Source organism: Nyctereutes procyonoides, unplaced genomic scaffold (genome assembly GCF_905146905.1).
Source record: "Nyctereutes procyonoides isolate TBG_1078 unplaced genomic scaffold, NYPRO_anot_genome, whole genome shotgun sequence".
In the NCBI taxonomy this organism is placed as follows: domain Eukaryota; kingdom Metazoa; phylum Chordata; class Mammalia; order Carnivora; family Canidae; genus Nyctereutes; species Nyctereutes procyonoides.
In genome coordinates, this window is record NW_026575117.1 from 15,068,068 (window position 1) to 15,140,156 (window position 72,089).

Genomic DNA, 72,089 nt, shown 5'->3' on the forward strand with positions numbered 1-72,089 from the left:
ATTAGAAGCCATTGCCTTATTAATATTTCTGAAAGATGTTTTGCTGCTTTTGCCCTTCTTATAAAAAATTAGACAAGTTTCTCATTTCTTAAGAAATTATATATGAATAAGCTCTCACCCCCCCTTCAGGAGCGGTAGTGAGATCAGATCCATCTAAGATGGGGACTGTGGAACCGGAAACCACCCCTACTCCTAATCCCCCGCCTACAGAAGAAGAGAAAACAGAGTCTAATCAGGAGGTTGCTAACCCAGAACACTATATTAAACATCCTTTACAGAACAGATGGGTACTCTGGTTTTTTAAAAATGATAAAAGCAAAACTTGGCAAGCAAACCTTCGGCTGATCTCTAAGTTTGATACTGTTGAAGACTTTTGGGCTCTGTACAACCACATCCAGTTGTCTAGTAATTTAATGCCTGGCTGTGACTACTCACTTTTTAAGGATGGTATTGAGCCTATGTGGGAAGATGAGAAAAACAAACAAGGAGGACGATGGCTAATTACATTGAACAAGCAGCAGAGACCTAGTGACCTGGATCGCTTTTGGCTAGAGACACTGCTGTGCCTTATTGGAGAATCTTTTGATGACTACAGTGATGATGTATGTGGAGCTGTTGTTAATATTAGAGCTAAAGGTGATAAGATAGCAATATGGACTACTGAATGTGAAAACAGAGAGGCTGTTACACATATAGGGAGGGTATACAAGGAAAGGTTAGGACTTCCTCCAAAGATAGTGATTGGTTATCAGTCCCATGCAGACACAGCTACAAAGAGCTGCTCCACTACTAAAAATAGGTTTGTTGTTTAAGAAGACACCTTCTGAGTATTCTCATAGGAAACTGCATCAAGCAATCGAGATTTGGGAGCTGAACCAAAGCCTCTTCAAAAGCAGAGTGGACTGCATTTAAATTTGATTTCCATCTAAATGTTGCTAAGATATAAGAGAAGTCTCATTCACCTTTATCTTGTACTTCTGTGTTCATATATATTTTTTTTGTATTTTGGCTAGAGTGTCCACTATCCCAATCAAAGAATTAACAGTACACATCATCCCCAGAATCCATAAATGTGTTCCTGGCCCACTCTGTAATAGCTTAGTAGAATTACCATATAAACACATTTTGCCCATCCACAATATTCAAAAAAGAACTTCCATTTCTATACCTTACAGGAAAAAAATTCTGTTTATGTTCCATTGTATGCAGGAGCATATTTTGCTGGTTTGAAAGAGTATGATGCATACATTTTTCTAGCAATTTTCTTTGTTTCTTTTTACAGCATTGTCTTTGCTGTACTCTTGCTGATGGCTGCTAGATTTTAATTTATTTGTTTCCCTACTTGATAACATTAGTGATTCTGATTTCAGTTTTTCATTTGTTTTGCTTTTGTTTTTTTCCTCATGTAACATTGGTGAAGGATCCAGGAATATGACACAAAGGTGGAATAAACATTAATTTTGTGCATTCTTTGGTAATTTTTTTTTTGTTTTTTTTTTTGTAACTGCAAAGCTTTGGTACAAATTTATGCATTTCATTCAAATCAGTGACCTATGTTTGTGTGATTTCCTAAACATAATTGTGGATTATAAAAAATGTAACATCATAATTACATTCCTAATTAGAATTAGTATGTCTGTTTTTGTATCTTTATGCTGTATTTTAACACTTTGTATTACTTAGGTTATTTTGCTTTGGTTAAAAAAAATGGCTCAAGTAGAAAAGCGGTCCCATTCATATTAAGACAGTGTACAAAACTGTAAATAAAATGTGTACAGTGAATTGTCTTTAAAAAAAAAAGAAATTATATATGAATAAAAAGGTAATATGTAGATTTACAGTGACTTTAAGACAAATACAAATTATGAAATTTGGTTGATATTTTAGAGGTAACGGGCACAAAAATCTTCTATCACAAAGACATACTTGTAATTTAATCTAGCATACTTCTATCATTTTAACTACAAGGAGAATATTTAAACGAGTAGAAGATAATTAGGGTTAATGATTAATATGTATACAGCAGTGTAGACTGACTACATATTATAGGAGACATCTATCTGATGGGTTAGTTATACATTCCAATTGGTTCTTGACCTCAAATAATTTGTTAAATATTCTGATTTTCAATCAGAAACAACTTGGTAAACTTATATGATCCCATCTCTACATTTAGTGTCATAAAAAGTTGAATGCCTAATATTCCTTTACAAGATATATCACTTTCTAGATAAAACACAGAATCTGGACTGTGTGAGTGGCTTAACTAATGTTACAGAGCTAGTTTGTCTATTCCCAAAACTGGTATTTGGCATATCCTTGAGTAACTCAGTTGCAATCCAAATATTTCAAAAGCCTGATTTAGAGTTTTATTAGGTACAATCATTTATCTTGGCTGTTTCTGATTTTTATGCTCAAGATTGGAATATGTATTTTAAACAGGGGAAGCTTAAACACAAGAATATAAATTTGATGTAACAGTGACTTTCTAAGAAACTCAATCTATGTCTCTTGACTATTCCAATCTGTTACAGTCTTCATAATAGCTTGGCTACATTACCACTAGTGCTCTTGCTCCCAAATCTTGCCCATTCAAAATCCAACCTAAGAAATACTATTTGAATATATTTCTAAAATGGGAGAAAAATGGAAATCTAGTATATAACTTCAATGCTGCAAAAGGTATTGAATTGATCATCTCTCTCATAAAGTGTAGAAATAACAAAAGGTAAATGCACATGTTTACATAGTATGCTTATACATGAGAATTATACATACACACGTGCATATGCAATGTATGTCTTTCCTATTCAAGAAATAATATTCAAAAACATAATATTCAGGGCACCTGGGTGACTTAGGCAGTTAAGTGTCTGACTTTTGGTTTCGGCTCAGGTCATGATCTCAAGGTCGTGAGATCAAGCCTTGTGTTGGGCTCCACACTGGACATGAAGCCTGCTTAAGATTTTTTCTTTCCTTCCCTTGAGGTCCCCATGCTCACATGCTCTCTCTATTTCTCTCAAAAGAAACATAATATTCAATGTCTTTTCTTATTGTTTTGTGCAATTTACCCATTGCTGGCTTACTCTCCTAGTAAGATATAATATTTTATAAGTTGATTTGTGAACTATAACCCCAGTGATAGAAGTGTAATACGTTTTCCCCCTCATATACTGTGTGTATGTGTGTGTGTATGTCTATATGTGGAGATTTAAGATGTGCGCCGGCTATTGATTTCTTGCCTCCTCACTTGAAATACATACATTTTCTACTCTGTGAAAATGGATCTGGGCCCTTAAAATATTTTTCTTTGTCAGTCAGCACTGAAGCTTTGTCAGTAAAAGGCACAAAGAAGACATTGCAAGAGGAAAGAACCTTTGCTTCCTAGTTCAGGTGTGCTTACTCAGCAGGTGCCTGAAGCACTCACTGGGCATGGCTTCTCTAGTTCCCGGTTCCTACAGCTTCTTTGGCAACAATTTCCTGCAACACACATGGTTTCCAATGAACCTAGACATACTTAGCAGTTTATGGAATCATACATCAGCACGCAGTCCCATAGGGGATATTACATTAGGAAGCATGAACTGGAAGCTCTTGGACTTCCATTCCTTTTCAAGATAATAAATCAAAAGCAATACCAAATTCCTGGGGTAATGCCAGAAATTGATCCCACCATAAAACACTTGAAAGAAAGCAGAGGTGATATTATCTATCATAGTTCTTCAGAGATTTCTGATGCTCCTGATATTCCCCAAAATATCACACTGGTCCACCATGTGATACTACATTATTCTGATTGAATCTGAAGTAACGGGTTCTTGAGAGGTCTTAGTAAGAAATATGTAAATGAGAGAGTTGGAGGTCAATTTCACAAAAATTCAAGGACAAATCACCCTAGTGACATATCTAGGATTCAATGGTCTGGAGTAGATTGAGATATCCCTTCAAGGTGAAAGACAAGTTGCTATACCTCACCACTAAAAACAGAGAGGTACAATGCTTAGTGGACATTTGTGTGGAAATTAGAGGCAACATATTACAGAATCACCTGTAAGGAGGTCAGTTTTTAATGAGACCAGAATAAGAGAAGTGTATAGAGGAAGTTAGTTGAGTCGATATACCTCACACTGATCATAGGGGGACATTACAGTAAGAAACGCTAACTGGAAGCCCCTAAAACTTCCATTCCCTTCCACGATAATAAATTGGAATCAATACAAATTCCTGGGAAAATTATAGAAATTAGTTTCCCTATATAGTGCAAGTTGCTCTATCACTGGGCATTGTGATCCAGCAAATCCAGAGACATTTGACCTGTGACAAATAAGAATGTTATATCAAGTATAGAATGGATAGCAAATGAGGGAAGACATGGATATTAACTCATAGTCTGATAATCACTTATAAAAACTAATCTTCGCACATTTCTATTTGCAGGCTATGTGTGCGTGGTTTCACTTTATATATTTTTCACGTCCCTTTATGTTTTCACTTTATATACTAGTTGTTAGGAGCTAACTTTATAATTTAGTCTTTAGATAGTCTGTGGGATGGTGGCTGAAGCTCAGGGGTACTTAATCTATCCACTGATGTATACGGTGACTCATGATTGTATGTCTCCTCATTTAGGGGAAAGCAGGAAGATTCTTTTCACTTAATAGAATGATAGCTGTGTCTTTTTAAGTAGAAATACAGAGTTACTTTGTTGTTTATTGAAAAGTTCAAATGTTTGTAGAAGGGTATATATGGAAGCTAAATAGCCAAAGGGGTGGATTGGGTCAGTTGGTGATTTATTTGTTCTTTGCCTCCAATTCATCTTTTTCCCTGCTTTGTGAAATGCATCTTGGCCCATAAAGCATCTTAGCTCTTTACCAGCTGGCACTGAAGCTTTGTCAAGTAGAGAGTGCTGGAGAATTGTGCAGGAAAAAAAAAATGCTTTCTGCTTCCTGGTTCTCATGTGCTCACCAGGCAAGCCCCTGGAGTCTGTATGGCTTTCTCCAGGACCAGGGCCCTAGGTTTCCAGCAACTGTAGTGAACAAAAGCAAGGAAGACAAGCAGCTAACAGTTGTGACTGGCATCCCACTCACCTTAGGTGGTTTTTGTAGCTGAGTGCTTCTGGTTTCTGCAGTGCTCACAGTTTCAACAGAACCGGTTCTCGCAGTATTATGGTGGTCAGCAGCAAACACCAGGTAGCATTTTTCCTTGACTCGTCTCCTTAGGCAGGTTTCTAGTGAAATGCCTCCGAAGAGATACCACCTCATGAACAGCTTTCCTAAATACCTTAGAATTAGTATTTCCCACAAGATCTAGGAGGCAAATATCCAAGTTCTTTAGGACAGGGCCACCGAGATTTCCCTGCACATAATGAGCCATAGCTGAGCCCCCTCCAGCACAATCTGGATCTTTTCTTCAGGCATTGTGCATCTCCCTTGGGAGAACTAGCTGCTTGTGATATCTGCTCTTCTTATATCTTTGAGATTTCTGTTTGCTTCTTCTTAACCTAACCAATCCCTTTATTCCAATACCCTTTTATGTGTATTTAACTACCTTCCCCTATTCAAATTTCTATGTAGTGTCCCTCTTCTCTTTAGATCCAGATGAATAGATGACTTCTATCTCCATATTGCTAGAAATATTTCACTTCAAGTATGTGTCTTCTGTTTCAGTAGCTTTATTTAGAATTTATACTACACAATCCCAGATCGTCTACCACTAAATATATTACCTACCGTATATATTAGCCACAACTCTTTCCACTCTTCTTCATCATGCCAAATATCAAGGTCTGTACCAATTAATTTATTAGTCAGATGAGGCATGTATATCAGAATTTCAGAAATTGTTTTAAAAGTGTTTGGGGCCTCGGGCAGCCCTGGTGGAGCAGTGGTTTAGCGCTGCTTGCAGCCCAGGGCGTCCTGGACTCTGGATCAAGTCCCATATCAGGCTCTCTGTATGATGCCTGCTTCTCCTAACCTCTGCCTGTGTCTCTGCCTCTCTCTCTCTCTCTGTCTCTATGAATAAATAAAATCTTTTTAAAAAAAAAGTGGGGCCTCTTCTAATTATGTTATTTGTGCTTTTTCTCCACTGTCTGTTCTACATGTATGTATTATGAGTTATCTTGCCTGCTACTGGGGCTCTACTGCTAGGTTATCTTAGGGTAACAGCTATCTCAAGATGCAGTGGTCTCTGTTCCTAGACATAGTTTATAAATCTGTAGATCATCAGTTCCAAGGACCAGGAACCAACTTCTTTACTCTCCAGTCTCCTGTGACCTCCCAGGCTACTTTCCTAAACTTTCTACAAAAGTATAAGAACCTCTACTGAGTAACTTTTCCCTGGAATTTCCCACATAGGGAAATCTGACTTAGGGCAGAGAAAGCCCTACAAAGGTGACCGCACTAATATCTTCCAGTGGCAGGCTTCCTGCTATGTCAGCACTATCTCTGCTTCAGAGAAGTGTAGGGTAGAGTCCTAGACCAGATTAAAGGGAAATCAGTATGAAATAACCCACTATCACCCCTCCTCGATATGATATATGTGATTATATATATATGTACATAGACATGAATTACCTATATGTATCTATAGAAATCAATCTAGGGAGAGATTTGCAGGAGAGTTCTTTACCACCTGATAATATGTCACTAATATCTCCTGCCAACAATTATCCAACTTATATAATTTAAAAACACCTATATGCATATCCAGATAACAAAAAGCTATGTTTTGTTATAATACACTTTGCATCAGCTTCTTTGACTTATTAAATATACATGTTCAATAAATTCTATCCAAAGTATTCTGCATTTACATTTCTAGATCATTTACTTAATATCCTGTATCTGTTAGAAACATCACATATGTTTTTGTGCTTCAGTATGGAAGGCTAATACATAAACAAATTTAGTGATGTATTGTTTATTCGGAGGAATCTATGAATTGTTCTAGTAGCCTCAAAGAGTACGTGCAAGAAAAATAAAGCCACTGCAGCCAGGAGGGTTAAAAGAAGTAGATTTAATAAACCTTGCAAAACAGTTAAGTGCTTGCAGTGATACTGTGTATGCTGTTGTGCTCTAACAGCATAGATAAGAAGTGGGGAAATGAGAAGCTGGGCGGGTGGCAAGAGGGAGGTGAGCAAAAGAAAGACTAGCTGTGTGGTTAATTTTAAGAAATGGTGTGACATTGTTCAGATCTGGTTTGTTTGAGTTTCTCTACTTCTTAATACTCTTAATTTGCCTCTGGTTTCAATTCTATTGATAATTGGGATATTTTGAGGCGTTGGAGGATAATAAATAGATGTGATGCAGGATAGGAAAATGAATCCTTTTTCTAAAATACACTGTGCTGTTTCTTCCTAGGATTAATGCATGTGAATTGGAACATCCAGATAATTTATCCAAGTGAAAAATTAGGGGCTAAATGAACCATGCAGTGTGTTTATGCTACTTAATGGTATAAGAAACTATAAATGCAGAACTGCATGTGCGATTTTGGTAATGAAGCCACACAGTTGTCATGGACCTCCTGCTCTACTATTAATTTTTGTTTCCTCCCACAGCTTCACTACCTCTGAGCTTGGCCAAAACTGTGCAGCCACATTTCTTTTGCAAAATTTTCAAAGAAAAATATCAGCATTAAATTATAGTTAAAGATTATAAATTAAAAACTCTCTTTGGAAGGTTAAAATCATCATAGCTAGTATACAGATTCCTTTGTCTTTTGAGGACCTGGTGTTTGTGAAAATACTTTTTAAATTATTTTTTTTCCTTGCTGACATTAATATTGCAAATGCAAATTTAAAACAGACAGAAAAATATGAAGGAAAAAGTTCACAAGCCATGCCATGAATGTAATGAATTCACTCACTAAATTGTACTAATTCTGGGCAAGATTGGTCTGTGTGCTCACAAGTGTGAAACCTGTGCTATTAAGAAAAGTACTTATTATGAGTTATCTAATACAGCATTTAAAATAAGAAAAGCAAAGTCTTGCTTTCCTTTGTTTAAATCTGAATAGTTTTAATCTTAAGCTAAATTACAAAAATCTATGTAAGGAGCTAAAACACACCTTGACAAATTATATCTGATCACTAAAAGTTACCATGTTTTGCTTTTTTATAATTACTTAGATCATTTTCTTTTCAACAATTTGGAACACAGTTTGAAGCACAGAAGTAAGAAAAGAATAACATTTCTGACAATCAAACCATGATTCTGGGCAAAGTTCATCTATGCCACCAAAAATTATTGAGTGCCCATTTCATGCCTGACTATGCGCTACAAAGAAGTGCCCAAAACATACGTGATTCTTATGTTCCTGAAGTTAATCTATTTACATCGCATATGAATGAATCTTTCTACTTTTCCTTTCGGCACAATTATATAAGCTGACTTATAATTATATAAGCTTACTTCTGTGCATTCATTTCAAGTTCCAGAACACCGTGGTTCTAATTATTTGAATACTTCTAATCAAATCAGAATTTGGTGATGGGAATTGAGGAAGAGTAGGGTCAAGTAGAGAAGGATAGATGGCTCCAATCCAGGGAAAGAAAATACTTTAACACTTCTCTGCCCTATCCCTCATCCCCTAAAATAAATAGACCAACCCCCGCCCCCAAACCCAAAACTTCATTCACTTTGCTTTTAGAGCAATACCTCAATCTAATCATTGTAATACTTTATTTTGGAAACAACAACTCATCTGGGCATTTATCTCCCACTTTATTTGTGTATTCTTGAAGCCAGCAGTTACATCATAAATATTTTGCCTCAATTTAAGAATCATAGTAGAAGCCTCAGATTTTTTTTAAAGTAACTTAACTGAATAATTAAGGAATATGTCTGGGTAATAATTTGGTATGGATTATATTGAAGAAGATCATAAATACACAGGAAGAAAATAGAAAAAAAACAATACAGGTAAGTGAGCTACCTATGCAAAATGACCCAGAGTCCTGAGTCTTCCGTATGAGCTTTGGCATGAAGACACATGAGAAGTAATACTGAATACTTAAAAAGATGATATTAGCCAACCCCCCCCCAAAAAAAATTGTAGGTGCCCCTCAAAAAATAAAACACCAGACATAAGAAATAATATGGCCTTAAATGGAGTTTAACATATCATTAGTTTAAAACCTGTATACTTTGTGAAGAGTGGCTACTGGGAAAAGAGTTGTCCACCATGTGAGAATATTATATGTAATTGTATATTTGATATACATTGAGACAGGTTCGATCTATTTAAACAGAGGACAGATGGGAAAGAGAACATGAGAATAGAAATGGAGATTGGAGAAAATGGTGCTACAAATCAATTTTTCTTTCTTTTTTTTTTTTCTATTGGGGTTTTCATTTTATTTTTTTTTATTTTTCATTTTTTTTTAATTAATAAAAAATGTTTACTTTAAGTAGGCTCCATGCCCAACATGGGGCTCAAACTCATTACCTCAATATCAAGTCACATGCTCTAATGACTGAGCCTTCAGGCCCTCCTCTATTGGGTTTTTTAACTTGTTTATGCAAAGTCCATAAGTTCTCAAAATGACCCTCAGTTGTCACCAACTACCTAAGACTACCCTCAGATTCACTAGTTTGCTAGAAATACAGAACTCAGCAAAGCTGTTATGTTCATGATTCTAGTTTATTACAACAAAAGATACAAGAGAAGAGTTTTATACAGCAGGGTCCAGGAGTCACTATGTGTGGAGCTCCCAGTTGTCCTTTCCCAGTGGCATTATGCAGACACAGCTTACTCCTGTGTGTGACAATGTACGAGGTGTATTGCCAGCCCAGGCAGTTTCCTAAGCCTTGGTTTCCAGAGTTTGTATGAGGGGTGGGTCATGCAGATAGGTCTGACTGCCCATGTGGCTGACGGTCTCTAGCCCTTCCAGAGGCTGAGTTGATACCACATGACCCAGAGCCCCTATCTCAAATCACATTGTTAGACTAAATAGCTCCATCCAAAGACCCCAGGTAAACAAAGTCACTTTATCAGGCTGGACATTTCAGGGGTTTAGAGAACATCTCCTGAGAGGCAAGTGCAAAGGCCAGACTTCTCTTTTGGCAAAGTTAATACTTTAATGCACAGTTAACATTTTATTTTGTTGTTGTTGTTTTCATGTGTTCATGTTGAAACTGCAACATGAACAAGTGGGGTGCTCAGTATATGATGGTTTATTTGAGTCTTTAAAATTAAAAAAAATTACTTGATATCTCACAAATGAAATTAGAAAAAAATATAATACAGTTTTAATTCAGCACATTTAATATGACTGACTTGGAGTGGTTTGTGTTCAGAAATAATAAGAGTAGCTTAAACAAACTGGATCAATTACAGGGCAGACAGGTAGGAGACAGCCCTAAAAGCCAAGTGGGTAAGCCATCTGGACTTGAGCTAATGAGTTTTAAGGAAATGTGGTTTTCTTAGCATGACTAGCCTGTTGTAGTAATTTTGAAATGAGACAATGATCTGGATTAACATTGTAGGTATCTGAATGAGAATTTATATATTAACAATATTTTTCGCCTTATTACGATATAATTGATAAAACTGTAAAATGTTGAAAGTGCTCAATGAGATTATTTGATATGGGCATACGTGGAGACATAGTAAAAGGATTCTCTCCAGAAAGTTATTTAGCACATCCATCATCTTCATCTCACATATTTATCCTAATTTTTCTTTCTGGTGAGAACATATAACTTTCACTGTCTTAACAAATTTCAATTATACAATTCATCCTTATCAACTATAGTCACCATGTTATAATTAGATCCTCAGAGCTTATTCATTTCATAAGTAAAAGTGTGTACGTTTTTACCAACTTCTCCCTACCCCCCAGTAAACAGTAAAATTGAAGCATTTTACACCTTAATTACTTTTTAAATATATATTTTTAAGATTTTATTTATTTATTCATGAGAGGCACAGAGGCAAGAGAGAGAGAGAGAGAGAGAGGCACAGACACAGGCAGGGGGAGAAGCAGGCTCCTTTCAGGGAGCCCAATGTGGGACTCGATTCAGGGTCTCCAGGATCAGGCCCTGGGCTGAAGGCAGCGCTAAACCACTGGGCCACCCGGCCTGCCCCAAATATTTTTTAATTAATCCTGTTTTGTAAAACTATCAAACCAGTATAAACATTCTGAAAACAAAAACAATCAGTTAAAAACTTTGAGTGGTATCATAATCATAAAAGCTGTATTTACTCATCTTGAAATAAACAGACTGGACATCATATACTTGGAATTATATAAAAGAAACTAAATCCACATAATGGTTTATCTACATGGCTCTTTACTACTTGCTTGTAAAGCTCAGTCTTTTCATTTATTATTTGGTTGTTATAGGAAAGCTTTTAACCTTTACACTGAAAATATTTTGCAAAGGCTGACGGAGAAAGAAAAAATCCATTAAAAAGGACCCTTCAAACTATGTAGCTTGTGTCAATCTTTGAATTATTATTGATTCCATACTTAGAAAATTTATTTTATGTCTACCTACCTTGACATTAATTTGGGGATTGAAAAAGCAAGCAAAAGCAAACTAATTCTTAGAAGATTTTAGAAAGTTACAAAAACCTTTCCCTTTAACATGTAATACTTTCAGCTATTACACATTAACACAGAGAAAAATTTATGTTAGAAACAATTTGGAGGATCCCTGGGTGGCTCAGCGGTTTGGCGCCTGCCTTTGGCCCAGGGCGCAATCCTGGAATCCTGAGATCGAGTCCCGCGTCAGGCTCCCAGCATGGAGCCTGCTTCTCCCTCTGCCTGTGTCTCTGCCTCTCTCTCTCTCTCTCTGTCTCTCTGTGTCTATCATAAATAAATAAATAAATAAATAAATAAATAAATAAATAAATAAATCTTTAAAAAAAACCCACAGGGAAAAAAAAAAAGAAAGAAACAATTTGAAGAGAGATTGTTACCATGGGTAGAAATAACTTAGTTTTTAATGAAAATCAAATTAACTCCCTTTTGCAATAATTTTATCAATAAATTAAATAATGATGAAAATAATAATAAACATTTACTAATCACTCATCAAATACCAGGACCCTTAAAGAACTTTATACCTATTACCTCAGTTATTCTTCATAATAAATCTATAGATTAGGCATTGTTATTTTGCATGTTTGAAAGATAAGGAAACTGAGATTTAACAACTTTTACCTTGACCAAAATTTCTCAAAAAGCAAACAACAGATCTAATATTTGAACACATCATTGCTATCTGATGACAGATCTCCCTAGATTTAATTTCTGTCTTCCCTGCCTTATCACATTGGGATTTAAGATTGGTGGAAAATATGAGTGAGCCACAGCTCAAATTTAAGTTTGAAATTAAGTAGGGAAGCCAGGGCCAAGGTTCAAAAGAGGTAACATATTTTGATAAAAATAGTATATGTTTATACCCTGAGCTTAAAACCTAATTCCCCTAGTTCTGTGTTTGAAATTTGACTATCTAATCTATAAAGTTGAAAAATAATGACTATCTTCCTTGGTAGAATATATGGGTAATATTTAAGGGGCACCTGGGTGGCTCAGTCAGTTAAGTGTCTGCTTTTGGCTCAGGTCATGATCCCAGGGTCTGGGGACCGAGCCCAGAGTCGGGCTCCCTGCTCATTGGGGAGTCTGCTTGTCCCTCTCGGTCTACCTCTCTCCCCTCTCCTCTCATGGTCTCTCTCTCAAGCATAGCTCTCTCTCAGATAAATAAATAAAATCATATATATATATATATATATATATATATATATATATACTCACAAGAACCAAATATTGTTAAGTGAAGTCTAATAGGAAGTGATTTGTAGGAACTATCCTCTTTACAAATGTTTAGCCCAAATGGATCTTACATTTGAGGCAGAGACCTGAACAGTAAGATAAGTAGCTTCTGACTGGCAAAAAAACGTAATATAATAAACCTTCCTCAACATGTTGAAGCTAGAGATTATTTAGCAGAGAAATATATGGTATTATCCCTGCATATTACAAAGAAATGAAATTAATTGGTCCACGGCTGAAGCCACCTTTCCCTTACATAACAAATATTGACTGAGCAATTATAAGCATCTGTTCTGGTATATTCTGACTAGGACACCAACATATCAAAATTATAATGTATTTTCAGAAGTCTTCTAGAATCTTGCCTAGGGAGAAATACCATATTCACAAAAAATCAAATAAATAGTACATGTGGCAGTGATAAAGAATGAGACAAAAGTTGTGAAAATGGGGCAGGCAGATGGGTTGACGATGAGAGATGAAGTCTCAGTGGAGCGCAGGCTTGGGGAGGATGGGCCCTGGAATGAGAAGTAGAATTTGATGAGGAAGAGAAGGAAAACACAATGAAAACTTCATCATCCCCAAAATAGGTGCTGTCTCCACCCCCATGAACTTAACTCATTTGCTCTTCTTTCTGGAAGCATGATCTATGACAAAAATGGTAGATAGAATTTGTAATTTAGGTTTTGGATATCTCCTGGAAATACTTGAAGGCCGGACTGATAACTTTAAAACTTTATCCTTTTAAATAAACTTCAAATGCACTGAGCTTCAAGTGATTTCTCCAAGAATAATCAGTCAGAATTTTACAATTACTTTTGGCTTTTTATTCAGTTTCTTTGATTACTCCTCATTTAAACTGGTTTCCTTGCTGTTTCCTCCCACTCTGCAAATGCAAGCACACAATGTGTGTTCACACATACACACACACACACACGCATGCATGCATTCACACACATAGTGCATACACATATACACACACACAGTGTAGTTTTCTTTTTAATCAAGAGCAGTACATAAAGCATGGCTGAAAGCAGAATTGGATTGATGTCTTCAGCTTGTTACTTTTATGTTTACATTTCAGACCCCGATTACTCTATTTTATATAGCTACAGTCTTGTTATTTATTATTTAATTCTTGAGATTAACTTGAATTTTATACATAGTATGAGGCAGAAGTCAATATATACTTGAAGAATATAATGGAAACAGCAAACAATGTTTTCACTTGATGATAGTAGTTACAGAAACAGTTTATTTTATGTTTTAATTTTCTGTGTATTAAATGTGTGTCGTTGAATCACTTTAGTCACCTGGCAAATGTGCTATTCTCAGTCTTTGAATTCATTTCTCTAAATATATTAAAATTTGAGAAGTTGAGTCCTTATTTCTGGATCATGAGCTGCCTCAGTACTGCAGAAATAGGTTACAGGGACCGTGAGCTTTCTTATCAATGCCCTAGCCACTTTAGTCATCTGGTAGTCCCTAAATCAACACAGTGTAACACAATTTCATCTAGATTCCTTGTTGAGTGATAGATACACATTCTATTTTTTTCTTTTCTATGAATGCTTACTAATACTCCACTAAAAGCTAATTTATGGCACAATTCTGTAAAACAATCCCAACTCATGTATAAAAGGGAGGTATTATAATGCTTATGAAAATTTTATTGCTTGTATAATGCAAGTAGTGAATAACTATACTGTATATTACTTTTAAGGAAATGCTAAATTTCTGAGGCTTGCAACTACCTAATCCTAGGAAGCAAAGACCACTAATCCACATATAAGAGTGAAAATAATCCAAGGGTTGGGAGAAGACTTGTCCCTGCCTGTCTTTTTTTGAATATTCTTCATTAGTGGATAGCAAAGCAAAGTTTATTGAGGGAAAGTACATAGCCTCCAAAGAGGGAGGGGGACACAAGAGGGCTGCCCCTGGAGTTTCAAAGTCTAGGAGTTTTGATAAGAATGTTGTTGGGCTGCTTTAATCTGATTAAGCCTCCATGCTCCTATCACTTAATCAGGTTTTCTTCAATAGGCTCATCTACCTATCTGGTGGTGGTTCAGTGGGAAAGGGTAGAGGGCTCCTTCCAGGGTGGTGTAAAATCCTTTTGGGGGTAGTTTCCACTTAAGGCAAGGCCCCTTGTCTCTGCCTGCCTTTTTTCTGACTATCCTTCATTACCATGAGTCCTGAGTCAGAAAATGAGATATTTTAAGCAACTCTTTCATTTTGTTCTCGTCATTTTATTGTCTATTGGCAAGCAGATAATTAAACATTCATTTAAAAATTAAATATTCATAAAAATATTCATAAAAATATATATACATGGGGGTACCTGGGTGGCTCAGTGGTTGAGCTTCTGCCTTTGGCTCCAGGCATGATCCCGGGGTCCCAGGATTGAGTCTTGCTTCAGCCTCCCCTCTGGAAGCCTGCTTCTCCCTCTGCCTATGTCTCTGCCTCTCTTTGTGTCTCTCATGAATATATATATATATATATATATTTATATATATAAAGATTTTATTTCTATATGTTTCTATATATTTCTATATTTTATATATTATATATATTCACATATATATAGAGAGAGAACATGTGTTTTGTATCAAAAGATGATCATGGTTCCTATCATCATTTAGTTAACTTCTTAATCTAAGAAACAGATATTAGACAGAAAATCTAATTATTAGCATACTGTGTGTATAATTAGATAGGATGTATGTGCCCTATTCATAATATACTAATAATATTATAATTTATATCTTGTTTATACAAAATTCAACAACCTTCACATGCTTCTCCTTCCGATTTTACCTCCAGCCAGCCCCTCATTTAAATGATTGTGCTTTCAAACTCAATTATTACAGTGCATGACTTTCAAATATAAGTTTTATTATCATAAGGATATGAGTATCATCTCTACTTCTATTCTGATGACATTTTGAAATTTACATATTATTAATTCTCCTATCTTTAAATAGGTGTAAGATTGATACTCTTCTGAATTACTTATTGGTTAAATAAGAAAATGTTCATGAGCACCAAATATATTATTGGCTTTGATAAACATCTTTCTCTATATTTCCTCACCCAACAATCCTTTTCCTCACAACTGAATATGGATGTCTTATTTTGGCTTTGTATATTTATTCGTTTTGGCTTTTTATTTATTCATTTTTCATACATTATAGAAGGACTTAAAGGATTTCTATGTTTTTGTTTGTGTTTTTATCTAAGGAAAAAAAGTTAAGTGGCTTAAGCTATTTACTTGGTGTTTGTTTTCAAGGATAACAATTCTCCAAGACAGCCATGACACAGAATACTTGATCTTCTTGAAAAAAAATTCTGCTAGGGTGCCTGAAATTCTCATTTATTTTTTTCTCTCTCTTTCAGATTACTGCATACCAATTTCTTGTTAAAATGCCTGACAAATGGGTGTGGGAACAAACTGAGAAGCAGCTAGTTTAAATTTACTCCAAATTATTTGATCCACTTTGTAAGCACATTAGTATCAGCAAATTCATAAGGAATTAAACTACACAGTTCTCAAAGTATTTGATTTACTTTCTTTCTTGAAGGGGAAGAAAGATGAAATTTAGGAGCGAGGTTTATTGCTATCCTCAATGGAAAATTATATGATTACTAGCATTACATGTGACCTTCGAAGATTTGTGATGAGTGGAGAAAAAAGAATAAAAAGATGCTGAAAAACTTTCCAGTTAAATATGATATCTTTGAAGAGACATGTTGAATATAATGTTATTTTGTTCTAGAAAAAAAGTCCTTCTCTCAAAAAATGAAGCAGTAATTATAGTCAATCATGACATATTTTTTAAGATATGCCAGTAGAGTAAAAAGTAGTTTTGCTTACCTAAAATGAAATAAAAGCAAAAAACTATATTACTATGACAATGTCTAGCAAATAGTAAATACTATTTCAGTTCCCATAATTTTTATTACTATTTTCTAATATGCTAATCTTACCAATTGTTTCATTTTTATAAAATATAGAAGATACTAAGGGGGATGGTGGCTCACCCAGTTAAGCACCTGACTCTTGATTTGGGCTCACATGTTGATCTCGGGGTGTCCTTGAGATTCTCTCCCTCTCCTTCTGCCTCTCCCTCCACTTGTGCTTGCGTGTCTACTCTCTCTCTCTGTAAAAATTAAATCTTAAAAAAAAAGTAAGTAACAGACTTTTTCAAAAGTAGGGAGAAAAATAATTACTGAAGCAGAAACTGTTTTATAAAGACTATAATCATTATTTAAAGAATTTCTAATTATATTTTTACTTCTAGAATATAAGAAACTTAAAAGGGAATTTTTCCCCCATTCGATAATCCTTTATCTTGTGTAAAAGCCCCTCTGTGATTTATATTTTAATGAAGTCAGTAACAAAACACCTGTGGCTATTCTAAGTGATTTGTTGTCATGACTTTTTTCTAGAAATAAAAAGACAGTGAATTTGAACACAATTATACAGGCATAGAAAGATGTGTGATCTATAGTTTCAATACTCCACCCAATCTTCCTCTATACGGGTATTTGAATTTGTGAAAAGTATGGTTTATTCCAATGCATAACAAAGCCCTGACTGTCTCTGAGTTAATAGTCACACGTATGAGGTTAACTGCCAAAGACAAAAAATACTCAGGCTATCGTATCATATGACTGCCTAATAATTTTGATTTTAAAAAATGTGAATGGAGATAAGAAATTACCTAAGTCTATATCAGTCACTGATTATTTGCAAAATATACTTTTCATAAAATACAAGGCAGATGTGTCTCCAAAAGTTAATTTCTAGGTGGAGAAGGAACACTCTTTTGACTGTAGTTTCTTGCATACCCAGGTCATCACTAGGTGTTTTAGCATATGAAATTGTATCCTGCTTCTGCTCAAACTGATTTTCTACTGAGTCTGAGTGATGGTGCTCTGGGAGGGCAGACTTTCATCATTTTTCTGTTTTGTGGTATCCTAAGTCATAGCCCCATCTGTGTTAGATTCAGTACGCATTAGAGCAGGTGACCACCTTTGCTATATAAATGTGAAAAACTTCTATTTCCCACTAAAAGTGTTAAATTCTTTTTTAATATTATTAATATCTTCATGATGGATTGCTTCTCGCTATTTGAACTTTGTGCCTTTATAAAGGAAATGTTTTTATACATTTTGAGCTCAAAACAGACGTTCAAATTTTAAGAAGTCATATTTGAAAGGACTAAAATAATAAGCCCAAAACTAGTCACCAATATTTTTGACGTATTCACTAGTATGACAAAATCATATTTTACGATGTCTATGAGATCTCTAATTACATTTAATTGTATTCGCCATAAAATTAAATAAACTACATTTACCCAGTTTTACTTTGTTACTGTCTTGTTAATTTAGTAAGACTGTGCAGTATTATAATGATACTCTTTTGTGAACAGGAGTAATATTTTTCTATATATCCATAAAAAGACTTTCTTTCATTGGATTTGCTTAATATTGAGCGTAGCTTCTTGCTTGGTATAAATTATCACATCTACATAACACAGCTCAAGACCAACTCAACTCTATGTTTCACCGTGTATCCATCATTGTAAGAGTATGAATAATCTGTTGTAATCAAAATAAAAACAGTTTGACCACATAATCTGTTTAAGGTTATACTTAGGATCTCCCACTGGTACTTTTTTTTTTTAATGAATTTTTAAGGAAAACAGTTTGAAATCCAGATAGAGAGATAGTGAAAAAGTCTGGAATGAGCACACTAATAAAAAAATAGGATCCATTTTTGCAAAGTATATATGTGGAGTAAAAATTTCAAATCACTGAAAATTTTATAACATGCTTTGTTTTTATATAAACTATGTGCCAAAGTATTATCGCAAGGCATTGAAATTGACCATTTTCATATCCTCAAAAATTCTATTTTTATTCTTCATGGTTTGAGGGAAAAATTGACAGAATTATGTCATTTTCCATTATCCTTTTGGTCTCTACATTTATCTAGACTAATAAACTTCAAGGCTCTTCAGAAAGTAAATACAACTACAATACTGTACTTGATTCCTGGAGTATCCATGGTATGAGGACAATCCTCCTGATTTTAGAATAGTAAAACAGAAATCTGCAATCTATTTGCTACAAGCAACAGCATGACATTCTGAACAACCTTGACGTGGGGGAAAAAAAAAGACAAAATAAAACTGTTTGAATTCCATTTGATAGTATTTTATCTTTAGTATAGAATAGAACACCATGCACTATGTGTTGATTTATTTTTTCAAAGGAGGAAAGCAAATTTATTGTGACATAAATTACTCTGCTAAACATATTTAAAAGTCTAACCCTGCAAGATCTGCTTCACCAAAGTGGCTGCCGTTCATTTTTCTATATCTTTTCTCAGGTCAAATATTCCAGGAAAGAAAACTGGAACAGGATCCACAGAGTACAGTATGTTATATGGAGAAGCAAACTAACTACATCAGTTTCCTGCCCATAAATGTGGTAAAGTGAAACTATCTGCATGGTATTATTGGCTATATAATGAGATAGAAAGAAAAAATGATGATCTTTAAAAATATAATTTAATATCCTTGGATATGATCAAGCATCACCTCATATTTGAGTTGATTGCCCAGCAATACATATGAGAATGTGTGTGTAACTACAAAATGTTTAATGCTTTTGAAATAATAGTTCAGCTAACATCTCCTACACTGCTTTTCATTTGTATAGCAGTTCTACATACGCAATACCACTTAGATCACTGTGAAAATAGACCCAGAAAGATTTAGTAGCTTGCCCCAAAACTCACAGTCAGTGAAATATCTACAATTTGAACCCATCTTCTGATTTATATCCCCAGATTTTTCCTAAATAAGTAAAAAGATTAAATCAAAAGAATAATACTGTGTGTTACACGAAATACTACCCGGTTCATAGTGAATTATAGTAAATATTTATTGAAAGAAATAAATGGGGTTAGCCTGGGTGGCTCAGTGGTTTAGCCCTGCCTTCAGCCCAGGGCCTGATCATGGAGGTCCGGGATCGAGTCCCAGGTCAGGCTCCCTGCATGGAACCTGCTTCTCCCTCTGCCTGTGTCTTTGTCTCCCTCTCTTGTCTCTCTCTCCCTCTCTCTCTGTGGCTCTCATAAATAAATAAATAAATAAATAAATAAATAAATAAATAAATAAACAAACAAACAAACAAATAAATAAAATGTATTTTACAACCGTTAAAATCATAGAAGTTAAAACAAGAACAATTCTCAATAAGGTGGCCTGGGAGACTGAGGAGACCTCTTCCCCCAGGCCCTCAGCCCTTCACCCAGCACCCCCAGGCTGCCTTTGGCATCTCTCTGTCTCATCCCAAGAAGGAATTCAAGGAGAGACCAGACACAAGGGTTGAGTGGTGCAAGTGGGAGAGTTTATTAAAGTGAGAGTACACTCAGGGCACCTGGGTGGCTCAGGGTCTTGGGATAAAGCTCCCATCAGGCACCCTGCTCAATGAGGAGCCTACTTCTCCCTTTCTCCTCTCCCCCCCCTCCCAGTTCATGCTCTCTCTTACTATCTCTCATAAATAAATAAATAAATAAATAAATAAATAAATAAATAAATCTTTAAATAAATAGAGAATACACTCTTGACCCGTGAGAGTGGGCCAGCTCAAGGGAGGCTTGCACACCCTGGGGGTTGGGTTTCTATCTTTTATTGATGGCTGTTAAATACAGGGTGGAATATTTCCTACTTAAGGGAGACATTTTTGGGGAGCAGTGTTTCACCTTTTCCTCCTTACTTGGTCAGTCTCTGGCCTTTTTTTGTCTTGTACTTGCCCGGTTTCACCAGGCATCTCATCGCTTTGTTTTGAGTTCCACCAGAGCAGGTTTCTCACCTGCCCCGTTGGGGGTCATGACTCCCTCTTTGCTGCTCTCCATGCTCCTATTTAAACCTAACTAACTGCCTACTCTAACAATAAAGGTAACAGAGTATATTGATTTGAGGTAATTTTCTTTTTTTCTGGTTAAATGCCAACATAGCCTATTGATTTGAGTCTAGATCTATGGAGGCTGCGTTGAATGTCAAATTGAGATACACATGGTCCATAACACCTGACACACTTTTGTATGCCACTGCCCAAAGAGTCCAGTAAGGTATTAGGCCTCATTTTTGGTTCTGGAGGAAAAAGAACAGCTTTTCCTTCATTGACATTCAGAGGGATTATTTGTTATGAAATCACTCATGTAGTTCAAAACAATTTTGCTTGGTGAGCAGTCTTGGCATTTTGTGGGGGCTTTTTAGCCATTTCTGCCGGAGGAAGTGTAATAATATCACAGTCAGGGCCATTGAGATGGAGGTTTTGAACTGCCAATAAATAGAACATTATATAATGAAAGCTTTGGACATCAGAGGGTAAAAGCATTCTTACTAAATCTAAAAAAAAAAAAAAAAAAAACCCTCTGGTGACAAATGGGAGGGAAGTTTGTCTCACTAACATGCTCTGCATTTGACTCTTCCATCTGGAATATATCTTCTTAAAATTATGACACAGGGTAGTACAAATAGAAAATTTAATTTTTTACTTTACTTTTACTTAAATCTAAGAAATTACAAAAACGGGACATTAATTTGGCCCCCTGGATACCACCAACAGTCATGTTAGCTTCTCTTTTCCCCTGAAAATGCCACCCAAACCTCATTAGTTAAGTTTAGTATGATGTAATTACATCATAGAACCAGGTTAGATTGTGATTTGGACTTCTGTGTCCAGCAAAATCATGCATATTTGAATCTCTCTCTTATGCAAATTTCCCCAATTCAGTCAAATGTGCATCACTTTAAACCCCCGTGGGGAGATTTCCATTTTTAATCCTATTTCTCCATAGAGCACTAAGGTTATGGTAGAAGGAGAGGAAAGAACTTGGGGACATTGAGAGAGAGAATGGCTCTGTCTCATTTTCTGTCTTTTTTGAGGAAATTAGTGGCTTCTTGTGATTCACCTGAACAAATTTGTGGAGCTTTCCATCCAGATCTCTATATATCATTGTCACTGACACTTAATTTTAGCTTTGGGAACTCATGACTCAGCTACAGCCACATTGTTTTTTGGCTGGAGTAATAAGATTTTCTGCCCTGTTGTCATGATGACATTTTTTTCCTCTGTCTTCTCAGAGAAGACAGAGGAAAAACCAAAGCATCATTGCATCATGTAAGCAATCTATTCCAATCCTATTTCCACTAAGGAGTCTCTAAATAGTCATTACTTTCTCCTCTTCCTCACCCATAGCTTGGCTGAGACATTTACTAGGAGATGCCAGGACATCTTCCCATATCTCCTTAAAGGGCGAGAAAAACCTCATCCGTTTTCTTTAAAAAATGCATGTCTTTGTTAACAACCCATTCTCTTTGTCAAAACTTCCATAACTATGAAGGCCTCAGTGATTTTATCCTACATTTATGTTAGCACGCTAGTCTGCTGTCTGTGATATTGTGATTTGTAATAAGAAATGCATAGCTGGTCATCCCCATTTCAGACACAGAGCTCCTAAAACCCTTGGAATTTTGGAAATGCTGAGAATGATTAAGGTGTCTCTTGTTATGTTAAAGAGGTAACTTTTGGAAGCCCCTAAGCCTGAGAGCTATTTGTTAAGAGAACCAAGGATATAATTAGAGGGTTGGAGATTTCATTTCACCCTCCATCCCCAGACCTCCAAGGAGAGGCTAGAGATGGAACCCAATGGCCAATGATATCATCAATCACATCTGTGTAATGAATCTTGCATAAAAATTCAAAAAGATCTTATTGTTTGGTGAACAAATGCAGGTGTTGGGAGAATGGTGCCCTCAGTGAGGGCATGGAAGCTATTTTATCTATACCTTGCTCTGTGTATCTCTTCCATCTAGTTGTTCCTAAATTATATCATTTTATAATAAACCAGTGGTATAGCAAGCAAAATGTTCCTCTGAGTTGTGTGAGGCACTCTAGCAAATTAATTGAGTGAAAAAATCATCTGGGGAAACTGATTTATAGCCAGTTGGTCAGAAGCCTAAGCTTATGACTAGCATCTGAGGTAATGTTAGTTCTGTAGGACTAAACCTTTAACCTGTGGGATCTAATACTATTTCTCAGTAGATAGTGTCATAAATGAATTAAATCACACCCAGTTAGTGCCCAGAGAATTGCTTGTTGGTGTGAGAAACACCCAACCAATTGGTAGAATTGGTCCAGGACCTAAAAGATTCCCATTTTATGGATGCTAACAGAAGGTACAAGACTCCTGGTTCGGATACAAAGGATGATATCTTACTCATAGCAACAGCAGTAAGTGTGGAGGCCGAGAAAATTAAGGCCATTCCACTTTAAGTTCAGGGTTAGCACAAGTGCAGCCATCCCAGGCCCCTGTGAATAAGAGCTGAACTTTACCTTACTTCAGTTACAGGAAGAAAACAGCTTACAGCTTAAGGTCCTAGAAAGCGCCTATTAGAATAAGAACAGAGCCCAAGCCAAGGGCAGGAAGTCCCAATTAGAATAAGAACAGAGCTCAATGCCCTTGAAAGCCCCATATCAGAATGTAAACAGAACTTGAGAAATTCCTCCACCCCTTCTGGAGGTCCCCTAGACCAGCCCTTAAAACTCAGCTGAAACCCCCCTTGGGGTCCAAGTCCCTGCTCCGCTGTGTCGGGTGCACTTGGACCCAAGCTTGAGCTTGTAAATAAACCCTCGTGTGTTTGCATCGGTGTCGGCTCCTTGGTGGTTTCTCGGATAAGTAATCTTGGGCACAACAGTAAGCAGAACATCATCTATTCTTGCCTTAGTTTTCCAAAACTCAATTCCCACAAAACAGTGCCTTAAGGGCCAGTAGATGTTTCATGTGCACAGGGTTGTGTTACAGGAAAGGAATCCTGAGCTAAAGAATTTTGAATCTTTCAGACTGGACTGCAAGCAGACCTGCCCAATCTTTTCTCCTACAGAGATATTATTTATTATACTGGGTGGTAAACAGACCTGCTCTTTACTCTAGCAAAGGAACGATCTCTGTCTTCCAAGGCTGTTTGCTATGCACATATCCTTCAAAATGCAGTTTGAAATGAAAGGGAATTATTCCATCTGTTTTCAAGACAAGCAGAAATGTGAGAGATATATGGAGAACAGCTTACAATATAGTGATCCTGGGGTTTCCTGAGAGGTATTATGTTAGCAACCATAGGGGACAATTATTCCTAATACCTAGCTTAGATGTTACACTAGTAGCCACCTGAGTCCAAACGCACATACGTGTAAGTGAGCATATGCCCATATACACACACACACACACACAAGTGTTTTTTTCTTTTTCTTTTTTACTGTTCCTAAATAAATAATTCAATTTCATGGTACATAGAGAATAAATACTCATTTTAAATATATATTATATGATGGTCTTAAATAACCTAGAAAATACCCACAGACACCAAAACTAATATAATACTCTATATTAATTATACTTGAATAAACAGAAGAAAATATTCACTAGAAATATCTTCCAGAATTAACAAAAGTAAATTTCCTGAAAATTACAGTTCTGGTTGTTATAGGCAAATTATTATACTCCTAGAGAGTACTGCGAATTTAGCACAATGCAAAAATTTTAATTTAAAAATTATGTCAATTATGTACTGTGGAAAATGATTTATCCTTTACCATCTGTATCTAGACTAACAGTATTTTATATATTATGCATTATATAATAAAGAATACAGGTTTAATCTATATGTGTATGTATTTTTAAAAAGTATTTATTTATTCATGAGAAACAGTGGCAAAAGCATAGGCCGAGGTAGAAGCAGGCGCCCTACAGGGAGCCAGATGTGGGACAAAGATCCCAGGACCCTGGGATCACACCCTGAGCTGAAGACAGATGCTCAACGACTGAACCACCAGGTGCCCCTACATGTGTATGTATTTTATGTATATGGGTATATTGTCTCTTCCAGAAGCTTGAATTTTTTTTTCATAAACTTGAATCTTACTCAGAAGATCATTTTCTTCTTTTTCTTTCTTTCTTTCTTTCTTTCTTTCTTTCTTTCCTTTCTTTCTTCTTTCTTTCTTTCTTTTTTCTTTCTTTCTTTTTCAGATTTATTTATTTATTTATTTATTTATTTATTTATTTATTTATTTATTTATTTTTCAAGATAGACATACAGAGAGAGAGAGGCAGAGACACAGGAGAAGGGAGAAGCAGGCTCCATGCAGGGAGCCCGATGTGGGACTCGATCCCGGGACTCCAGTATCGCGCCCTGGGCCAAAGGCAGCTGCTAAACTGCTGAGGCACCCAGGGATCCCCAGAGGATCATTTTCTTAAAAATACATGAGTTATATAGAAATCACAGTTTTGGACAACCATTTGGTTTAAATATTAGATATTTGTGCAAATTTTACTACATGATATTATGTATAGTTTCTTTAATACTTGATGTTTACACTAAGACCGCAACTAATTTAAAAGTTATTACATGCATGTCAATTTTTTTGCGATTATTAAACATGTCTATATGCATATTTTTTGGATAATTTAATTTAGATGAGTGTTTCACTTTTACTCAGCATTATACTTTTTAAAAAGATTTTATTTATTACTTTAAGAAAAAGAGTGAGAGAACAAGCAAAGAGAGGGGCAGACGGAGAGGCAGACTCCCCACCGAGCAGGGACCTCAATGTGGGGCTTGTTCTCAGGGCCCTGGGATCACCACCTGAGCCAAAGGTAGATGCTAACTGGTTGAGCCACTCAGGGACCCCAGTATTATATTTTCTTAAGACATATTTTGTGGTTATAAAGATATTATAGACTAAATTTTTGAAGCAAAGGATGATGAAAACTTGTATAATTTGTTGAATAACAGTTACTCAGAATAAATTCTCCTTCTTTTGAAACATCTCTCTTGCAGATTTACTTGAGCAGCTGTTTCCTGAATTATCAAAGCCTCTATTTTGGTAGATTTTACTGCACAGACACATACAATTAGTATTTCTTCTTTGTGTTCATTTCTGATCGATGCATTATAATATCATTTTTAAAGCTATAATAAGTTGTATTTATCATTTAGCAAGACTATTGTGATTTTTTTGACTTTGTATTCCTGCTAGAGAATAATAAAATTTTAATATTTGAATGTTAACTTGGTGATCATCTTTTTAACTCTTACAAGAAATTTTTCTTGAATTACTTGTTTTCTTTCCTTAGAAAGTTCCTTGTAGCTTATGCCTATTTATATTGCTTATTGTACCATGTATAAAGTGTCATGTAATATTAAAGCTCAGATAAACTTCTTGCTCATTCTCTGAGGATGAAAAATGATAAATAAATGTGTTTTTCTGTTTGGCAGGAAAATCAGGAAGCTCCAAACAATTTTCTAGTTTACTAGGAAATGACCATTTTATTTTAGGGAAAAAATGATTTAATTTATCAGATATTAATATTGAATTATATCAGCAACCATTACCTTATTTTTTTAGAAGAAAACTACTTGCATATTTTCAAAAATATAGTTTCTTGGTACTGATAAACAAATTATCACAAACTTAGCTACTTAACCACTAAAACTGATTATCTGACAGTTTCTGAGTGTCAGAAGTTCAACATGGTATGGCTGGGTTATCTGCTTAGAACATCACAAGGCTGAAACCAAGGTGTTTGTAGGGCTGAGTTTTTATCTGAAGAGCCTGGGGGGCATGAGGTGGGGGGTACCTATTCCAAGCCCTATCTTTTTTAGAGATTTCTCTTTCATGTGTTTGTATGAATGGAGTCCTCATTTCTTTGCTGGCTAAAAGCATTGGATTGCTCTAGACTCCTAAATGTCATCTGCATACTTCGCCACATGGCCCTTTCATCTTCAAGTAGACCATGGTGTGTCAAAGCCTCTAGTGCTTTAAATCTATAACCAACAGAAATAAAAAATCTCTTTAAAGAACACATGTACATATATCAAACCACAGGAGTAATCTTCTCTTAAGGTCAATTATGCCATGTAACATAATCAAATCATAAGAGTAATATTCATCAAATTCAGAATCCTAAGGATTATGCAGGGAGTATAAATAGAAGGCAGACTATGCTAGGGACCATCTTAGAATTTTGTTTAGTGTAATAATACATAGAAATATGTGGGAACATTTATTCATATTCTCCTCATCCAAAGATAAACACCTCTTGGCAATTGTGGGATATTTTAATCAAGTCTAACTTTTAACTTTTTTATATAACTATCATTTTGCAGTTAAAATATATCCTATTTTAAACTTATACACCAATTTTCAATATTACAAAATATTTTTAATATTCTTTTAAATTGAAGCACTGATTTTCGCCATAGGGTTATTATATCTTCATTATTATTTTTCTTATAAAAATGAATTCTGTCATCCATTGGATCTCTAATGGTTCTCTAATACATTAAAACACATAGATATAAATATATACAGATAAAGATATAGATAGATATTTGGAAAATTATTTGGTAATAAAGAGTTATTCACTATTTTATTTGATCTATATTACTATATAAACACATCAATGTGTTTCATAACTCTAGATGTAAAGACCCATTGTTTGATCAAATTTTTGTGTGAAGTTATTTGAGATCAATTGGTGCTAAATACAAAGAATGTGTATTTTTAAGAATATTTTAACAAAGTTCTAATTAAATAATGTCACTTTAATATTTTGTTTTCCGTAACATATAATTTAGAAAATGCCAAAATATCTTTGACTAATTAATATATAACAAATACCAAAAGCCTATCTAATCTGCATAAATAATTTCAAATGTATAGATACTTATGTTTCAGCATAGTTTACAAAAGCTATAGTCATGTGAAAGAAAAAAGATTATAATGCAATTTTAATTTAAATTTAAGAGTGTAGTGTCTATGATACTGAAACTTTGGTCAAAAAAAACTCAGTATCAACCAAATCAAATAACATTTACGAAAGTATTTTTGATTAAATCTATTCAGAATATTTTGATTATTTAACACCTTCTACAAATGAAATATTGTGTCTATCATAGAAATTTTTAGATCTAATTTATAAACTTTAGTAAGCTTTATCCTATGCAACACACAGATATATTGTCATGTGAAAGATTACTTATCCCAAAATTTAAAGAGCTACATTTTTCACCCTATGGGAAGAATGTGAATTGTTTGAACTAAAGCAAAAAGAAAAGAAAAAAAGAAAAAAGGGAAGATCCTATCAGTTATATAATTTTGAATCAGAAGAATCTGGTACCATTCTCTGAGAGGGCGTTTTTTATAATGCGTTATTATAGTTAAGTGTATCTAATGTGCCATGGCATTTGTGAAACACAGAATTTAAGTACTTGCTGAACAGTTTCTCTGATCATTATTGTCTTTTTTAAGTCCTATTTATGAAATTGTAAATTTCCTTCCTGATATTAGCTATTAACCTATTGATTTTTTCTGCCAAATCTGAACTTATAATTTATTTAAATGAAAATCAATGTTTAGTGTAATTCCTTTGTTGCCTTTCAGAAATCAGTAATTATATATGAGACTATCCTTTTTAGTTTAGGAATTATATGACATGTAGGGAATCATAACCTTTAAATATAGAAGTTTGTGTAGTCTCAATTTAATATTTTTTGTTGCATTTTTAAAAGATATTGGGCATTATTCAATATAGCTACTTTAAGAGAATGTCATAGATGTTATCTTTGGAATATAATAAGTAGGAGTATCCACAATAAAAAGTGATTCAGGAAAGCATTTATAAAAACTAGTCTGATCTCCCATTAAAAGGAAAGTATTAGGGACGCCTGGGTGGCTCGGCAGTTGGGCATCTGCATTCCGCTCAGGCGTGATCTGGAGTTCCACGATGGAGTCCTGCATTGGGCTCCCAGCATGGAGCCTGCTTCTCCCTCTGCCTGTATCTCTGCCTCTGGTGTGTGGTGTGTCTCATGAATAAATAAATAAAATCATTTAAAAAAGAAAGAAAGAAAAGGAAAGTATTACAGGGTATTATGGAGACCATGCTTTCTCACTGGGTCCTGGGAAGACTTTTTAATTATATAAATGGTTTACATTATAAAATCAGGTAACTAAATTAAGATGAGAATAACTGTAAAAAAAATGAGTCATTCTATAATGATATGCATATAAAGTTGAAAAAGTTGAAAAATCTATCCAAAATTTAAGAAAGCCTTCTTTTTTTTTTTTAAGATTTTATTTATTTATTCATGAGAGACAGAGAGAGAGAGAGAGAGAGAGAGAGAGGCAGAGACACAGGCAGAGGGAGAAGTAGGCTCCATACAGGGAGCCTGATGTAGAACTGGATCCGGGGACTCTAGGATCATGACCTGGACCGAAGGCAGGCACCCAACCACTGAGCCACCCAGGGATCCCAGGAAAGCTTTCTTATATTAATTCAAGTTTTAGGTATTTCTGTAACCTCTTTAACTTCCCTTGTCCATGACATAGCAACTGGGAGAAATCTTGCAGGACAAAGGCTGAGAGAGGGTTAGCTGCTGTATTTAGGTACACAGAAGAGCAGGAAGATGGTAGCAGAGTAGAAGGATCCTAGGCTCACTTCGTCCCATCAACACAAGTAGGTAACTACCAAATCATTCTAAATAATACTCCAGAAATAAATCTGAAGTTGACAGAACAAACTCAACAAGTAAAGAGAGAAAAGAGGTCACATTGAGGAAGAAGCAGGAGACATACTGGCTTTTCTAACACAGAGAAAAAGACAGAGACTTAGATAAAATGTGAAGACAGAAAAATGTATCCCAAATGAAAAAATAAGATAAGGCCATGGGTCAGAGACCTAAGCAAAACAGATATAAGCAACATGCTTTTGGAGAATTTAAAGCAATGATCAGAAGGATACTCACCGGGCTTGAGAAAAGAATAGAAGACATCAGTGAAACTCTTACCACAGATATGAGTTAAAAAAAGAATCAATCAGAGATGAAAAGTGTAATTGAGATTGGAAACACACCTGATGCAATGAAAAGTAGTCTGAAAGAGGCAGAGGAACTAATTAATGATCTAGAAGACAAAGTAATGGGAGGCAATGAAGATGAACAAAAGAGAGAAGGAATAGACTTAGGGAATTCAGAGACTTGATCAAATGTAATAACATTTGTATTATAGGACCCAGGAGCCCCTGGATGCCTCATTTGGTTAAGCATCTGCCTTTGGCTCAGGGTCTTGGGATGGAGCCCGCATTAGACTCCCTGCTGAGAGTCTGCTTCTCCCTCTGCCCTTCCCCTGCTTGTTCTCTCTCTCTCTCTCTCTCTCCTCTCTATCTCTCTCTGAAATAAATAATACTCCAGAAATAAATCTGAAGTTGACAGAACAAACTCAACAAGTAAAGAGAGAAAAGAGGTCACATTGAGGAAGAAGCAGGAATAAATAAAATAAAATAAATCTTAAAAAAAAAGGAGTCCCAGAGGAAGAAGATAGAGAAAAGGGGGCAGAAAATTTATTCAAAGAATAAGTGAAGGGGATCTATTGTATGGTAACGAATGGTAATTATACTTAATAGTGGTGATCAGTTTATAGTTTATACAAATATTGAATTATACATTTGAAAGTTACATAAGGTTGTACATTAATTTTACCTCAGTATAGAAAACCTATTTTTATATAATTTTAAATGTTTTAAATTATAATCAAGAATGGCTAAATTGTACATATCTGTTGAACACTGACAGAAACAATCCTAAAACAAATGACATTCTTAGATTTTTTAAACTCAAGGAATTATATTATAGTACTTTTCTTATAATAATATCTGTGAAACTTGAACAAGTACAGATACCATTTACTATAAATTAGGAAATCTTGTTGTTTTGCAAAATATTCATATAACTATAAAAATTATAGGAATTAATTATTTTTTGTTCTAATATCCTTCTATTTTAGTATAAGGTAGTCCATACTGTGCTCAGTTAATTACTGAAACTTTGAGTCATTGGATGAAACTTGTAAATTCTAATTCTGTTTCATTTTTGGAAAATAAAGAAATGTTTCTCAATACCTGGGATTAGTTATGTAAGCTTTGCTTTTTTAAAAAACAAGTATTTGACAGAACAGATGCATAATATAATACATTATTAATATTTTACTAGAGTCTAAGTAAAAATCAATATATTGTTACATGTTGGTAACTGACAATTTGCCATAATAGCAATTATATTAGTTACAACAAAATTCTTGCAGAATATTCCATTTTAGACTTTCAACTATAATTATTTCTGTACTTAAATAGGTTCTTCTACCTCCCTTGAACTGAAATAGGAACTCATTAATGAGAAGTTTGCAGTGATTAATTAGAAACCTGTTGAAAAATACCTTTTGAAGATAGCTAAATTAGGCATTTCATTTTTTTCCCCCCAGATAGAGCTCTCTACTAATTGGAGCTTTCTTTCCTATTCAATGGAAATTTGTGATTTGGGAAGTTACTGTTCTTGCTTTAATATCTTTTAAGCTAATAGATGAAAGGAGAAAGTAGTTTTATTTCATACATTTTTTTTTCTTTTATATAGAACAGACCCAATCAATCTAATATTGTATGAACTTGGCAGAACATTGGAGAGCACAGATGGCCAGCCCTCTATAGGAGTGCCCAGGGGTCATTTATTGGAACAGAGTCATTAGAAAGATAAGTAACAATGCTAAATAAATAATATGACCAGCCAATCAATCGATCAATCTCCTCCAACTCTGTCTATATTTGTACCTATATAATTACTAATGGAAAGAATTCAGTTGTGTGATTTCTCATCACTCATCTAGAGCCCTCTCAAAATGTTTTAAAATGGCTTCAATATTTTTTAAGTGAGAAAAAGAGATTTATAAATATCAAGTAGCCCCCAAATCTTCAAAGTGTGTTGAGTTTCCTTCTAGAGACAACATTATGCAACTTAAAAGCAAACTCACCTGATTTGGACCTACTGAAGAAATAAACCAAAAGGACAAAAAACAAAGACAGTCCAAACGTTTTCGGAAAGAAGAAAGTATGTTAACTAAGTGGACCACATATTATATTTCAAGTGAGTTTGTCTTAATGTCTAAAATAAAATGCCTTTTCTTATCTTTTATCTTTATTATTATTTTATGTTTATTATTACTATCTTTTCACTTTGATCTTTTTAGAGTCTTGACAAAATGTCAAGATAAAACATGCATTTTGATACACTGGAAACACCGATCCAAATTGTGTATACTCATTTAATCGTCCCTCTCAACTCATCAACCCCCTCAGTTGTCTTTAAATATAACTAAGGGAGAAAAAATAAAATTTGAAGCAAACTTTTGGACAGATTTGTATTATGTGAATTTAAACTAGTTCTTTTCCAAAATAAATTAATAATGAGAATTCCCATCCAATATTTCCATGAAAAACTGGCTTTATAAAGAAAAGTTTTAGAGATTAAGTGTGGTCAGGAAGCAACCTGAATAAGTCACTAAGCATTCTGTTTCTCAGTCTTTTTCTCTGTAAATTCAGGACTTTAAATAAAATTATCTTACTTTCTTGCTAGTATTAAGTTTTATACTTCCTTCATTTATGGAGAATACCAATTGAGTGACTCTGGGAAATCTAAATTGTTTCTTAGTTTTCTCATTTGTAAGTCTATGCTCCATCAACCTTAAAAATCTTTGTTTGAATATGATTATTGTTAGATAAATGTTCAAAAACTATTTAAATCTCATGTAAATATAAGTGATAGGTTCTGGTTATTAAATCATTTTCTCCAAATTTAGGCATAATTACTTATAACTTAATTATGTCTTTTTAATTTTTGGCAATATGATTGACAACTACAAATATATATATTTACAATCGTATTAAGTAAATGTATTACACTTTGATAATAATAATGTTCAATTTGTTATGTTCATATTTCCATTTGTCTCCAAACTAATGTATCTAGAAAAATGGGACCATGTTTAATAAAGTTAAAACAGGGAATGCTTTGAGTGAAGATTTCTTCAGTTGAGGATATATTATATTTGAGATAGCCATTAAGTGTCTAATGTTCCTTCTAAAGTGTCTAAGTGTTCCTTCTAAAAACCTCAGTCATCATGATCCTTCTTCTTGAGTATAAAACAATCTTTTGAGGAATCCCATTAATTCAAAATTGCCCAGTCTAATTTTTTTTTCTCTCTACTTCTATATTTACCCCCATGTTCCAAACCACCATCATCTCTACCTTGGATTATCTCATATCTCTCACTAATTTCACGTTGGCTCATCTCAACCAGTTGTCAAAAAAGAAATGAAAGTGACTGGGATATTCCTTTGCTCAGTACCCTCCATTTGCTTTTCACCTCTCTCAAAGTAAAATCCAAGACCCACCCAAAGACCCATAAAACCCTTTACAATCTGGGATGCCTGAGTGGCTTAGTGGTTGAGCATCTGCCTTCAGCTCAGGTAATGATCCCTGGATTGAGTCCTGTATCACATTCCCCGTAGGGATCCTGCTTCTCCTTCTGCCTATGTCTCTGCCTCTCTCTCTCTCTCTGTGTCTCTCAAATCAACAAATAAAATCGTAAAAAAAAAAAGTCCTTTTATAATCTAATGTAGTCCATATTCCATTACCTAACTGCCCTGACTCAATTTTTTTTTTCTCTTTTGCTCCATTCCAAGCTTTCTTTTGGTTTTGTTTGTTTGTTTACTTGTTGTTGTTCTTGTTTGGGGATTTTTTTCAGACTGAGCAGACTTCCTGCCTTGTGTTTTTTCTATAAATGGAATATTCCTCCTACAAATAACCAAATTGGTCACCAATTTACCTTTTAATCATTTTGCTCAGATATCTTTAAACTGTTGCCTTGCCTTACCTAACTATATTTGTAAAGGTTTCCACTCACCTCTCTAGTGCTTCCAATTTCTTTTCTCTGCTGATTTTTTTTTTCCTATGAATGCTCTGGCATACTATATATTTTACATATAGTTTGGGTATTGCCTCTTAATCCACTATAATATAAATCCCATGAAACTAGAGATTTTTGATTGTTGTCTTTACTCTCCAATGCCAGAAATAAAATCAGTTATCAGTCATTACTACAGAGATAGATTATTCTGAAATATCCTTTAGATTAGTGGAACTGCAAGATTCATCTCAATGAAATGGTCCATAGTGACTTAAAAAATGCACTCATTATATTATATCCTCTTGGGCATTTACAATGATTTTAATATAGCAAAAGTATTTGATATCCTGTTGGAATAGAACCTTGATATTCTTTCATGGACTACCTAACAACAAAGAGAACATTCTCTGTTGGCAATTGATTAGCTTTATTGTTTATTTTTTGTCCCTTAAAGACCTTACAATGTTAAAAAGACCCCATAAACATTGCTTACAAAATCTCTACTTAAATGCCTAAAAAAAAAAGTCAGGAAATATTTTGATCTAAAGCTTGGAGACATTTTAAGAAATCTTTAAATTTTGATTTATGCTTATTTGCACTTTTTTAGGGCAGTCAAAACATTTTGCAGAATATTATGCACAAATTTGTAGAATAAATGTTAAACCTGAAGCATCTAGAGATCCTGCATGAGTCTACACATGGAAAGCCATTTGTCATAACCACATCTACTAATAATTGAGCATGGATATAAATAGTCCCTGAAATCTGCTGGTTAATGTACTGACCAAAAGCACCTTGACAGATAAATCAAGTTAAAACATAATCAAGAGGCTAGTGTATTCTCTGGAATGCTAGTGAAAAAGAAATATGAGAACAACCTCAGGAGAAAGATGACCCAGAAGAAAAGAGACTTGAGCCAGGATTTTGAGTCTTTTTTTTATAAAGCTGTCTGTACCAGCAATAGCAGCAGAATTTGGGAATTGGCAAATTGATCGGAAGGTAAGCCTGAGAACCTCGTATCAATCCCATTTCTAATTACATTGTATATCACATTCTATTATAAGAATAATATGGATTATTGAAAAGAGTTCCTCTCTTTCTCAAACCATCTTTGTCATCACTGTTATAATCTATACAGTGAGCTAGATGTTATGCCAAACACAATATAAGCATTTTATTTAATCTTCATTGTAACCTTGTGGGGTAGGTTTTATTATCAAAGTTAATGGAGGTTAAACAACTTCCTCAGAGTAAATGACAGTTCCAGGATTCCAACACTAGTTTATTGCATTCTTAAATTCCCTTAACCAGTATTACATATTCTTCACATGGGAGGCCAGGAAAAACATGGAGCAAGGGAGCAAGGAAGAAGACATATGGGGGAAGAAGTAGTAAAATAGTACTTGGGTATAAATTGCTACATAATTATATGCTATGAAATCTCCCCACAGGGTAAAACCATTCAGCAAAACCTTGCATCTCAGTTTTTCTTTGAAATATTCTTTTTTGTACTGAAGAGAAGTGTTTAGATTTCCTCCAGGGTTAATTGCAGACATGACCAGAGATGGCCCAGGAAATACAATTATTCCTAAGAAAGACAATTATTCCCTTTTAATAGGAGTAGTTTTTGAAATGCATAAACATTTTGTCTGATAAAGGGCTTTTATTTTTCCATATGTTTAAGCATTTCAATTGTAGAACCTACCACCTAGCATTACATCATGCTTTATGTTTTGTAATAGTTGGATAATTATTATTCCTTATGTAAAAATAAAATCTGCCCTGTCGCCATTTATGTTAACTTCCAAATGTGTGTTCTCTATTGGATAATGGATAAACTACTTTTGAGGAGAAAGAATTCCTGTTGCTCCAAAGGTCCTTCTAGCTGGACTAAGAATCAAATTGAAACGAGTGAGTTTAACAGGAGAAAATCAAATTTAATAGGCGTACATACAAGGAATCCTCATTGACATGAAAATTCCAAAGACAGGAAAAATGAGCCAAATATATCATTTTGAACTAGAAGAAGAGGATAGAGGCTTGGGACACCAGATAAAAGGAATGTACTTTACAGAGCAATAAGAAGGGGCCATGTTTGGTAACTAGATGTTTGCTCTACCATACAGATGGGTCACTCAGATAAAATTTACTTCTGTTAATAATCAGGATTCAGTAAAAGAAATCAATTTAGGTTATTCTATGTGGTTACAGGAGGAAAAAAATTTTCTCTTGAGCCCATGGGGCCTCAGGTGTCTTCAGCTCAAAATAATCCAAATACCAAAGTGGCCAATTCTGAGAGACCCATGAAGCTGAGAAAATTTGGTCCACAAGTAATATCTTGACCACAGCCAGCCAGATAGCAATCATTTGAAAGATGCTTCCTACAACAGAGAAAAAAAAAACAAATTTTAGTTTTGTACCAACTTACTTTTGATATTCAAGCTCTTTCACTTACTTAAATTCATTCCAATCTTAGCCAGTCCTGACTACCTGCCCCCAACACAGACAAATCTGTTCCAATGATTCCTATTCCATAAACCTCTGACAACTTTATCTTTCCTTAACAAAACACATTTTAAATACTTTGAATATAGAAATACTTCCCTTATTATTTCTTTTTTTATTTTTCCCTTATTATTTCCAATAGCTTTAGTTACATAATTAATTAGGATTCATAACATTTAGAAACTCTAATTTTTAATGAAAACTAAGCAATTGTGAACTGTTATACTAGCATTCTTTAGATTGACAAATTTATGGGTACATTTCATAAATTCTAGAAGCATATGTCTTTTTCAATTTTTCAATGCAGTACTAGTCAAATATCTTTTAGTTTCTCTGTAATAAGAAACTGAAAGTGGATAAACCTATGTTTGGTAATAAATATTTCAGCATTTTATCTTAATTGGAAATGATCTAGATATTTAATGACTATCCATCATCTAGTGTAATTTAGTTAAACACTCATGTTTTAAGTTATCAAAAAGACTCGGAACTATTTCAGCAGACATAAATATTGCTGAAAAGTTTCTTTATATACTTTTATCTTATATTCACCTATTTAATTCAGTTCTTAATAACTACAAAGTTGGCCATTAAAATTTCATGTGGCATTAAATAGCTACCATCTTAAGTTATCTTTTTTGCTGACAAATTCTGTAAGAGATAACATGACCTCATTTGACCTTTAGTAAGCCTAGGTAGAATGAAAGTATTAATGCTGATGACTCTAAAGACATGCCTGTTTTTAATTAAATCAACAAGCTTAAACTAGTTTTAATACTGAATATTTTCTCAGACCCCATGAATCTGAAATTCATTTGGATTAAGTTCCTATTACATTTCTCAGAATTTAATTTATATAAGTACTTAATTTTTCATAAAAGTACTTAATTTTCTTTACAATTAAATATAACCCTTTTGCAAATTAATTTTGGCAATAACACCTGTACAGGGGAACTACCACACATCTACTGTACGCATAATCAGTACACATAATCACTGACACACTTGAAAGTAGAGACAGACACAAACAGAAACTTTGGAATTTCCATCTTTTAAGTATCTACCACGGGGCGACCTGGGTGGCTCAGCAGTTTAGCTCCACCTTTGGCCCAAGGTGTGATCCTGGAGACCTGGGATCAAATCCCATATCAGGCTCCCTGCATGGAGCCTGTTTCTCCCTCTGCCTGTATCTGTGACTCTCTGTGTGTGTGTCTCTCATGAATAAATAAATAAAATATAAATATAAATAAATAAATAAATAAATAAATAAATATCATGAGACAGATACAGACTCACTATTTTATAAAAGGAGTTGAATTTTTCAAATAACTTTCCTTTTCCTTTTATCCTACTCCTAATAACAACTATCCCCTAACCCAAAGTTTGCATTTCAAAGAGATGGACTAGATAAGAGTTCTGGAGAAAACCCTGTGGAATATTTACATCTTGAGGTAGCAGAAAAAGAAAAAAAGTGCAAGTTTCTCCAAGATGAATTTTGGTCTTATGAGGCCAATATTTAAAGCCTTTTGAGATAAATAGAGGAGTTTTGGGGATTGGTAAAAAGAATTGGTGGACTTTGATTTGTTTCTCTTTTATTAAGATTTATTTATTTATTTATTTATTTATTTATTTATTTATTTATTTATGTATGTATTTATTTATTCATGAGAGACACAGAAAGAGAGACAGAAGAAGAAGCAGGCTCGCTGTGGGGAGCCTGATGTGGGACTCTATCCTAGGACCCTGGGATCATGACCTGAGCCAAAGGCAGATGGTCAACCCCTGAGCCATCCAGGTACCCCTAATTTGCTTCTGAAGCTACGCTTCTAATTATGTAAAGACTAGATTTGCAAATCAAGAATAGCTATCTTTAATTCCTGAAAGCATTGTCACCTAATTTATACCAAAGAATTGATACATGCTTTCACTTATGTTAGAATATTTTTCTTTCCCTCTGGGTACATTTAGCTTAGGGCAGAAAACCTAAAAACATTCCTATCAGGCTCTGAATATTACCTTCCAATTTGGCCATGTTTCTGATCATAAGTTATACATTTTTTCAAATGTCTTGTCAGTTTTTAAGTGTAACAAACGGTAAATACTTCTGGCAGTTTTAAACAACCCCATGGACCCAAGAGACATCCTCGAGAAAAGTACAAAAGATAATACCTTATCTTTCCCAAGATCTAGACTCACTCTCAAAGAGGCCCCAAAGAAAGAATTGACAACCTCCATGTCCCAGGCAGGTAAAAAAAAAAAAAAAAAAAAAAAGCTAAATTCTTAGGATGGAAGAATGAGACAAGCAAGAAGGCAGTAGCTATTCCTGGTCAAGAAAGGATGGATAACTAATTGGTCTGGATTTGGAAAGAAAAGGACAATGTGAATTTTTATTTCCTTCTGTTTAGTAGGTTAGGGAAGTAATCTATTTACAATAACTTTTGAGCATCCTTCCTGGGTTTAAACTATGGCCCTTAGTTTGGTCTTTGACCAATGAGTGAAAGGAAACAGTAGAGAATTGGCTCTAGCCTCCAGTGGTTTTATTTTAAAAAGGACAATAGTTAATAGTCTTTTCAGAATGGAAAGGCAATTCAAGGAAATGAAGGATAGCTGGAAGCAAGGTAGTCAGGGACAGGGCTTCCCCTCTATACCACCTCCCCCCAAGAGGAAAATCACCCTTAAAGATTTTACACCATTCTGGAAGGAACCCTCCACTCTTTACAATGTGATAGGTAGATGACAAAAACCTGATTGGGTGACAGGTGCATGGAAGGTTACTCAGATTAAAACTGCCCGCCAATAAACCCATAGAAACCCCTAGACTTAGCAACTCCAGTGGTAACCTTCTCGGGTCCCCTCCCTCCTCAGGAGCTTTGTACTATCACTCGATAAACTTTGCTTTGCTGCCCACCACTCTTCATCTGATCTACCTCTTCATTCTTCAAAGTAGTGAAGCAGAAGAGCTTGGTTCTTGGCTCACGGAGTCAAAGAATGAAGCTCACAGACCAAGGAGAGTGAGTAAAGTGGTAGAAGTAGAAGTTTATTAAGCAAAGATACAGAGAAAGCTCTCAGAAGTGAGAGAGATTCTGACAAGGTTGCCACCAAGGGCTTTTTTTTTTTTTTTATTTTTTATTTTATTTTTTTTTTTTTTTGTTGGTCTTTTACTGAAAACCTGACTAGGGAGTTGATGGCCTTGAGATTTCTTGAGTGAATGACATGACAGTGTTGAGCCATCAAAGGAAGATACCTCTTGTATTTTGGAGCCAGGGGGCGAGATTTACTACTCTGTTTTTGTTGTTTTCTCTCAGTTTCATCTCAGTGTCCTTGGGATATATGGGAGCCCAGAGATTTGTGGGATCCTGACTCTAGGTCTTTCTCTTATCTTTCCCTGCCTAGCCCCATTTGTCCCTAACTCAGTAGCATGACCAAGAACTGCAGGCACTGAAGGAAAAGAAATTCTGCAACCAAAGGATGACCAGAATGAGTACCCCCAAAAATGATAGAGAGGAACAGTAGGAATTACATCCATCTTATATTTCAGCTTTATAATCACTTATTTTAGGTAACTTTTATCTCATTTTATTAACTTTTGGCTACAAATCTTTCAATGAAACTATTTTGAAGTTTTGAGATCTTTGGAGGCTTTTGCATGCCAATTAAAAAAGGTATCCCATTCTGTTTCTTTAATTTGGGAATCCTTGTATTCAAATGCATTTTTAAAATAATCTTTAAATGGAACATTCTCCATAATGGATATTGGAACTCTAGATTGTCTTTAGTAAGATTATGCCATTTTTATAGATATCTATAGCTTTAAGGACTATAGTTCTTAGACATAAAATAAAATAAAGACATTTTATGGCACACTCAGCTCTTTGGATTAAAAAAAATCTCATTTCTTTTAGCTTAGGTCCTTAGCTTTCTCAGAATCAAGCTAATACCTATGAAGGATGTGCTGTGGAGTTGGAGATTGTGGGATATTTTACAATATCTTGCTGCACTGAAATATTTTTGAGGTTAGCAGGTGCCCTAGTGTCAATCTGATGCTGACAGGCTGGGTCTAAGAACCCAGAGGATCGTCCCAAAAGACCAGCTAAAGGGTCCTTGACTTCATGCAGGATAGTGAAAGCAGGAAGTGAAAATAGAGTTTATTTAAGAGTAGAGGGAACAGATACAGACAGACCATTCAGAGACTTGGAAAGGAAAGAAGCATGAATCTCATCTTTGTTTGAGGTCTGAATGTTTTTACTGAGGATGGTAGTCTGGTATATGCATCCTCTTAGGCATCCAGGAAATAGAATAAGGACAAAGTCCAAGTGTTCATTATAATTCCCTTATTCCTTGAACCAGGGGTCTTGGCCTTGATGTCTGGTGGCAGTGGTTTAGATATTAGTTATGGTGCTAGACGATTCCAAAGATATCATTAACTCTTTATCCTCCTCAAAGAAGATATACATTAAGGCCTATGTAGGGAGGGGGTACAGGTCTTAGCAAGAATAGAAGAATAAAATAAGCAATTTTTTTTCTTCTGTGGGGCTCTTTTGATTTCCTTGTCTTGTGTCTAACCCATTTTGTGACCAACTCACCCTATCACAGGAGTCTTCTTGAGGTGGCAAGTGTTCTAACAGTCTTTAAACCCTCAACTCATGCCCACCAAATTTTGCAGCTTTCTGGCTTCCAAGACACCCATTTTATGGGACACAGTCCTGCTCAAGTCAGACCAGGTCCAACTCTAGGACTAGTTTAGTTTTCCAGTCAAGACCCAGTCTGATCCGGGCCAGTAACCACCACCAATTTCCATGGAGCTTTGGACTGAGGAAAAGGAATGAAGCAGCAGATTTCAACAAATGGGGACTGTGGACTGATTCCCAACAGATGAGGAATTTCAGCTGCCACCAGCAGTTCCTAAGGTGGAATCTGGGGGATCTGAAGACAAAACCAGAGGTGGGGTTTCTAATCAAATGGGGAACTGACTGGAAAGCCAATTAGAGGGATCCCTGGGTGGCGCAGCGGTTTAGCGCTTGCCTTTGGCCCAGGGCGTGATCCTGGACACCCGGGATCGAATCCCACGTCGGGCTCCCGGTGCATGGAGCCTGCTTCTCCCTCTGCCTGTGTCTCTGCCCCTCTCTCTCTCTCTCTCTCTCTCTGTGACTATCATAAATAAATAAAAATCTTAAAAAAAAAAAAAAAACAATTAGATTGGAAACTCAATGCAGAGAGAGCAGAGCTAAGAACCAAGAAATGGCGGAAAGAGTGAATGCCAAGTGTTTTTGAGTACCACACCTGTGTTTCTCCCTGCCCTTGTATGCCATAGGAAATTTGTTTTGATTCCCATCACTATAGCTAAATCGTTTAAAAAAAAAACAACTCAGTAAATTTTAAGATCTAATTGGTTTTATCCAATGGTTCATAAATTAGGGAACAACCCATTTAGCAAATACAAGGGAGCTCTGAGGTGTTGTACAAAATGAAGATTTTTATCTGCAATAAGGAATTTGATACAAGGAAGTCAAAGGGTGGATTATTTCAGGCAAGGTTACTTCACCTTTGGGGAAGACAGGAGGTCTTATCATGCAAAGTATATCACTAACGGTAATCCAAAAATTCCAGAGTGATTAGGTTAAAGTTTCACTCCTGAGAGAAACTGAAACTGCCATTAGGTTAGGCTTTAAGTCAGCTCTTGACAGAGCTTGACAAAAGTAACTCCATATTGGGCCTATTGTTTCTTTTAATAGGATAATGATAATTATTGGCTTTTTAATCATTTATTTAAAAATCCCATAATACAACATATGCATACCAGTATTATGAGCCAGTTTACTTTTAATATTATATTAAGTTCTATTTATGTATAGGTTTTGTGTTTTAGTCCTAAAGTGTTTTTTTTTAAGATTTTATTTATTTATTTATTTATTTATTTATTTATTTATTGAGAGAGAGAGAGCATGCAAGTGGGGAGAGATAGAGGGAGAAGGAGAGAATCTCTAGCAGGCTCTGTGCTGACAGCATAGCCCGACACAGGCCTCAATCACACAACCCTGAAATCATGACCTGATCCAAAACTAAGAATCCAGAGTCCAACTGACTGAGTCACCCAAGTGTCCCTAGTCCTAATGTTTTATTGTTATTTTGTTAGTTCCAAGCTTAAGCATTTTGAAAGTAAGGTCAACACTTTATTACTATTTTTGGCCAAAGTCCAATTTAAAAGCCAGGCTCTCTGGAAAAAGATCTCAATTTTTGATCTGTTTATAGGATCACATTTTATTAGGGATAGTTAGAAAGTGCCTAATGAAAGGAGCTACCCAAGAGTAAGCTCTGAAATTTTGGAAAAGGAGCTACTATTTTGATTGAGGCTTATTGGTAGTATTGCGGTAGAGACTGTATTATCCAAGGACTGTATAAGAGTACAGATTTAGGGTTTTAATGCTGACATAATTTTAAACAGTACTTTCAACCACAAAAATGTTCTGTTTGGACAATATATTATGTAGTCTTTCAAAAGAAGCAGAATTTGCCACCACAAAAGATGCCTCTTTGGCATTAGAATTATCTGCAGTTGATTATTTTTAAGAAACTATGGACACAAAAGAAGCTCTGAAAACTGGCAGAAGTTATCTTTTTGTAAGAGATCTTTACATTCATAAGAAAAATCTCCATTTATAAGGCTGACTTCCTCTCTATACCAGGAATAGGAAGATGACAAAATCTGTAGAAACTCTTATCAATGGAAAAGGCATAGACTTAAATCTGCTTAACAACCTTACTTTTATTTAAGGAGCCTTGCCTGAAAACCTGGCTCTCCCAGCCCAGTCTTTTGTCTTCATCAGGAGATGATATTTAAGGTGATGGCTTGGGCCATTATGTGGAGTAACTCCAATTTTCTGGGTACTCCCTACATATACGGGAGATAAATAGGCAATTGAGTCTAAATCTGTCTGCCTGATGTGCAGCAAAGCCACTCACCAAGACATCAAGTATGCAGCAAGGAAAGGGTTTATTTGAGAGGTAGCCAAATAAGAAGATGAAAGGCTAAGCTTCAAATCTGCTTCCCCAAAAGGGGAAAGAAACTTTTTTATAATCATAGGGGTTGATTGAGATTACATATCTCTTGATGAAACGGGTAGGGAAACTTATGACTGTGCATGAGGAAAGATGGAGCACATGCATTGAGCAAATGTATATAACATGCATCCCATGTTCACTTTGGGGTGGAAACTTAATACCAGAAGGAGGCAAAATTTAGGCCCTGACCTCAGGATCATTCTAGGACAAGAGGGAGAGGTAATGGACATAATCTGAGAGCTGGTATAAACTGAATGGGGTCTTGGGCTCATTATCTTAGATAAGCAATGCAAGATCTTACTAGTTTCTAAGATGCAACCGTATCAGTTAACTTTGAGTCCAGGCTTCTGCAGAGACAGCTAGTGGATTTGCTAGTGGGGTCTGAAAAGATACAAGAGCTGATTAGGGAGAAACAGTTCTCTGAAACACAAGTTTTAAAGTTTCTGCTCGTTTTAAACTCATTAACTCCGGGGGGCATGGTTTTAATCCCCTCTGAGTTATGATCATTCCTCAATCTTGGAGGAATTGGGATAATGACTTCTCTGGCCACTTCCCTGTCTCCTCTGATGAGGTAGGTTTTGGGTAAAGAGTTTTTTTTTTTTTTTTTTTTTTTTTTCTTTTTTTTTTGCAATTCTTAGTTGTATACAGAATATCTTTGATGATTAACATGCCTACAGGGAGGGCTAAGCAAAAGTCTCTAACCTATAGGTTGTAGCAACAAGGGAAATAGAAGCAGCATGTAGTCCAATATATCAATTTCTTTTTCCTGTTATAAATATGTCATTAAACGTGTTTGTTTTTCTCTGCTACTTTGTTTTCTCTTACAAGGGGAGTCTCAACCAAAAACTTATAAAGATAGAGGGAAAATTATTTTTCTTCCCCTACACTGCCCATCATCTAAAGGCAGATAGAGTAGGATAGAAAAGATTCAGTTCTTGATCACCTCCAGTTTCTGATGAGAAATTCATAATACGCAACCCAAACCAACTTTCATTCCCTTACTCTGAAGTCTCCCTTTTCTTCATGCCGAGAATTTTTCCCTGGTGATGGTTTAGCATTATCATGCCACCTGTGTTCATAACATTTTTGCCTCATGTACTGGGGGACATATGTAGCTACTTACCAGTGGAACTCTCCTGCCCATTAATGTGACAGGTATAGTGGAAGAAAAATAGTTTATAAGTGGTCAGGAAAGAAAATCTAAGAGAAATAATATTTCCTGTTATGTATTTAAAGACTGCAAGCAATGACCATACAGAACACTGAGGCTATAAACAGAGAATGGAGAATAATCACTGACTTAGATGATTAGGTCAGAGGCTTAATATTCAAAGGTAAATAAGAAGGAAAAATGTCATAGAAAAAGCAATTACATACAATATGGTATAGCTGAAGATTAGAGTGACCCATGATAAACTGTAGACTGAGTCCTAAAGAAAGATAAACATTAAAAAATAATTTCTCCTTTTAAACGGAAAAGTATATATGCAAACTACAAACTAAGAAAACTTTTACTTCAATATTGTTTTCATGACTGAAGTTGAGAGTATTGGACACTATTTAAGTAGGTGATGTATTGCACTAGGAATAGTGAAAAATGGTTGTATCATAGATATTTAATATTACTATCAGTGAAACAATTGAGATTTGCAATAATATGAACAAAGTCAAACTCTTGAAAGACATTAACTTTGCCTGATTTTAAGGAACCCATTTAACATAGAGAAGAAAAAAAGAGGGAGCCCTGGGTGGCTCAGCGGTTTAGTGTCTGCCTTCAGCCCAGGGTGTGATCCTGGGGTCCCTGGATCGAGTCCCACATAGGGCTCCCTGCGTGGAGCCTGCTTCTCCCTCTGCCTGTGTCTCTGCCTCTTTCTCTCTGTGTCTCTCATGAATAAATAAATAAATAAATCCTAAAAAACAAAAAAGAGAGAGAAGAAAAAAAGACGACTAACATTTTTGTAATAAACGACTAACATTTTTGTAATAAGGAAGTTATAAACTAGCTAACCAAACCTCAAACTTTTCAACTAAGAGACAGAACCTCTGTTCCATTTATTTGAAATGAAAAGCAGGTATTGGGCTGTGTTTTAAAGGAAAGTTGAATTGATCAAAATTTAGTGTCCCAAAAATGGGAGCAATGCATTTAATATTTTCAATTAATGCAAAACACAAGAAAAGGACCAAAGAGAACTTATCTCTAATTTTCTCCCCATGAGGGCTTACGTTTATTTTCTCCAGAAATCACCTACAGTCCATATGAAAATAATTCCTTCATTTAGGAAATCCCTACCTTGTTAACAGTGTGAGAATGTAAAGTTGAAGTACTTTTGACTGGGAGAACTTTATCATAATAAAATAGTTTAATTTCCCTGAGCTTGAAATATTCCCCCCAAGGAGTATATCTATTAATGGCATGCTATGATTAATTAATTGGTTCTGGGAACTATTATACCATATTAGTCACTTTCATATTAGTGTTCCCAAGAGTGGCAAATAAATAAGACAGTGATTGTACTTCTACGTGTCCAACTATTTCCTGCCAAGGCGTTTTGCTGATGTGCAGCTTCTCTGTAATTTCCCACAGAGTACTTCTCATCTGACTTAGTTCAAGCTTTGTTAGTTTAATGCTTAGAAATGACTCATGTTCTAGCAGAAAATCTTTTCCTCTCATTACTTTTTTTGTGATATTATAGGCAACAGTGTCCCTTGGGGGCATGGCAACTGATCCCAGCAGGGTTATTTACAGTGACATGGTGGCACTATTGCCAAGGGGTATTGCCAAAGGGTAAGTTTCTTCAATGTCAATTTCAACCCAGCAGCCATTTCTGCAGTTGTAAATAATCCTGTCTCTTTCATCTCTAGTCAGGTAACTGCTGTCAAATTAGAGAGGTGTTCAAAACTCACAGCACAGTTTTGCTTTTTCATTATTGTACCTGCAATTTGATTGGTGTGATATATTTTCTTGCATGAATGAGTAAATTTATAGAAAATTGATTCAACTAGAGAGGCTTGCAATTCTTTACATGTCAACCTTCTAAATTCATATTGCAATGCTATTTGGAGAATATAAGAATGTAGTTCAGGTAATAATTTTGAGTGTAATAAAATTATTTTCCTAAAATATTAAAGCTTACTTTTCATTAATATTATACACCCATTAAAACATTGAATTGTGTAAATACAACAACATGACTAAAAATCTATGTACCAGCCATTTCACTTACATTATTTAATCCTAATAACTTATGAATAAGCCATTTATTGTTATACAAGGTAACTGATCCTTACATAAATAACTTTCTCAAATCCACATTTTTTTTATGTCTATGATCTAAATTATCTGACACAAAATTTAGCATACAGGCATACTTCATTTTATTGCGCTTTGCTTTATTGTGTTTTGCAGATAATTGGGTTTTTACAAATTGAACATTTGTGGCTACCCTACATCCAGTAAGCCCATTGGTACCACTTTCCAACCCCATCCGGTCACCTACTGTCTCTGGTAATTTTGGTAATTCTCACTGTATTTCAAACCTTTTCATTATAACTTTATTTATTATGATGATCTGTGATTAATGATTATGACTTGCTGAAAGCTGATGTAATGGTTAGCACTTTTTAGTAATAAAATATTTTTTAGGACTGTTGGGTGGCTCAGTCAAGCACCCACCTTTGGCTCAGGTCATGATCCCAAGTTCTAAGATCCAATAGATAAGTAGGTTCCAAGCTCCTTGCTCAGTGGGGAGTCTGCTTCTCCCTCTGGCACTCCCCCCACTCCTGTGTGTGCATTCTCTCTTTCATGCACATTCACTCTCTCAAATAAATAAAATAAGTTTTAAAAATTTAAATATTGTTTACTTAGGGTATGTGCATTGTTATTTTAGATGCAATGTTATTGCACAATCAATAGCATCATGTAAACATAACTTTTATAAGCAATGTGAAACCAAAAAATGTATTTGACTGGTATTATTTCACTAGTTTGGGACCAAACCTGCAATTTCTCTGAAGTGTGCCTGTACTTCTCACTATGCCATGTTGATTTCTCACATTTCCTGAAGAACACTGAATGAAGGTCAATGGCCTTTGCTTGCATTTCAAGCACTGGAGTGACTGTCACCCTTGTTCTCAGACCTACCTTGAGATCAAAATAAATGCTCTAATCAATTTTCAGCATGACAGACATTCAAATACATGAAGTTAATCATGTCACTCCACATCTTGTCTTTTCCATTTTCCTCGTATTGTCAGAGTCAGAGCTCAAGTCCCCAGTAGCTCACAGAATACTTAATCCACTCTTGTTTCTCACTAGTCTTCTTCATATATAGTTACCAAGATTTAAAAACATACTATAGGTGGAATCTGGTCATCTCTCAAAAGTTATTGATTTTTTTCAGAGTACTTCTATGAATGGGACATTACTTTTCTAATTATTTTTCTATGCAGTCTGCATTTTTTGAGTCATTGATTTAGCCAAACCACATAAATCTTTATTTTTTTTTTTGGTTCATATTTTGTATCTCATAATGCAAAATTTTCACCTGTGGTGGTGGGGGGGAATACTAACATCAGTTCATGATTGTGGGAATACGGAATTCAGATCAGAATTTTCTATAAATAAGCTTAAAATTTAGGAGGTTTTTGTCAACATATTCTGATTTTAGTGAATAAGTACCAATAAAAAAGTATTTTAAAAGTTGATAAACTATATATAATTAATATCAATATTTTTTTCAGTCTATTAGGCAATGTTAATTGATAAATCTTTTTTTGATTGTTTTTTTTCTATTTTACCAATTAAAAATAAATGGATCTTAGATATCGGCATATCCTCTCCTTCTTGGACAAGATTCTTACACATAGAAAAACGTATATCACCAAATATTTACCTAAATGATTATTTTCCACCTTATATGGTTGATCTTGTTTATAAATATATTTAATATAATAAGGAATATTTTTTCTTTATTATATTTTTTAATTGCTTTATTTACCTTGTTTTGAGTTGGGAGCTAATATTTACCTATTTCAAAAAATAAGATAAAAATAATTTTAAGCTGGAGGAAGATGCAAATAATGGTAATATTAGGATTGCTTTGATTCTTTGAATTTTGTATTAAACAATGGTTTGGTATTATGGGAAATTAAAGTACACCCTCAATTTAAATGAAGAATGAATATAAATTTGAATGCGTTTGTTTTATTTTCAATCAACTAAACAAAGACGGGTAAAAAAATAAATTATAATAAAAAAGGAATTTTAGATCAAAAGATATGGTAGTTAATTATTTCAGAGATCTCATATGGGAAAATTCCAAAGATAATTGGAATATTAATTAATGTAATTAATTAACAGAAAACAAACTAGCCTACATGTAAATGTCTATCGGTGTAAATAAGATTCTTTGATTGGAAAATACTGCCCTCAGGAGAATGAGCTATTAGCAAATTAATACCTTGCCTTTATTAATCGTCAACATGTTTCAAATAAATGCTGTTTATAGGCACTTTGGATCTACCATCCAGAGTAAGATATTGTCCTTACACTAAAGAACATTAATAAACTTAAATCTTATTTTATTTTATTTTTTTAAATTTTTTATTTATTATTTATTTATGATAGGCACACAGTGAGAGAGAGAGAGGCAGAGACATAGGCAGAGGGAGAAGCAGGCTCCATGCACCGGGAGCCCGATGTGGGACTCGATCCCGGGTCTCCAGGATCGCGCCCTGGGCCAAAGGCAGGCGCCAAACCACTGCGCCACCCAGGGATCCCAATAAACTTAAATCTAAGTAAAGTTAAATTGCAGTTAAATGAACAGACATAACAAAGATTATTTATTATACATTTTTCCTAACCATTAAAATACAAATTAGGGGATCGCTGGGTGGCTCAGTGGTTTAGCATGGCCTTTGGCTCAGGGTGTGATCCTAGAGACTCAGATCGAGACCCACATCGGGCTCCCTGCATGGAGCCTGCTTCTCACTCTGCCTGTCTCTCTCTCTCCTCTCTCTCTCTCTCTCTCTCATGAATAAATAAATAAAATCAAAACAAAAAAAAAACAGTAAAATAAAAAAATACAAATTAAAGTCTAGTTATTTCTGTGAAGACCTGAATCAATTGCTAGGGTGTTTGTATAAGTTCTGATTGAAATTCCAAAAAGCTAACATTTTGTCACTGATGAACTACAATGTGGCTAGCATATATAAAGCAAAAATAAAACAAAATGAACCTAATCAAAACTAAACTTTGATCAATTCACATACTATGGACAGCAATTGCCATTGTTTCTGTAAATGAATATATTTATTTCCTAACTCATTTCCCAGGTATGCTATCACATACCTATCTATGCATTTTTTTTTCACACAACAAAGTGTTATAAAATTCATGAACAGTGAAGAGTGACATTAATTTTACTACTATTGATTTTATTATTTAAGAATCTTCTTACATGGAAAAAATAGTTTAGTAAGTGATGGGCTGTAACCTAGGTATAGATAATAAATAAATATATAAAAATTGTTATCAAATATATTTTTAAATCAAACTCACCCATGTGTGTATTACCACAAAGAACACAATTATAGAGGAGATTTTTTTTTCTTTTATAATCTTTTACAAATACCTTTGAAAGATAAAGCATACTACTTGCCAAAATTTCACATGAAAAAGTAATGTGAAAAAATTTTAGGACATACTTCTAAAAATAGCAGTTTCCCGAGTACTGATTTATATTCAAAATATGAAAAAAAAGTATTTTTGAAGTTCTTTAATGAAGAAATCCCCGTGTTCTGCACATCATATTTGTTAGTTGTTTATTAAGTTGATAGACCACATAGTACAAAAATAACTATTTCCCTTTCAGTTTAGAATTCAAGTCAGAATTTTCCATGGGATATAAGAAAATGGAAAACAAGTTTAGTACTCTAAATGACTTTCTAAATGCTGAGTCCCAAATGGTGGCTAGTGAATAATTCACAAAGTTACTATGTGACTTTGGTCCAGTCAAAATTTTTTGTCTCTCATTCATCTTGGATACCACAGAGGGATAATAATACCGCCCCCAGCGAGTTACATACATTATAATATGAATGCCATAAGAATATGTAGCTAAGGTGCTTTTAAAAATACAAGGTGAAAGTAAAGGTGCATGGTAAAATTAATTAATTAATTCATTTTTTTGGAAAAAAAAAGATTTTAGAGACAGAGAAGAGGAGAGCAGAGGGGAGAGAAAGAGAGAATATCCAGCAGACTCCACCCTGAGCAAAAAGACCAGAGCTCCCTGAGATCATGATCTGAGCCAAAACCAAGAGTCCAAGATTAACCGACTGAGCCCATCTAGGCATCCCCACATAATTTAATTTAAAGAAATCTTTTTTTCCCCACCTTCTATAAAAACTAGGGTTCTATATCAAGACGGTATTCATTTTCTGAAAGAAAAAAAAATTAATGTGAAAATGACCAAAAGCTCTTTAAGGAGGACTTTAGGTCACCCATAGAAGAGCTCTGGATGCTGCTACTGATCTTCACTCCTTGTTGTTAGCTCTCCCCAAGGTACAAGTAAGGCAGGCAGCCACCCTCGGCCATCTGTGGCTTTCATAGGCCCTGGGGAGACACCTATAGAACCAGAGGTGGTGATTCACCGAATTAGAGTTACTCTAACTGGGTGCAACCTAAAACCTTTGGAGAAAGTACTTGCCAATTTGATCAGAGGCACAAAGGAAAAGAACCTCAAAGTGGAAGGACCACCTCAGGTGCCTACGAAGCCGCTGAGAATGACTATAAGGAAAGCTCTTTGTAGTGAAGGTTCCAAGACTTGGGATGTTTTCAGATGAGGATCCACAGGACTCATTGATTTGCACAGCCCTTCTGAGATGGTTAAGCAAAGTACTTCCATTAGTATTGGGCCAGAAGTGGAGGTGGAAGTTACCATTGTAGATACTTAAATCAACCTTTTCCCTAAGCTATCCATTGTTTAAAAAACAAATAAAAATGACTCCCCCCCCCCCAAAAAAAAAACTATCCAAGAAAATTTTGAAAATAAATTACAAAATTTGATAAATATACTTAGAAAACTTGGATTCTTTTATCCCTGGCCTGTAGTTACCATTTTACTGATTCATTCAAATAGAATTTTACTGCATTTAATTTGTTGTACTCTTAGAGTTCATTCAGTTTTACCTATATTAAAAGAGCTATCACATGTAATATAAAGCATTCTGCCTATTTCATGTTAATAACTCAATAAAAATTAGCTGAAAACAATATTTATAGTAGTCCTGGTACCATTACCACATTTTCATGCTGAAATTTCCTCCAGTGAGAGGCATGGATAGAATCTTTCAAATGACTCCTTTTTAAATTAGCCACATCAAGCAGCTCTTTTGATTGTCCCATTTGTTTGTAAGAAAGTTTCTCTCTACTTATAGGTACTTAGCTCTTCACAAGTGATTGGAAGGATGAAACAATCTGGTAGGATTTCCTTTGGTTTCATGCAAAAGGTTTTCTGAGCTTGTCTGATATCCTAACTAGAATTGGATGCATATATTATTGCCTTGATGTCTGAAACAAATTGATCTAAAGTGATGTTAATTACTTGCTGTTTGCAGGGACAAACATGCATAGGATGGAGTAGTAAAACTTATGCTTAAGCATTTGAATTAAACAGAACAACTCATCAGGCTGTTTTGTTGTAAACACTGTGCTGTGCCTTCCTGCATTATCTACAGCCAATGACATCAATAGCCAGTGGTAAGCGGCACTTGCAATATTTTAATGTAGTTTTTACCCTTGTTTGAAGCTTCAACACATATATGAATAGATTAATTAACAAGAGGTCATAGAAAAAGGTATGAAAAAGTCAAGGTGATGAAATTCAGAAACAGTGTATGAGCAAGGATATAGGTGTTATCCAAAAACAAAAGTAAATACAAAAAACCAACCCCCCAACACAACCATTTTTAAGGTGAAACTAGATCAACAAAGCTGAAAACACTGGAATTACTGTGGCAATAGAGAGGGGAATCAATAAAAACAAAGAAGTCATTGTTTTATCAAAATGAGTCTGAAAGAAGATTATGTAAAAATAGCACAGACCATATAGATTCTTCTTTGATATGCAACATAAACTGAAACTGGATAGGACACTTCATTAACTGGAAAGCCTCCTAAGACCTCTGCCAGATGAAGCAATGATACACCATAACTGAGGCAGCATTGTAAGAAATGAGGGAAGCTTTGTAAATGGGAGTAACAGAGGTCAACAGAACAAAATACTGTGAGTTAAATTGTCAAATGTTAAGAAATTAGATAATCAGAAAAAAAAAAAAAGCTAGAAAGTCAAAATTTCTAACATTGAACTTTGAAGTGGCAAGTGTTGACCAAGAAGACAACGAGGCTATAAAGCTACCAAAAGTGTTTATTTGGAATCTTAGGGATTGTAATCCTGGAGACACACAGTCAACTGAAATCCTTGTGTACAGGTATATATGAATATGCAAGACTCAGGACATGGATTCTTTCCAGCACAAATACAGGACCAAATACACAGTTTTTGTGAGGTTATTGTTTCAGTGCAGGATGTGCAACTTATAAGGAACATGAGAGAAATGTGGAGATCAAAAAAGAATGGAACCCACAGGAGGGGATTAAATTTGAGTCCCTCATTGCTGCCAAGCCTCCTACTTCCAATGCAAGTATCCTCCAGCACAACACGGAGCCCTCTTCATGAAGCTGGATCAGATTCAAGAAATTGAAGCAGGGGATTCAGGAGATGGAGTTGTGTGGGCCCATCATGACTACCACGTGAGCCAGTAGATAAATAATGACATCACGTGTCACCTGCAACAGTCCCTCATGCCCTGTACACACCTTCCAGTACAAATAAAAGGGGGGTGCTGTTTCTCTTTGCCCTGAAATTCTTACACAACATGTCCCTTGTGACCTATTCCATATGATAACCTGAGACTATGTGATGAAGAGAATTCTACAAAAGTGATTTTCTAAATTGACACAGTGCAAATCTACCTTAAAAGAGACTTTATACATAACATAAATCAAATATTGGATGTCTCAATCAACACCAGAATATAGTAATTTCTTTTTCTCAACAGCAATGAACTTCATTTCTACTGTTTTAGGTTTCTACAACTATGAAATTAATTTATGCTCATCATTCATCCCAAAATGCTTCTCCTCTGAAATTACAAGCTATCCTTATTCTGTTTCTTACAACTGATAGAATATCCATATGCCCATTACAGCTATTATTTATGTTTCCTTGAATATGTTTAATTTTTGTTGAGTGATTGAAATATCCTGCTTATGTTATCCTTAACTCTTTCCAAATTCAAAATATAATAATGCAAGTCAGAGCGGGATAATAAAATACATGTACAAATATATGCAAATATATGTTAGGGCTGATGTACCACATGTGCCTTTGAGAATGAGTAAGGAAATGTTGATAACGACTACTGCTACTTTGTCCATGACATTATATTCTAAAGGGCATATAGGTTACTACAATAAGAACAACTTTAGGTTGCTGTTTGTCATGATTAGAAAAGACAAAATTAGTAAATGTCTAATCAAAGTTTCACTAACTTTCATAACTTCTTGTTGGAGGAATAAAAATATTTTTCTTTGACTTTTATATCCAATCATACCACCTCACCTAGAAGAAAGGATAGTTCACTCAACCCACATACTGAAAAAGAACAGAAAGAAAGAATAGAAGAGGAGAGAAAATAGGAAGCAACAGTCGAGTGCACAGAATATTGAGATTAAAAAAAAAAAGGTCTAGAGAAGATTTAATCTACTCAAGTTAATTAAGGCTAATATTCTTCGAAAAGTAATTTCCTGTTTTTTCTTCTCTAAAGTAAGTCCTCTTCCAAAATTAAATATTGTAACATTAAATGTCAATGAATGGTAAAGCTGCCACCACAAATATCTAGAGAACACTGGGAGTTCATATAGCCCATGGGAGCAGCTCCTAGTATGTAAATTCTTGGGTGGGGGGGAGGGGAAGAAAAGAAAAGAAAAAAATGAACAAGGAAGTTAATTTATGCTTGAAACTAATCATACTCCAAAAACTTTTGTTGTTCTCTTAGATTTCTTTACAGTCTGCTATATTTATGACTTTTATCAAAATTGTGTTTATTGTTCTGAAAATAAATGAAAGGTGTTGACATTTGGCACTACTCTATGCCTACTCTCCTATGGGAACAGCTATAATAAATGACTTGGAAGTGACTGTCAATTTCATTTTAACTAGCTAAATTCAACAACATGTCAAAATTTGAGATTGTCACTACACTTTTGCAAATTTGAAATAGAATATTTCAAAATATTTTAAAAGTTAGACTTTTTAAAGTTATACTACAATATAAAGCTTGCTACATTTAAACAGAAACTAATGTTTCACTTACACGTGACAAATGATAAGGGAGCACTTAGAAAGGAAATTGATTCCCAGAGGTTAAGATGGCTTTGCCAAGAATAAGACATGCAATGTAAAATGTTCTTTCTTGATAAATTTACTCTCAGATTATCACTTTAGGAAAATGAGATAAGTAAACTTATCATAATATTATTTTTAACAAAGTGAAAAAGTGGACTGAAGCATTATTAAATTTGGTGTATACAGACCTACATGTATAATTGAAGCAAAGACTATTGATTATTATTTTAATGCCATCCTGGAGAAAAAGCTCTTAGTGGCATGCAGTAGAACCAAACAGCTATTTAGCAAACTCAACAGAAGTTTCTTCCAATAATTTTGATAAACGTGTACAAAGAAAGAATTAAATTTTGGGATAAATACTATCAATAGAGCTGACACACTATTTGAAATGAATAATATTTATAGTATCCCAAATAGGATGGCTTTAATAAGGTAAAATATCACAGTGGTTACTGTAAATTCTGAAGATTTAAAGAGAGAGAGAGAGAGAGAGAAATTGATTTAAGTATAGGCTAGATAACAAAGTGGAAGGGAAACAAAGCAGATAGATGAAGCTAAATACTAGTCCAAAATTACAATAAACATTTAGTCTGAAAAAGATATAAGAGTGAGAGTCAGAAAAAACTGATATATCCTCAGAGAAAACTAATAAGTAGACCATATTGAACAGAAAGGATTAGCCATGGGTAAAATTCAGTCTAATTCACTCAATGTGTCTAATTCCCACAATGTTAGAATCCTGAATTGAAGGACAAACATATTGGGTCATTCTGCACTCAGATACTTACTCAAGACTATGGAAATCATCAGGAATAAAAATTACTCAAATAATATGGCAAGAAGTGAGCAAAATCAAATTATATTATCTTATTCCCAAACAAAGCTACTTGAAAATAACATAAACATGACATGGATATTAAGAGAAAGTACATTCAATTCTAAAACAACAACAGCACACCTCATGGTTGTGATCCCAGACGGATTGTAGAAAAGGAAGACTTAACGTAATTATACTCCTTTCCCATTTGAGCTACTTCAGTAGAAAAAAAAGTTAAAAATATTTCTTTATGGCCCTACTCTCTTATAATAAAACATAAATATAATTGTTCAGGAGTATGATTTTTGAAATTACCACCAAAATAAAATTCAAAAGCCTATCTCATATAAAAATAAAATACTCTCCAGGTTTATTTGTTGAACTATTTTTCAACTTTGAATGAGTCTATTAAATGCCAGTGATGATTTTTAGAGGCAGAGCTAAAATGTGTTAACCTACCAACTTCACTGTGTCACATACATACGTGTGTACATGTACATATGAGTCATAATTACCATATTACAACCAATTGTAGTGTCTTCAGTATGTGTCTCTTTTCTGGAATCTCTTCACAAGCCTCAGGTTGACAGGGTCAATGCCATTTATTCTGGCTCAATAGGTAATTTGGGAATGAATGAATAAAAATTCACAAGAAATGTAAAGTCAAAGCAAAGCTTTGTTTTTATTATTTTTTTTTAAAGCTTTGTTTTTAAACTCTCCTAGCCATGCATACTCCCCCTTAAACCTAAACTCTTTCTTCTCTTAGAATAATTTTATTTTAATTATTTCTAGGACATAAAGCCATGAAATAAAAGCCATGATGACAGTTTGAAAGTTAATTTGAATGTGTTTGATTTCTCCCAAGTGATGTAAATTTTGCAATATTGGCTTCAAAGAAAGACTTTTACCCTTACACCTTACTCAGACGGGATAAATAAATTCTATCAATAAAACATTTTATTAACTCTGTCTACAGTGTATACAGTAGTCATTTGTTGTGTCAATAAATTGCTGATTTTTATTAGTCATGCTGTTTTAAACAGAGCATAAAATACAGCTACATAATAACCTAAAACAGAAAAGAAAGGCTTTTACTGACAATACTGACAATATAAGAAATATATATATTGGAGAAGGTGAAAAAGTGACTAGTAAAATAAAAATTTGATCACCACAGCAGGAGCTCCACAATTAGTGCAAAAAAGAGAATCATACGATTTTACCAGTTAGATAAAATTCTGCTTGTACTGATGTGTAACATATATTAGTATAAAATTACTTACTTTTTAAGTAGCAGTCTGATAAATATAGAACCCATAGTTAATAAGTACCTACATGTGTTATGATTCATTTTGCAAATATTTAAATTTGACATTCTGGAGTATAGTTTCTCTCATAATTTTCCTAATATGAGAATTTACTGTTACAAATTTCCCTTTATTTAACACAGTTACCATATCACAACTTTTTTTTTACAACTTTTTTTTTTTTTTATATGTAGTGGTTCTTTTATCTATCAGTTCTAAGTAGGCTTTTTATTCCTATTACAGTTTCTTCTTTTACTCATTAATTATAGTATGTGTTTTGAATTACCAAATATAGGGGTTGCAATTTTTAGTATTAACTGAATTAAGTTTAGAGAATAGATTGTAAAATATACATCGTTTGGATATTTTCAAGTATGCTCTATTAATAACTATAGCAAACATTTTATATAGCATATATTATATGTCTGAAACTGTTCCAAATGGCTCACATATATTATGATATTTAATCATCAGCAGAGCTATGAGAACATGGTCTCTACATTTATGTCACATTTTACAGTACAGGGCAGAGGTGGCTAAAAGGGACATGAGATTGTGGAGATGAGCTGTTTTAAAGTAACACATAATAGTTCAGAAGCTGAATGATAATAAGGTGCCTCAGCCTTTCCTCTGTTTATAAAAATTAAAACAACTCTGCAGAACTTTCTTGTATAAAAATGGAACAGAAATATGCAAAGTGGTATCTCATGCTGAGAAAATCTCCATCTTGACTATGCTAATTTTTTCCATCACCAAGAATGAGAGAGTGTACGTACCATCAACCAAAATCAGCATCATCTCATGTGGAAGAGAATGTGCTCCAGTGAAACTGCTGCTGAACTGAAAACTTGGTTATAACGAAAGCAGCACAGGCAATAATAAACCTTGAGAAAAAAATACCAAACAAAATAAAACAACAGAAGAACCTAATGCCAGGAGTAACATTTACCTTAATATTGACTTACTGTGTCAAATACATTCTTCTCTCACCTCCAAATCCCGACTGCTCAGTTGGCTCAACTGTACTTGAACCAAGGGGGGTGGGTAGTGTTTCAATCCATAAGCATCAGCTTCTCAGGGTACACAGCAGGATGAAGGATGGAGACTACAACTCCAGGTGAACATGGAAGATGCAAACACACGTATAAAGACAACACTTTTGTTACTCTGTTATCACAAAGGTCGTTTCTAGAGCATCAGTGTCTCATGCCAGTGAGTGAGCAATGTATACATACCAATTAAGGGTAAGAATAAATTTTCAGGTATACTCCATAGTCTTAAAAAAAAATCATTTGAGGGACCTGGGTGGCTGAGTCAGTTGAGTGCGGGGCTCTTGATTTTGGTTCCCCTCATGGTCTCAGGGGTCATAGGATGGAGCCCCTCCTAAGGCTCTAAGTTCAGCGGGGAGTCTGCTACAGACTTGTTTTCTCTCTTTCCTCTCTCTCTGCCCTGCCCCACTCATGCTGTCTCTCTCAAAATAAAGAAATAAATACAACTAAAAAAATAAAAATAAAACAATAAAAAAATTACTTGAAAGGAAATAAAACTAGATTCTGATTCTAGTGAGGGAGTTGTAAGTAGAAATATTACGTTGAAAGTTGAATACAATTTCTTAATTTTTAAATTGAATATTACATGTTTTCTTATGTCCATTAAAAAAGAAAGGTTTATATTATATCTTATATACATGTCTCAAAGTGAATAAATGGATTAAAATAAGCCCTAATACTAAGCATAATACTTTAATATGTAACATAATATAAATATTCCATATTTAGTATATTTTCTATACTACATACATCAAAATATTTATATATAAAATAAAATTTTAATAAGATAAATTATTTAAAATCTAAATCACTCTTTTGAATCCAGTTATTAAAATAAATACATATATCTCCTAAGGGAGTACTATTACTAATTTAAGGGGTAGTCCTTGTGGATTTATTTTCTGGGAGATTTTTTTGCATTTATAATTATGAAGCATTCTCTTTTATTTTTAAAATGTGGTAATTTCAGAATGGAGAAAATAAGTATTTATTGAGGCATTTTATATGCAAAAGTTCTGTCTTAATTACTACATATGGAAATTTTCTGAAATTAATCTTAACCCTATGAAAAATATTACAATTACCCTTTACTCATGTAATGAAAGAAAGCTTGGCTATTTCAAGCAGTTGTCCAAGGTCACACAGCTGGACAGCTGGAAGATGAGAAGTTAAAGATTGATCCTACACCTCTATTACTTTTGACCATTTTTTTTTTCATCCCAATATTACTGTATTGAAAAGCAACGGGGGAAAAAACACATTTTCAGGTCACAAACCTCTAATGGTACTCATTTGAATCATGATCGTATTAAGAATAAATATAAAAATAAATCCAAGAGGAAGTAAAAAACGTACATGCCATTAGCTTAAATGGTAAACTGTTCGAAGGTGGAAGTATTTATATTGTATATAGTATCATTCTCTGTTTAATGTATTTGTCTCACTGATGAAATTTATTTCTTATAGTATAGAATCTACAGTAGATTTCCCTTCAGAATACAGGTGTTCTAAGTAAAATTTAAAGGAAAATACTTAAGGAGAAATGGTTTCTTAGAATGTTTAATGTTTAGTAGTTGGTGACCACAGAGACCAAAAACATTGTATTGTTTTGTTCAATTTGTTCAACATTCTATTGCCTCCAGTAAAATTTAATTTTAACTTAGTAGCAAAGTATTGCTACAGGCCCTGTCTATAATATTTACATGCAAATCTTCAATATTACTCAGTCCCAATTAACTGAGGAGCTTCCCTTTATTTTTCTCTATGATAGTAAAAAGAGTGCTGTATTTATTCCCAGATTGTAATCATTTTTTATTGAAACCAAATGTCTTATATTACACCTATGACTTAGACCCATTCTCCTCAGAGGTTATTCATCAAAATTGATTAATTTTTTTCTGAAATGATATGATAAAAATTCCTTTTTCTTAATGTTCAGAGTTGTCACGTTATTTTTTAATATACAAAATGGCTTTTAAAAGTTTAGTGTATTCATTACCGTGCTAAAACCTGCAGAGATGATTTAGTACATTTCCACTACTGTTTCTCTGTTTTATAACTGTATGAAAATAAACCCGCCTGAATATGAAACTGATTTCCTAAGTTTCAAAATCATAGATATGTGAAAGGTATTGAGAGTTCCTATTTTTTCCCCTTAAACCTTGATCCAAACATTTCTTTAAAAAATCTGTCCTTTGAATAAGGTACGCAATTGTTATTCAATATTCATTTTTAAGTGGTTAAAAATGTGGAAATTGAAAAGCTAATTTGTTGAGCACTTGTGCTAAAATAATACCACCATTTTATGAGGGTTGTCTCCATTTCCTGTCCCAACCCCACACACACACCTTATCTAAGCAATCACCAACTGCCCAGTCCCTTCTCCTCCACATGTTTGCTAATGTCACCACATTTGCAGTTCCTTTTAATTCTCACGGAGTCTGCAGTTTATTTTAATCCTATTCCCTCATTTCCAGACTATTAGCACAGCTGAAGTTTCATTGCATCTAACCTAACCATTTCCCATTTATCCTGAACTGAACAACCAGTTTCATTTAGTGAATATTTTTTTTTCTGGCATAGTTAACATACAGTACAATATTAGTTTCAGGTGTACACTGTAGCGGTTCAACACTTCCATACATCACCCTGTGCTCATCACAGGTGCCCTCCTTCATTCCCATCCCTTACTTCACTCATCCCGCCATCCACCTCCCCTTTGGTCACCAGCAGCTTGTTCTCCACAGTTAAGAGTCTGTTTCTTGGTTTGTCTCTCTCTATTTTCTTTTTCTTGTTTGTTTTGTTTCTTAAGTTCTACATGTTAGTGAAATCATATGGTATTTTTCTTTCTCTGACATTTCACTCAGCATTATACTCTCTAGCTTTATCCATGTTATTGCAAATGGCAAGATTTCATTCTTTTGTACGGCAGAACCAATCTTATTTTTTAATTTCTAATACCATGTTTCTCTTATAGCTTTTTCCGCTCAAAAATTTTAATGGATCCTTAGTGTCAAAGCAAATGTTAATACTACAACATTGAATTCAAGGCCCTAGAAAATACCATCTTCCCAGGGTTACCTTCCATTTTTCTCCTACATAGAGAATGTACTTGAGTGAAACTATGCTACGTGATACATAAAATTTTCATTGTATTTTCCATTACTATTCTTTTCTCACACCATTACCCTTTTATGTAAAACTGCTTCTTTCCCCCATATTTCTCTCTCTCTCAATTCCACCCTACCCTTCAAGCTCTAGCTAGTTTAAATCTTGCTTGTTCCAAAAACCCATTTTTAAACACTCCAGGAAAAAGTGTTGTTTCTACCCTAAATGCCTATGTAATTCAACATCTGTCTACACTTATGAATATATTATTCACTAGTCCATAGAACTGTGAAAGGCATTTCATATCTTTAATTTTCTGGATCGATTTTAGAGACCTATTTGTATTACCCTGCCTCTTAGAAAGGTAGCTTCCTGACACTGAATATGTATTTGATGAATGAAGATGCTATTTACCCAACAAGAAAAGTGGAAAATAATAGGGATATTATTCAAAAGAAAGAGTTAATTTATAGTAGTACTAATGCTTAGTTTTCCTTATAGATAGTTTTCTTCCTTATTTCATTCCTTCCTTCAGTGATATTATGGTTTAACATTTATTGAGCATAGAAAATGTGCTTGGCACTGCACACAACTCAATAGGTAGGCATGGATTCTGTTCAAAAGAGTTTGAAATATTCATAGTAAAAATAGGGCCAAAAAGGATATGAATGACTTAGAACAAAGTGATATCTTTATTATCAGCCCCTTCCTTTCCATTCTTTCTATTTACTCCCTTGTGTATTCAACTACAGTAGGAATCCTGTCGATCTTCCACATGCTCATCCTTCATCTATTTTCTCATATTCATTTATGACAACTATATCCTGCCCTAAGGAAACAAGCCAAACTAATTCCACACACAGAAATGACCTTAAAATACATGCTTCCCCTCACTTCCCAAAATGGTTTTCCTTCCTATCGTGGCCATATCAAAACTGAGAATCTTTGCTACAAATAACCAAAATCCTAAACCAAAGAGCTTTAAGCAAAAACTAAAAAATCCATCTTATGCATCTTAAAAAAAAAAAAGATGTAGTCTCTATTTTAGGCTTGACTTGATAGGAAATTTCAGTACCTATGGTACCATCTTTCCCACAAGCCAGTTTCCTACATGATGATAAACTATTTTTGGAGCTACAGATCTCCTATCCTTAGCCACCATGAGTTGGAGAAGACCATATACATCTCTGTCTCTAACATTCCAACATAGGTCAATCACATGTATTTACTCTGATTGGGTAGTTGACCATTTTTGAATCAGTGGCCTGGTCATGGGTATGGATTATATTTGGAGACAATCCCTAGAACAGGAATGAGATAAACATTGGTGAAAATGTAATGGAGGTAACTTTTGCAAAGCAAAATCACTGTGCTATTGATTAAATAATGTATTATAGATGTTGGTGGGGCAAAGAACAAATACCTACTATGCTAAGCATATAGTAAGCATCTTGGCTTAGTTGGCTATATTGCTTATTTTACTTACACCTAATAAAAAATGTGCTCTAGTTTTTAACTTCATCAATTCATTAAAGCTTCTCTATCCAGATCCGTATTTAGCTAACTTCTCCTTTTTTAAAAAATCTTTTATTTATTCAACAACTATTGAGAGGTTTCGGTCCCTATCATTGTTAACATACTCTCTCGCTATATATTTATGAGGACAATAGACAGAGGTTTTTGTCCTAATGAAGCAGGCATTTGGAAAGAGGAGACAACAATTAGTAATAGCCATTCTAATTTCAGGAATGTATAGAGTATATAGGATTGCCAGAGGAGGCCCCACTGAATAAAAGGGAGTTTACCAACTGGTGATATGGAGATACAGGATTCCAGGCAGTGACAAGATCCAATACCAATAACTTAAGGAAATGAAATACCTGGAGTAGATAACAAATGTTAGGGAGGCTGACATAGTTGAAAAATTGCCTCAGTTATGTGTAGAAAAAGTTTAGGTTAGGGCTCAGGTGTAGATATAATCAGACTGGAAGTCCATTATAAGAGTATGGATTTTACTCGGAGTAAAATGGACAGGCACTCAAGCATTAGACAGAGGGATAGTGTTATCTGATTTATATCTTAAAAGGAATTGCATTCTTATGTTGAGAATACTGTGGAGAGGCAAAAGGAAGATTCTTTGATGAGGCTGATAATTTCAGGGAAAAGTTTTAAGGGCTCTGAACAAACTGGAGGCTGTGAAGGAGGTGACAAATTTTGAGTATATTTTGATGGAGGAGCCAAAAGATTTTCTAATGGCTTGAATAAGATGTGTGTCGGAAAAAAACAACAGAAACAAAAGCAACAGAAGAGATAAGAATGATTTGAACTTATTTGGCTGTAAAATTGTGATCAAGGAGTTTACTTCAACTAAAATGAGAGGAGAGTACCACTGTAGGTGAAAGATTTGGACTTTAGTTTTGATTTATTAAACCTAGCTATCCAGTAAGCAAATGCTTCTCAAATTTTATATGCATAAATCACCTTGTGAAATCACCCACTCTAATTCTATTGAATTGACGTGCATTTTGCCAGAGTGGGGCTTTATAAAATACATTTCTAACATACTTCCAAGCAATGTCAACACCACTCATGCTTAGACCAGATTTTGAAGAGCACAGTATTAGACACCCAAATGAGAAGTTGATTAACTGCCTGGTTTTCAGTTAAGAGATCTTCCTATAAACAAAAAGTTAGAGTTAGCAAAATATAGATGATATTTGGCGATACAAAAACTTCAGATTACCAAGTGAGGGAATGCTTACAGAAGATCTAGGGTTGATATACACTTCCTGGGATGAATAGACCTGGAAGAAGAAGAAACAGTAGTGTAGATTGAAACAGAATGAAGGTAAGGTAGCAAGATAAGCAAGATCAATGTAGCATAATACAATTTAAGTGTTGAGAGTATGGAAAGGAAGAAAGAGTGACCAAATGTGTCAAATCAAGAGTAGGACAATTAAGATGAAGGAAGAATACTGTCTATAGAGGCAACATTGTTGAGTTATTTGGTAATCTTAAGAATAGTTTTGGTGTTAGAAGAAGAAAAATAGGGACGCTGGAGTGGCTCAGTAGTTAGGCGCCTGCCTTCAGCCCAGGGCGTGATCCTGGAGTCCCAGGATTGAGTCCCATATCTGACTCCCTGCATGGAAACTGCTTCTCTCTCTACCTGTGTCTCTACCTCTCTCTCTCTGTCTGTCTGTCTCTCATGAATAAATAAATAAAATCTTTTGAGGAAGAAAGAAGAAGAAGAAGAAAGGAAGAAGAAGAAGAAGAAGAAGAAGAAGAAGAAGAAGAAGAAGAAGAAGAAGAAAGAAGAAGAAGAAGAAGAAGAAGAAGAAGAAGAAGAAGAAGAAGAAGAAGAAGAAGAAAAGAAGGAGGGGGAGGAGGAGGAGAAGGAGGAGGAGGAGTTGTTTTGATGTGATGGTGAAGCAAAAGCCAGAATGTATTGTTATAGAAAAAATGCAAGGAGAGGGATTGTCAACAGTATGCATAAGCATATCTTAAAGAGATTTCCTTCATAAGGAGCAAAAAATATTAGTAGCACTAATTAGTAGCAAGCAGATTACTAAGATGAGTTTTGGGGCGCTTGTGCATTTGTTTTTAGTTGGAAAAGAACTAATAGCTATTTAAATGGAAGAACCAATATAGAGTAAACATTTGATGAATATATGAGAGAGAAAAGAATTCTTGAAACAAGGTCCTTGAATACGGGAGAGATGGTTGAGATCTATTGCAGTCAACATGATTTATGAATGCTGATATTTACCTTGGTCATCTGGCTGAATATTTGTCAGATTTCTACACTGTAAGGTCACTCTTTATCCCCCTTTTCACACTGCAATCTTTGAAAAGAAGTCATAGTGTCCAGTCCTCACTCAAGGAGTGGGGAGTTATGCTTCGTTATATAATTTATATTGGAACCATTTGCATAAAACATCTGTATCTTTTCCTGGATTTATTAATTTTTCAAGTATTTGTGTATTGCGGTATGGGCTAAAAGACATATATTTTATGCTTTGGATTACAATTCAATGCTCTTCTCTTTCTTGTTCAAATTGTTCTAGCTTTGGCCATCACAAGCTCCTTCAAATGGCCGCTTGGCTCCTGTGCCCCTGTGACATATAGACATCACTTTTTTTTTCTTTTTTTGGGGGAAGGGTGCACCTCCTTGTTTTCTGGCATAAGAGTTTCCAAGCTCATTTTGAATATTTTCTATCTCAGTCCTAGAGAAAACTAGTTCTCCAAGTCCTGATTCATTTTATTGGAGAGTAGTATTAAAAACAAAGATCTCAGTGCTAGGTGTACTTATCAAAACTGAGGTTTATTTTTTTAGGCTTTCTCAGCTGATAGAGCAAAGTGATATATGCATGCAATATACATATATCTCTATAAATGTTTCTATATGTAAGCATCTTGTCTAGAAGTTAAACATGAATTCTTAGTGAAGCCCCCATATATATTCCATTATCATATGGTCCATTCTAGCCTTCTTCCTTTGCTGATATGTAAATCTTCACTTAATGAGTGAAAAATCTGTTTCTTACTATATGTCATCAATTTACTTAATTGTCAATTCCAGTACACACATAACAGCAGTATCAGAGCTGTTAATTCAGTCAATTTGGAGGTGGTGGTGGAACCTATTAACCAGAGTATAATACTTATGTGCAATTCCTGCAGTTAGTCTTACAGACTCCATTCATTTCCAAAACTAGTTATGTCTACATCTTTTTTTTCGTATTTTTTACTGCAATGATTACATAGTTTTTTAATGTATCATCTGTCAGATTCTTCATTCTTTCCTGGGATATCTAACCTCTTAGCTGAGATTTTTATTTGCATATTTAAGATCCACTCTGGTAAATTTCTACAGGTTTTTAAAAATACAAAACCACCGTTACAGACAGTATCATATGAAATAATTTCACTGTTTTTAAAGTCTCCTGTTTTTTGCCTATTTATCATTTTCACTCTTGCAACCACTGATCTTTTTACTATCTTATTTGATTTACTTTTTCTTTTACTAGGTAAATCCATGTTTATATAGTTGGAAGTTTCCCCCATCTTTTCATGGATTGATTGATCATTTCTTTTTATCATTGAATATTAATATGGATGCTCTACAGTTTGCTTATCCTATCACCTATTAAGAGACATCTTGGTTGCTTCAATTATTAGGCAATTATGAATAAAGCTGTCATAAAATATTTGTATGCCACTTTTCACGTGGATGTGTTTTCAATTCATTTGATTCATGGATGATATGGTAAGACTATGCTCAGCTTTGTAAGAAACAGCTAAACTGTCTTCCAAAATGGCTGTTCCATTTTGGATTTTTTTTCAACAATAAATGATAATTCCTATTGCTCCAGGCCCACAAGGAAAAAGTATTTTCTTTTGTCAGTTGTTTTTTTTTTTTTTATTTTAGCATTCCAATACCTACGTAGTGTTATCTCATTTTTGTGACAGCTCTATTTGCCTATAACCTATACTTTAGGATTGTTGACCAAATATGAGAACAAGAGAATTATATTTGGAAGGTCTGAGGACAGGTATGTTGATAAACAGTTATCTGGAAGAGTGGAAAATTGAATGGAAGAAAAACATAATATGATAGGTAGTTGTAGAAATTCCACTCAAGGTTTATTTTTTCTAAATTTAAAGTGAGACAATTTAATATATGTGTATCTGTCTTGATGCAGATATGGCAGTATTCAGAAAGTTAGGTTTACCCAAGGTTGTTCGTTTTCTCTAAGAATATAAGGAAATGAAAGTCAAGAGACATGACAATACAAATAAGAGGATTACCATAATATTTGAAAATTTAATGTAACTTGGATAAGGAGAAGAATGAAGGCATCAAGGAACAGTGATAGGTGATGATATCAAAGGCTTGAAAGTACAAGAATGTCAAAGAGTGTGGGAGTTGGGAAATAGATTTGTTGGAATGGTAGAGGATGGTCATCAGAGTGCAGGGTGCAAGGAATGCATATTGGTACTGATAATTTTTATGTATGACCAACATAGTGAATGGCTGAAATAGGATATTGTGCAAGATAATTAGAGAATAGGAATTTAAAGAAATAATATATTAAAATGATCAACTATGTATATATTGAAACCCAGTAGAAATAGTGATAGTGAATGCTAGTAAAACAAAAGCTAAATTGTGAAATATTCAGAAGTTGACAGATGACAGGAGTAATATGGTAAATAGGTTATAAAATAAGATGGCATAAGATTAAGGAAAGCTAAAGAAAATGATAGAAAAACAAGAAAGGGTGGCAAAAAGGGTTAATGTTTTATGTATGGAGGAAAAGAGTATTCACTTAAGAACATACAGGAAGACCAGTGTCCTCAATGGATAGGCAGATTTCTATTATAATAGGCAGCTGAAATAAACATTTTCAGCCAATCTGGAGTTTTACAAAATTTGGCTAGTAACGAGTCCATAGTTTCCAGAGTGGAAAGGTTTCAGAATGTGATGGGGTTGGAAGGAAGAAACTGGTTAGGGGTTGCTGTAGAGCTTTGTGTGAGTTAGAGTGTAGAAAATGATGAGTCACTTGATATTATGGGATCCTTTTATAGATCTACATTCACAGGGAAGAGTGGCATAATGAGAATCAACCCTGGGGACTCCAAGAAAGATGGTGGCATACATTTATGGAGGTTAGAATTTAAAAGGGGATTAGTGCTTAAGGATCCTTCTTAACCTCTGATAACACAAAGAAGGAAGTCTCAGAAGATCTTAGTCCTAAAACAAAGAACACCTTTTTGTTGCCCCTCTTGTTCCTTCAGAATATGGACAAATGATATGTGAAGAAGCTTGGCCAAACTTCTTAAGTCAAGTTCATGAGCCCTGCCTCAATGAAATAGCAATTTAATGAGTACTAGCCACTTGAATTTCTCTCTCCCTTGTTTCTGACTTATGTTGTCTTAGTTTTCTTATATTTCATAGGTTTCTCCAATTTTGTTTCTTTTGACCTATTTTTACTTTAAATTTCTATGTTCTACCAGGTTATACTCCAACCCCACCCCCACCCCCCGCTTTTTTCCCCTGCCTTTATTGACTATCCTTAATAGTCCCTCACTTTCACAGATGAGAAAAAAAAAACAATCTTGATGTGATATGAAGTAGTTTTTTGTTTTTGTTTTTGTTCTTATTTAAATTCCAGTTAGTTAACATACAGTGTATTATTAGTTCAGGTGTACAATATAGTGATTCAACACTTCCATATATCTCTCAGTGCTCATCACAAGTGCACTATCAAGCAGACCAACATAGGCATTGTGGGAGTCTCAGAAAGAGAAGGGAGAGAAAAAGGAAGACAGAATATTTGAAGAAATAATGGCTGAAAGTTTCCTAAACTTGATGAAAGACATGAATATAAACATCCAAAAACTCAAATAGTAGAATCTCAAAGAATTCCACATTCAGATACATTATAATCATATTTTCAAAACTCAATGACAAAGACAGCTTTTTGAAAATGGCAAGAACGAAATGACTTGTCACTAATAGGAGATTCGATCGTGATTTTTTTTTTCTATCAGCCATTTGAAATGCAATAAATCTTTGTTACGCTTTTAGTCTCAGGTCACAAGGCTTTCCTGAATAGTTATTCTAGTTTTACAAGTCTAGAAATGTCTTCTGTTGTTTTCATTATGTGTTCAAACATTGTCTAATACTTGTTGAGATTGTCCTCCATTACTACCCACCAACAATTTCATCTGAACAGCTTCTTTCTTTTCTCTTTTACACCTGTCCTGATCATTTTGAATATTATTTCCTGTTGACATGTAGCAGTGTAGTGCCTTGTCCAACAAGGGTGAGTCCATCTAAAATATTTGGAAAACCTGTCAATTAATTTTCTGTCCCTTTGCACTCCCAGCAAGTTAGAGGCTGCAGATTATGCTCTTAGTTTTTGCTGTTCCTATTGAATGGCCTGTGGCGACAGTAGAATTTAATAGATCTCTGGGTAGACATTGTTTCTTTGTCTTCCTTTTGCATTTCCACACATTTATACTATTGTGAGAGTCATTTAGCTGTTGGCAGCCTGTCCCTATCTGCACAGATTGTCATATGTGTACAGCTTTCTCATGATAGGTACCATGCATGAATGTGTAAGAGTATAGTCATTTTTGTAAAACATAATTGGTATATGTGTGTGTATAGATAAAAACACTATAAGATACATATCAGATTATTAGCACTCTTTATCCAAGAAACGTTCTGAAAAAGGTTTGGCGTGGAATAGAAACAAATTACTGTTTCTACATTTTCTGACTTAATAAATTACCCATATATAGTTTTTATAACTTAAAACATAAAAAATAAAATAATAAAGCATGGAAAACCATAAAATATTTTAAATAGCTCTTTGACACTCTGTTTCTCTAAGTGTAATTTCTGTAACACTACATCCGTATAAACTGGTATGATCATTTAAAATGCAGATTCCTCTACCTCTTCTCCTAAGTAACTGGAGTCACATTTTCTGTATTCTTAAAATACTCTAAAGGTGCTTCTGATGTAAATTAAAAATTAAGAACCATTTCTGTTAAGGAAAGAAGGCTTATATTACTTTCCAAGTATACTTTGATGACATTTTGTCATTCTTACTGCTTTTACTGCTTCTGTGTACAAAGTATATATATACATACACACACACACACATATATATATAAACATACATATATATTTGTTTATACACACAAATATCTATTTAACTATATGCCGACCTTACCATGACAACCAAGGGACAATGAAGTGGCAGTATATTTCTCACACTGAATATTCTTGTTGAGTTCTCAGTACTACACACACACATACACATGCATGCACACACACGCACATGCTTGCACATAAGTTTTTCTTTTTCTCTGTTTTATTTTAGTTCCACAAGACGGGCAATAATACATATTTTAGTAGAGGTTGGTTGATTGTGAAATAGTTCCCATAGATCAGAATTTGATTTCTGGTGTGGGCAATTCAATGAATCATTTATTATATCATGCACAGGTGTTCATTAGGAAGGCATCATACCCTAGTGGAAAGAACAGCTATTCTCTCAAGATCATTCAAGTGTAAAATTGCATTAGGGACAATGATAAGGGATTAAGTGACCATAAGTGCTACCTTTATGCCTTACATTATAAGCAATAGAAATGACCCTTATAGTCCCTATGTTCCAAGAAATAATGGATAGTCCTTTCAAAACTGATCCAAGATGCTTAGCTTTCCAGACAGAATCATATAACTGGGCAGATTCACACTGAGCTCTCAATATTTTTACAGAATTCTTCTTTTCTCCTAGTCATCATTTTCTTAAAATTTCTAAAATTACTATTTCAAAACTCCTCTACATCTCAAATCTCTAACCTCCTAGCTCCATCACTCTGGGTATATGGCCTAATTTCTTACTTCATATAAAAATTTAAAATCCATGAGCCAGATCTTTAAATCTTTAAATCTATCCATTTTTACTTAGATACTGATATCTTTGCTAATGGACAAAACAACATATCCTGCTTTGGATACTATCTGTTCTATCCCTTCTTCACAGAACAATTTCTTATCAGGTTTTGTGCTTAAACATATCCTCTCCTTTTCCTTCATTTCCATTCATTACAGACACATTGCAATCAGGGTTACAAATCTACCAGTCCACTGAAAGAGCTCTCTTAAAGTCCCAGTGACTTCCATGGCATTAAATTGGATAGGAGAATTCAGATTTTACCTTGCCTGACTCTCATCAATGTTTTGAATATCTGACGATTCATCTTATAACTCTTTTTTCTGTGTCACTAAATACTGATTTTACTTTTATTTTACTTCTTATTCACCTTCTTCTTTCTCTGTTTCGTAAATGTTATTATAACTCATACTTCTGCTCTAGGATCCCTGCTTTCTTGATATACAATTGTACTTTAAGAGCTCCATCCCCTTCATGGGTGTTAATACACTGGCTTAAGTTGTGTAATAAAATTAGTAATGACATGTAACCCTGTCACCATGGTGATGATAGTATTACATAATACTTATATTACTTTGAAATTATTAATGAGTGCCTGTAATTAGATCATTGAATCTCAAGCTGTGCATCTCTTGGTACTGTGAGAAACTGAAAGATAAAAAAGGCAAACAAAAAGACCTGTGTGTCTTAAAACTGCTAAGAAAGCATCACTTATAATATAAGATATAAAGCAGGATGGTTACTGTGTAGTTTGTATATATACATATAGGCATATCTGTGGGTATATTAACTTCATTCTTTCTTTAGAGAGAACATGTCCTAGGGAAAGACACACACACACATACACACACACACTAAATTATGTGTAACACATATAAAATATGCAGTGAATACAAAGTAATAGAAGAAAAAAGAAAAGATTTTAATAGTCTAGGGAAATTGGGGAAGATTTATTATGTTCATATTCCATATTTAAATTATTAGCATTGATCTTTTAAAATAAATGTGCCTTTTCTTTTTCTTTTTTTTTTAAGATTTTATTTATTTATTCATGTGAGACACACACAGAGAGAGAGAGAGAGAGAGAGAGAGAGGCAGAGGGAGAAGTAGGCTCCATGCAGGAAGCCCGATATGGAACTTGTTCCCGGGACTCCAGGATCATGCCCTGAGCTGAAGGCAGATGCTTAACCATTGAGCCATCAGACATCCCAAGAAATGTGCCTTTTCAAAAAGCAGTATTATACTTGAGTCTACACTATGTTAAAAAAAAGCTTAAACAGGTGAAGATAATCAATGAAAACATTTAGACATACAAATATCAATCTTGCTAACTAAAGTCATTAGGAGATGAAGAAAAGTGAAGCTGAACCCTAGATAGCTTTTTTTTTTTTAAATTATTTTTAAGTAATCTCTATATCCAGCATGGGACTCAAACTCACAACCCTGAGATCAAGAGTCGCATGCTCCACTAACTGAGCCAGCCAGGCACCCCTAGCTATCTTTATTGATGAACCATTGGTCCGTGACATTGTTCTTTATTACTTTAGTAATATAAGCATTCTTCTACTTGTCATCTCTATTATAATCACTGTTATTTCATAGACATTATGCTCACAATGTTGTATTCAAATTCTAATATCTTAATTTG

The 72,089-nt window shown here is 34.5% G+C and overlaps 1 protein-coding gene and 1 pseudogene across 1 annotated transcript; both read left to right on the top strand.

Annotated features, from left to right (window-relative positions):
- The first annotated feature begins 158 nt into the window (after positions 1–158).
- LOC129515329 (eukaryotic translation initiation factor 4E-like) lies at positions 159–1,489 on the top strand. The gene has a single exon (XM_055334182.1). The coding sequence runs from the start codon at positions 159–161 to the stop codon at positions 810–812; it is 654 nt and encodes a 217-aa protein (XP_055190157.1). The 3' UTR covers positions 813–1,489.
- Positions 1,490–35,886: 34,397 nt separating this feature from the next.
- On the top strand, positions 35,887–51,166 carry LOC129515175 (40S ribosomal protein S20-like; annotated as a pseudogene).
- The last annotated feature ends 20,923 nt before the right edge of the window (positions 51,167–72,089 follow it).

What these genes read in the sequence shown, in the direction of transcription:
- LOC129515329 (XM_055334182.1), top strand. Translation starts at nt 159, where the DNA reads ATGGGGACTGTGGAACCGGAAACCACCCCTACTCCTAATCCCCCGCCT.